Source organism: Phyllobates terribilis, unplaced genomic scaffold (assembly GCF_046119375.1).
Source record: "Phyllobates terribilis strain yellow unplaced genomic scaffold, ASM4611937v1 Scaffold_510__1_contigs__length_1275624, whole genome shotgun sequence".
NCBI lineage: Eukaryota > Metazoa > Chordata > Amphibia > Anura > Dendrobatidae > Phyllobates > Phyllobates terribilis.
The window spans coordinates 633123-704800 of NW_027363270.1; the positions used below are offsets into that span (position 1 = coordinate 633123).

General features: G+C 51.3%; 3 protein-coding genes across 3 annotated transcripts; 2 read left to right on the plus strand and 1 right to left on the minus strand.

Annotated features, from left to right (window-relative positions):
• Positions 1–22872: 22872 nt before the first annotated feature.
• On the plus strand, positions 22873–46191 carry LOC141231514 (histone H2B 1.1-like). Its single transcript, XM_073667712.1, has 2 exons — positions 22873–23018; positions 45801–46191. The coding sequence occupies exons 1-2, from the start codon at positions 22873–22875 to the stop codon at positions 46189–46191; spliced, it is 537 nt and encodes a 178-aa protein (XP_073523813.1).
• A 10247-nt stretch (positions 46192–56438) lies between these two features.
• On the minus strand, positions 56439–57138 carry LOC141231507 (histone H2B 1.1-like). Its single transcript, XM_073667706.1, has one exon. The coding sequence runs from the start codon at positions 57007–57009 to the stop codon at positions 56629–56631; it is 381 nt and encodes a 126-aa protein (XP_073523807.1). The 5' UTR covers positions 57010–57138; the 3' UTR covers positions 56439–56628.
• A 186-nt stretch (positions 57139–57324) lies between these two features.
• On the plus strand, positions 57325–57729 carry LOC141231523 (histone H2A.J-like). Its single transcript, XM_073667720.1, has one exon. The coding sequence runs from the start codon at positions 57325–57327 to the stop codon at positions 57727–57729; it is 405 nt and encodes a 134-aa protein (XP_073523821.1).
• The last annotated feature ends 13949 nt before the right edge of the window (positions 57730–71678 follow it).

The window sequence follows — 71678 nt, forward strand, 5'->3', positions numbered from 1 at the left end:
GCCCCATACAGGCCCCCCCCTTTTAATGCTCCATGCAGGCTGTTACCCCCCACATAATGCCCCATACAGGCTGCCCCCCCTTATAATGCTCCATGCAGGCTGTTCCCCCCCTTTATAATGCCCCATGCAGGATGCCCCCCCCTTCTCTTTATAATGCCCCATGCAGGCTGTTCCCCCCCCTCTATATAATGCCCCATGCAGGATGTCCCCCCCCTTTATAATGCCCCATGCAGGATGTCCCCCCCCTTTATAATGTCCCATGCAGGATGTCGTCCCCCCCTTTATAATGCCCCATGCAGGATGCCCCCCCCTTCTCTTTATAATGCCCCATGCAGGCTGCCCCCCCCTCTATATAATGCCCCATGCAGGATGCCCCCCCCCTTTATAATGCCCCATGCAGGCTGCCCCCCCCCTCTATATAATGCCCCATGCAGGATGTCCCCCCCCCTTTATAATGCCCCATGCAGGATGTCGTCCCCCCCTTTATAATGCCCCATGCAGGCTGCCCCCCCCCTCTATATAATGCCCCATGCAGGATGTCCCCCCCCCCTCTATATAATGCCCCATGCAGGCTGCCCCCCCCTCTATATAATGCCCCATGCAGGATGTCCCCCCCCCCTCTTTATAATACCCCATGCAGGATGTCCCCCCCCCCTCTTTATAATGCCCCATGCCTCCATACATTAAAAAAAAAAAATCAAATACTCACCTCCCTTCTCCTCACCTGCTGCCTGCTGCCCGCTGCCTGCTGCCCGCTGCCCGCTGCCCGCCGCTCACTGCTCGGCGCGGAACTCTAGCATTGTCGGCGTCTTCCCGCTCAGCGCTCCCTGTGACGGCTCAGGGGAGGGTGCGGTGAAAAGACGTCACCGCGCCCTCTGACCTGAGAAGTCACAGGGAGCGCAGAGCAGGAAGACAGCGGATCTGCGGAGGAACGGCGAGAGGTAAGTATCGGGCTGCCGGGGCCCTGAGCAAGCGGCGGAGAAGGGAGGGCGCTGACACCGCTCTCCTCCGCCCATAGCCCAGCGGGGTGCGCGACCGCCAGTGGGCCCCTCTGCCTGCTCAGGGCCCCGGCATTTGCCCGGGTGCGCCGGGTGCTGACGCCGGCCCTGGTGGGCACATAGCCTTAAAGATGTCTTACCTCCATCTTTACTAATTAGACAGGTTTTTCTATTGTCAAACCTGGAATCCAACACAGTGTAAGGTTCTCTTTCCCACTGGTCGTCAAGCTTGTGGCTTCTTCTCTTTCGCTTCAGCACAACTTCTCCAGATGTCAAGGGTTCTGCGGGTGCACTCTTGTTGTACTGTGCTTCCTGCTTATCTCTCACCCTATTTAGACTGTCTTCGACACAGGCCTGTACTCTCTTGCACTGCTCCTGTCGGGTCATATCCCAGTCTTCAGTGGACATGTCTGCTTCTGGCTCTACCACTCCAAGCTCCAGGTCAATGGGCAACTTTCCGGGTCTTGCTCTCATGAGGTACGCTGGAGTACAATTGGTGGAACTCACAGGTATGTGATTGTACAGATCTACCAGGTCAGGTAGTTTGTCTGGCCACTGATTCCTTTCTTCTAGAGGTAAGGTCTTCAGCAGGTCTATGACGATATTGTTCATCTTTTCACATAGACCGTTAGTTTGAGGGTGGTACGACATAGTCCGAATCTTCTTACACCCGTACAGATGGCAAAACTCCTTGAACAACTCGGCTTCAAAGGCAGGGCCTTGATCCGTCAGCACCTTATCCGGGTATCCATGGGGCCTGCAGAAGTATGCTTCTTGACGGGGGCTACCACCAGGAACCGGGAGTAGTGATCCACCATGGTCAGTGCATAAGAGTAGCCCGACCTGCTGGGTGACAGCTTGACGTGATCCAGGGCGACGATCTCCAGGGTCTGGGTTGTCTTGATGGACTGCAAGGGTGCTTTCTGGCTTCTGTAGTCTTTTCTTCTGAGGCTACAGGGTCCACAATCCCGGCACCACCTCTCAATGGAGCTCCGCATTCCAACCCAATAAAACCGACTCTACAGGAGGGTTTCTAGCTTCTTCCAGCCAAAGTGCCCTGCTTGATCGTAGTAGGCCTCCAACACCATCTGGATGTTTGTCCTGGGCACTACGATCTGCCATACCATCTCATGGGTCCTAGGATTAATATCCGTTCAGCACAGCTTCTCTCTATAGATGAACAGCCGGCTTCTCTCATTCCGCAGTTGCTTGGCTTGTGGAGAAGCGTCCTTCTCCAGGGAGGAACCTTCCTGGGTTATCAGTTCTTTGATACGGCTGACAACTGGGTCGCTGTCCTGGGTCTCCTTCCAACTGTGATGAGGTAAAGGGTTTAGCGTCTTGCCACGATACCTCCTGGAGGTACGCTGCTCGTGGACCATCCCATTTCTATGGAAGGCAGGTAGCTCAATCTCCTCCAGGTCATCCACTTCTTCTTCAGTGTCCGACTAGTGAGGCATTCTGGATAGGGCATCGGCGTTGGCGTTCTTGTGGCCTGCCCGGTACTTGATGGTGAACTGATAGTTTGACAGTCGGGCCATCCAACGCTGTTCCATAGCTCCCAACTTGGCTGTCTCTAGATGTGTCAGGGGGTTGTTGTCAGTATAGGCCGTGAACTTAGTGGAGGCCAGGTAGTGCTTGAGTCGTTCAGTGATGGCCCAGACCAAGGCCAGGAGCTCCAACTTGAAGGAGCTATAGTTTTCTGGATTCCTCTCGGTAGGACGGAGCTTCCTGCTGGCATAGGCAATCACGTTCTCTTTGCCATACTGTTTCTGGCTTAACACAGCTCCTAGTCCCTCGTTGCTGGCATCAGTGTACAGCAGGAAAGGTTTGCTGTAGTCAGGATTTCTTCTTCAGTCAGGATCTCTTTCATCACTGCAAAGGACTCAGCCTGCTCTTTACCCCACTGGAAGGGGGGGGGGGGGTTTGCCTCTGTTGGACTGTCCTACCAGGAGATTTAGCAAAGGCGCTGCCTTTTTGGTGTAGTCCTTTACAAATCTCCGGTAATACCCGACCAGTCCCAGGAACTGACGTACCTCCTTGAGATTCTACGGTTCCGGACATTTCTGGATGGCAGTGACCTTCTCCGGGTCTGGTGCTACTCCTTCTGGACTGACGATGTGCCCCAGGTACTGAACCTTCTGTTTGAGCAGGTGGCACTTGGAAGGCTTCAATTTCATCCCATACCGGGACAATGCTTCAAATACCTCCGCCAGGTGCTTCAAATGGTCCTCATACGGCTTGGAGTACACTATCACGTCATCCAGGTATAGCAGCACGGTCTGGAAGTTACGGTGTCCCAAACAGCACTCCATCAATCTATGGAACGTTACAGGGGCTTTGCAGAGTCCAAACGGCATACTGTTGAACTCGCAGAGCCCCATCGGAGTAGTGAAGGCCATCTTCTCCCGGTCCTCCTCAGCAACCGTTACTTGCCAGTACCCACTAGTGAGGTCAAGGGTAGAGAAGTAATTTGCAGACTTTAATGCAGCCAGGGATTCCTCTATATGGGGCAAAGGGTATGCATCTTTATGTGTTATGCGGTTTACCTGTCTGTAATCTACACACATCCTCATGCTTCCATCCTTTTTCCTGACCAGGACCAGGGGAGCTGCCCAGGGGCTACAGCTATCTCTTATTACCCCTGCTTTCTTCATGACATGCAACATTTCCTTCGCTTTCTGCTAGTGTGCTGGTGGTATGGGCCTGTAACGTTCTTTGATGGGTGGATGGTCACCTGTGAGTATATGGTGTTGTACCCCTTTAATCCTCCCAAAATCAAGTGGGTGTTTGCTGAATACCTGCTCGTATTCCTCGACCACCCTGTGTACACCTTATTTTTGATGGACAGGAGTGGCATCAGTCCCAACATGGAGCTGTTGACACCAATCCTCCAGCTGAGCTTCGGAGTCATTGTCCTCCACTGTATCTGGTGGGGTCAAGGATTCCACTGGGTGTATGGCATCATCATTCACAGTACACAACCTGGCAACAGTGGCGCATCTTGGTAATGTGGCGCCCCTGAAGGTTCAGTCGCCACAGGAGTACTGCACCTCAGTTCAAGGTGTGGTATCTCTTCTTCCAGGTTAGGATGGAGCATCTCTCAGGACACCACTTCACCACTCACACCACTCCTGTCCTGAAGGGGACCTAAATACACCAGGGTGCTGCCCCAGCCTGGGATAGAGGAGATGGGGGGAACCAAAAGATAGGGGGAACCATGTAGTGGGTGAGGGTGGAGGACACACTTTTAGGAAACACATATTGTTTCGTATTTAATCTACGGCCATCTTAAGTTCAAGGTCTTTGATTGTGATCTTCGTCAGTGATTGTGGTCTTCGTCTCTGATTGCGGTCATACGCTAAAGTCCAGCATAAGGCCGCAGCTGACTGAAGATACACGGTCCTCGTACTCTGGCCTTGAGACGAGGAGCGGGTCAGAGTTAACCACTGTCTCTACCCGGTCAAGGTCCTGACCTAAGAAGGCCTGGAGGGGAGCAGAGGAGATAGGCTTCACAGGCAAAAGGATCCCAGGGGGATACAGACAGAGCGGCCTACGCCACCTGTATCTCTTACACTGCGTTTATCCAGTGGGACCCGGCCTTACACCACGTTCGAACCACACATAGTCAGGAGAAGACTTAGTGGGAGAACGACCTACCAAGGAGAGGAACACACACCAGAGGGGTCTCGACAGGTGCTCCTGATCTACCTGGAAAGTGCTGGACCCCCTTCCCGGTGGCAGCAGTACACCGCGAGTAGCAGAGAGAAGCTTTGCGGCTAAAGTTCATCTGAATGTGAGTAAAAACCCTGGATGACTTCACACACCGCCTCAGCCTGTTATTTACTGCGCGGCACTGCACCCACCATCCTTCCTCACACTGCCCTGAGGCCTGCTCCGCCTGTGGGGAGCCGTCCCATCTTAGCTGCCCGTAACACCGGCCTCAGTGGACTGAAGCAGCGCCGGTGCCCATCACCGGAAACCGCAGGTGGTGTAGTCGAATACCACTCTTAATTGAAAGCCCATTACATCTTTTTATGTGACTGCCCTGGGCACGGAACGGGTCCAGGCCATGACTGCATCCCCCGTAACACCTACACTGACCCGGCTCCGAGTAACCCCACTTCCCAGGGAGGGCTATCGGGTGTCACAGTAATTTAACTTCCTCCTCCCCACAATTTAGGAGACTTATGGGTACCCTCCCATTGCGTACATCAACTACCCCTCTAGCAGTCAAGAGTGTAGGTCTGTGCTCCGAGCTAATGGGCTCATCTTCCGCCTGGTAGTTCTGTCCCTTGAGACCTATTGCTGCCCTACACCAAATCAGCATTTCACTCATTGGGGGAATCACAATGGGTATCGGGTCTGTCACCCGTACATTACCAATCTCAACACCTGTTAGCTTTACCTGTTGCTGGTACAGGAGGGCTCGAATCTCTCTCTGGAGCACCTTCCTCTTCCCTGGTTTGGCAGTGTCAGCACTCTGTTGGAGCAAAAACAACACTTCTCCCAAACAGTTACCAACAAAATTTGTACCAAGTATCATATACAAGTCTGTATCACCAGGGTTAGATTCTATGACAATTAGTCCTTGGTCCTTTAGTTCCACTCTCCCAACCTTCACTGTCATGTCCTTAACCCCTACTAGGTTAAGAGGAAGGCCGTTAGAGGCATACACAGAGAGGTTCGGGGCTGGTGGGCAGAGTTCATCTACGGACCAGTACCTTTTGTAGAGGACATCAGGTATGATGGTTACCTGTGAGCCGGAGTCCAGTAACGCGGGTATTGCTATGCCGTCCAGCACGATGAACAGGAAAGGCCTTCTTCCTACGAACCGGTGGTACCAGCTTGATGGGCCTGGTTGACTTACTCCTGGGTGTCGGCCCTTGGCCCCAGGGTTTGCTCGTTTAAAGGACAGTTCTGCGCTGTGTGGCCTGCCTTGTGGCAGCGGTAGCAGATGAAGTCTCCTGGGGGGGGCGACGTTGGTCGTTGGTCCTCCCACGGGGTGGCGTTGTCCTCCTCCGGGGTGGTGTCATCCTCCTACGGGTTGGTGTCGTCCTCCTTCTTCTCCTTATCCAGGGGACATCCTCAGGACTGTCGGTGAGTAGGATCCTTCCTTCCGGCTCGGGCTCCGTCTGTAGCTGCAGGGTGCTCAGGACAGTGGCCAGGGTTTTACTCAGCTGACGCACTTCAGATTACAGGTTGTCCAGCTCGCTAGGGGGCACTGTTTGCATCTTTGTTTCAGCCGTCAATGAAGGAGCAGTGGGTGCTGCGGGCACTGGGGTGGCCACACCCTGGTACCGCTGGATAGCAGTCCCTGATGTTTCCAGGGGCTGTAGACCCTTAATATCCGTGTCCTTGAGGGTGTCAAAGGTGGCGTCTGGATGATCTAAGGCCCACTACCGTACGGTTCTGCTCTCCTCCTGAGACCTCAACCCCCAGATGAACTGTTCTGTCAGCATTTTATTCTCATCTTGTATGCTGGCTGGACTAACCTGTTTCAGGGCCCACAAGGCTTCCTGTAAGAGCCAGGCATAGTCCCGGATACTGTCCTCAGGTTTCTGGGTGCAGTGGTATAACCTCATCCGGAGACCTGTCTCAGTGTGGTTTTCAAACACAGTTTGCAGTCTCTTAAAGATAATGGATACTGATTCCTGGTCTGCGGCTGGCCAGGTTTCAACTTCCCGCTCTGCGGCACCAGTCAATTGTCCCAGCACAACAGCGGCTCTCTGCTTACCAGTCATAGAATACATGTCCAGTACACCGCATATTTTTCTTTTGAATCCAGACAGGGTGTGTGGTTTGCCATCATACTGGGGAAGCCATTTCGCTCCAGGGATATACGGCAGGGCCATGGGTATCAACGGAGTCATGACCCCTGCTGGTGGGGCGGCCGCTCCGGCCTGTGCAGCGCAAGTTGGGCATCAGGAACGTTAACCGGTGCTCCGGCGACTTGCTGGTCGTCGGCCATGGTTGCGCCACCTGTGGAGTGCGGCTAAAGGGAGCCGCTGCTGCGGAGCAGTCCTCTGAGGCAGATGGTAGGGCAGCTTGTGATGGAACGGCTCCCCACAGGTGGAGCGGGCCTCAGGGCAGTTTGGGGTAATGGATGGTGGTACAGGGGAGAGACGGCCAGGGCGGTTCAGGAAGAAATGACAGCCACTCACACAGGGCATTCGCTTCGGTACCTTTACTGGTGTAGATGCAGGTATGGTCCAGGGTACTCGGTACGCAGGGTGCACTTCTGGACTCTCCCCAGTGAGCGGGTATAGGGCCTCCTGGTCTGTTGCTTCCACTTGCTAAGCTTCTGACCTGCCTGGAGCTACGCCTGGCTTTATTACTGTCTCTCTCTCTCTCTTGCACCTGCTGACCTGGTGGTAGTGCCTTCTCTTGGAGATCACTCTCCCTGGATGCTGGGGCCTCCGTTACTCCAAGCCCTGGTACGGTAGTCAGCGTTGGTCGACCTGAGACTTGTAGTCCTCCAGGTATCCAGTGGTCCCTACTGCGTGTAAAGGTCCCTGTAGGTGCGGACTCGGTGTCCGGTGTATATTTCGGGGTGAGCCTGGTACGCTCCTCTGCCCCCTCAACTCCTCTCTCCTTTCCTCCTTGCAATCGGCCACACTCAGGGCCCTCACTACGGCAGCAGCAGATGAGCTGCGTCTTCGCTGCTCTCAGCGTCAGCACGCTCCCTCACAACTAACTGTACTAACTTCTGACTGAGCTGCCTGGGTCCACCCTCCATATATATATCCCTAAAGGGCTCCCTCTGGTGGTCTGAGGTGGTAGGGTGGAGGTGTGTGAATGTAATGAGGGCCTCTTGTGGAGAAGTCCATCCATGCACCCTACTGGGTTCTGTGGCACCTGTGCGTAGCAGGGCACCACATCAGCCTGTCAGCATTTTCAGTTGACAGGTGGATGCGCTTATCAGTTATAATTCCATCAGCGGCACTAAAAACCCGCTCTGATTAAATGCTGGCGGCAGGGCAGGCCAGGACCTCCAAGGCATAGAGAGCCAGTTCATTCCACGTGTCCAGCTTGGATACCCAATAATTATAAGGCACAGAGGAATCACGGAGGACGTTGGTACGGTCGGCAAGGTACTCCCTCAGCATCTTCCCAAACTTTGCACTCCTTGTGAGAGTACCCCGCGCCTCAGGGCCTGTGCGATGGGAGGGGCTAAGAAAATTCTCCCAGAACTTTGACAGTGTTCCCCTGCCTCTGTTGGATTGGAGTTGTGTCTCTCTTGCCTGTAGTCCTTGGTTGTCCAACGAACTGTGACCTCTGCTGCCAGCGTTTTCAGATGGGAATTTTTTTAATAGTTCCCCAACAAGGGCCTTCTGGTACTGCCCCATTTTTGTAGACCTGTTTGCCTCAGGAATAAAAGGTATAAAGTTCTCCTTGTAGCGTGGGTCTAGAAGTGTCACCAACCAGTAACCCAAAATTTTGAGAACGCGAGGGTCATGGGAAAGGCAGTGTAACAAACTTAGCCATGTGTGCCAGACTGCTAACAGGCAAGACTTCCGTGTCCTCACCAAGAGGACTGATCATGCTATCCTCTTCCTCTCTGTCCTTCGGCCATCCACGCTGAAGAGATGGTATGACAGTTGTGCAGGTAGTACCGTCTACAGCGCATGAAACTAGCTACTGTTCTTCCTCCTCCTCATTGTCACCCAATCCACGTTGGGATGAGATGAGGCAGGGCTGTGTGTAATCACCTTGTATGGTTCCTTGCTCCATCTCATCGTGCTCCGCCTGCAATGCATCCTCTTTGATTGTGAGCAGAGAGCGTTTCAGAAGACAGAGAAGCGGGAAGGCAAAGCTAATTATGGCGTCATCGCCGCTCACCATCTTGGTGGAGTCCTCAAAGTTTTGGAGGATGGTACATATGTCTGACATCCATGTCCACTCCAGAGGTCTTATGTGTGGAGTCTGAACTGAATACCGACTGCCTTGTTGATGCTGGTACTCAACAATTGTATTAAAATTGTAAGAGAGAACTGACTGATGACCCTTGTCCCTATAAGAGTACAATTATTGACAGTGGTCAAAATTATTAGGGTCTCAATACACACGAGTCCATATAGTGAACAGACTCAATACATGTAACATTTGAGTGTACAAAGGATTAAATAAGAAAGATCTCACCCATATTCAGTTTTGTCCTCTATGTCCTTTGTACCTCCTCAGGATTCCCTGTTAGTGGTGGAGTTCTCATCGTTTATTGTCCCTGCCAGTCCCTATAACTTAGAGATGACCCTGAGACCCCAAGAACTCCCGCCCTTACAAGAGCAGTCCACAGCTGACCCAGTACTGGTTTGTGACGCCTCTACTCGAAAGCCATTTATTTTACCCTGTGAGATGGGGGACTCGGAGTCGGGTCCTATGATGGAGAGATGGGGTGCAGCCGTGGCCCGGACCCGACCCGTGCTCAGGGCCGTCACAATTAAAAGGATGGTGTGGGCTTATCCGGGTTGAGTGGCTGATTCCGACTACGCCACTTGTGGCACCTGGTGAAGGCCACCAGCGCCACTGCAGTCCGCTGAGGCATGGTGTTATGGCGGCCAAAGTTATTACTACTCCCCACAGGCGGAGCAAGGCCTCAGGGCAGAGAGACAGGATGGCAGGGGTAGTAGTAGAGGAGTACGGGCGCCGCGTCCTGCGGTGTGGCGCAGAATAAACAGTCCGGAGGTCATAGGGGTGAACTTCCAAGGCTTTACTCACATTCGAGATGGCAGAAGGAAGGCGACTCCCTGCTCCCCACGGAGTCCTGCGGTCACCAGGGACGGGGGTCCGACTACCTCTGAGCAAGTCCAGCATTCAATCAGGACCCCGCACCAGAGTGTTCCTGAACTACAGACCGTATCCTTTCCTGTCTGTGTGTGTAGATAGGCCGGGTCTCCCTCTGAGCTCCTCTCAGAACAAGGGCACGGGTGGCAGCTCCGCTCCTTCCGATACCCGGTGGGATCCTCAGGGCCTACCGGGCTTTCCCGACCAGGACATGGAGTAGCAAGGTCGGGTGTCGGGGGCCGGTACCCCTCTTGCAGCCGGACTCCCTCTGAATATAGAACAGATCCATAATCTGTTTATCCCATCCATAATCTGGAGGGTGGGTCTTTTTCCCTTATTCCCGATGTGGAGATGCATGTGCCAATCCCCTGAAGACTCAGAATCCTGAAGAAACACGTCGGGAGGCACTAATAGGGCTAGTTCAGGGCTGTACTAGTAAAGGGTCAGCTGTGGACTGCCCTTGTAAGGGCGGGAGTTCTTGGGCTCGCAGGGCCATCTTTAAGTTATAGGGACTGGCAAGGACAATAAGCGATGAGAACTCCACCACTAACAGGGAATCCTGAGGAGGTACAAAGGACATAGAGGACAAAACTGAATATGGGTGAGATCTTTCTTATTTAATCCTTTGTACACTCAAATGTTTTATGTATTGAGTCTGTTCACTATATGGACTCGTGTGTATTGAGACCCTAATAATTTTGACCACTGTCAATAATTGTACTCTTATAGGGACAAGGGTCATCAGTCAGTTCTCTCTTACAATTTTAATATGTTTGTCTACCAAAAAAATTCTCTTTTTAAGAAAAATACTCAGTAAAAGTTACGTTTTAAATCCCCAATTTTGAAATTTTCTGACAAAGCTATTTGTGTGGATATTGGAAGAGGTCCTGAGGGATCTTTACTATGCTATGGCATCTCTATATATTTTTTGCTTAATTGTACTCAACAACTGCCCTCTTCTGCTCACAAATCCTTCCCAACATCTGCAGTGTAGAGTTCCAATGCGTAGGGACATCACAGATCAGTCAGTGAGCTGGAAGCTGCAATTGCTGCTGTAACATGGCAAGGGCGGCGGAAGCTGTAGGTGACTTTCTAAAATGGGCACACAAGCGGCGTACTTTAACAAACAGATCCGGCAGCTCCGGGTAGGATTTGAAAACCGCTGAACCACGAGGTTAAGCACATGGTCCAGGCATGATACGTGTGTGAGCTCGCCTCGCCTCAGAGCCGCCTCCAGGTTCCGGCCATTGTCGCACATGACCATGCCTGGCTGTAGGTTCAGCGGTGTGAGCCACAGATCTTACTGCTCTTTCAGAGCTGTCCACAACTCTTCAGCATTGTGCGGTTTGTCACCTAAGCATATCTTCAGCACAGCCTGTTGTCGCTTGGCCGAGGCAGTGCTGCAGTGCTTCCAGCTTGTGACTGATGAGGTCATTTCGGAGACGGAGGCTGAAGAGGAGGAGGAGGCTGAAGTGTAGGAGCTGTAAACTGTGGATGCAACCCTGATTCATCTAGGGCCTGCAATCCTTAGCATCGGGAGGACGTGTTCCGTCCCAAGGTCCGACTGGGTCCCGGCTTCCACTATGTTAACCCAGTGTGCCGTCAGCGAGATGTATCATCCCTGCCCACAAGCACTTGTCCACGTGTCCATGGTTAGGTGGACTTTCCTGGTAACTGCGTTGTTGAGGGCACAGGTAATGTTTTGGGACACATACTTGTGTAATGCCGGGATGGCACACCGGGAGAAATAGTGGCAGCTGGGGACTGAGTACCGAGGGACGGCCACCGCCATCAGGTTGCGGAATTCTTCCATCTCCACGAGCCTAAAAGGCAAGATTTCGAGCGCAAGCAATCGCGAAATGTGGGAATTTAGTAGTGTGGCCTGTGGGGCGTTGGCTGCGTATTTGCGCTTGCTTTCCAAGGACTGGGGCATGGACAACTGAACGATGCGCTGGGACAAGGATGTGGACGTGATTCCTGATGCTGCTACTTGAGAGTGTGCAAGAACAGGTGCAGGGCAAGAGGCATCTTCGCATGCACCATGGACAGGGGATTGGCTTGCATGCACTACAGCGGAAGAAGCAATGGTGCCACCCGCAGACACTGTTCCTGGACCCTGGGGTTCGGCCCACAAAGTCGGGTTCTTTGCTGCCATGTGCTTGATCATGCTGGTGGGGGTCAGGCTTGTAGTTTTGCTACCCCTGCTGATGCTGGCCTGGCAGGTGGTGCAAATTGCCTTTTTGGGGTTATCGGCAGAGTCTTTAAAAAACAACCAGACTCGGGAAGACCTAACAGTTGTACTGGCAACTTCCTTCGTGTTAGTGTTACGGGGAACGGATGTCTGCCTTTTGTCTGCGGCCACCACACTGATTCTTCCTGCCTGTTGGAGTTCTCTGCCTCCCTCCCCCTGTGTGCTGCTGTCCTTGCTCTGCATGTCCTCCTGACAGGTTGGGTAATTTACTATATCATCCACCTCGTCTTCCACTTCCGCACCCTGGTCCACCTCCTGACTTTCTGGCAATTGTGTCTCATCATCGTCCATCTCCTGTGACTCTTTCCCACCATCACCTTCGTGTGACAGTGGCTGCTCAAATATTTGGGCATCGCTACATGTGATCTCCTCTTGCCCCGCTTCAAGTGGACCGGGCGAGAGGCCCAAATCTATAAATGGAAAAGTGAACAGCTCTTCGGAGTGTCCAAGTGTGGGATCAGTTGTCTCTGGGCACTCGGAATGGAGGAAGGAAAGAAGTTCAGGGTGAGGAATATGCGGACCAGACTCACGGCTACCGAGACTTGACAGTGTGGAAGACACGGTGGTGGTGGCTAAGTGACTGGAAGCATTATCTGCTATCCAACCAATAACATTTTCACACTGCTGTGTGTTCAATAGTGGTGTTCTGCGGTCCCCTATTAATTGGGACAAGAAGGTCGAGCGAGAAGATGTGGGTGTTTGTTGTGGCACAATTTCAGCTTGTCCACGGCCTCGGCCTCTACATGCACCATCACCATCACGTCCATTGCCACGTGCCTTGCCCATTTTAAATGAAGGATAATATCTTCCACAATCACAACAAATGGCTGAATTTGGAGCGAACTTATATGTGATCCGTGTGACGGACAAACCACAGTTTTAAATACCTGACCTGTAGGTAACTATTTTGAACAGCAAACTGGTGTCAATAGCTTCACTGACACACTGAAACAAAATTTCAGTGGACGCCAGAAATGGCAATATTTTCAGCGCAATTATATGTGATCCCTTTGACGGACAAACCAGTTTTAAATAGATGGATTTTTAGAACTGTAATATGGAAAGGACCTGGCTGTATTCTGCAGTGTTAACAAGCAAATGCGGCAGAAAACGGTGTTCTCTGGATTGCTTTTTAAGCAAATAATGAGGATTAAGATCCCCAAAAAAATTATTCCTGGCCCCTGAGACCTGGGCCTATTTCTAGAATGTCTAACAGCAGCAGAAGGCAGAACTGGAATGGAGCCTCATGTGCTATATGCACTGCAGTCTGCTATATACCCTGCCTGCCTATATACAATACATATCCGGGTCAGTGCACTTATTATGTCAAATTAGAGATCTAATTCCCCTTCTAGTGAGCAGCGTCCATCAGACAGCGAGCACAGCGCTGATGTGTGCAGCACAAAACTAACATCGTAGTTATACACACAAATAGTTTATACCTGTTAGTATGTATACACCTAACACATACATGCAGGTGTCCACTGACACACGTAACTGAGTGTATAGCAGTTTCATTCAGCAGACACTAGATGGCGCTGTGGTTTCCGGTGACGTCACCGCTCCTGCAGCCTCTAGTCATTAATAGCAGCACTCACCATTGCCGGGTGCGGTGGCGCGTGCCTGTAATCCCAGCTACTTGGGAGGCTGAGGCTGGTGGATCGCTTGAATCCAGGAGTTCTGCGCTTCCCTGTGTTATGTCAATTGGTTGACTCTGGGGGAGCTCAGAGCTACCAGGTTGCTGTAATGAGGGGTGAATCAGCCCAGGTCTGAAACAGAGCAGGTCAAAACCCCCGTGCCGATCAGTAGTGGGACCACACCTGTTAATAGCCAGTGTAGAGCAGCCTGGACAACACAGCGTGACACAGACTTTATATACAAATAGCAAATAAGAATTTTATATCGGGAGAAACAAATATTATTAGATTGTTGTGACACTGAACACTACTGACACCTACTGGCAGAACTAAGAAAATCCTTCCATCTGTTGTGCAGTACTGGGTGTTACCAGTAGAGGCGGCTCCGGCTCTAAACCTTCAAGACAGAACATGAATCACTGATACTCAGCAATTCCCGTTATAATAAGGTTACGGTGAAGCCGTCACCAGACAATGATCTATGTATAAATCAGGTTTTTTTGATCAATGTTTTTTTTTCCATATAACAATCTGTATTAAAAATAAAAAGTAATATTATTATTATTATTTATGTTTAGAGCACCAGTAATTCCATGGTACTATACATGAGAAGGGGTTACATACAGGATGCAAGTATTAAACACGGTGAACAAACTAACAATGACAGACTGGTAGAGAAAGGAGAGGACCCTGCCCTTGGGGGCTTACAGTATACAGGATAGTGGGGAAGGAGACAGTCGGGTAGGGGGTTGCGGCAGCTCCGGTGGTGGTGAGGTGGCAGCGGGGTCATTGCAGGCTGTAGCCTTCCTGACGAGGTGGGTTTTCAAGTTCCGTCTGAAGGTTCTGAGTGTGGCAGATAGTGATGTGTTGGGGCACAGAATTCCAGAGGATGGGGGGACACTCGGGAGAAGTCTTGGAGGTGATTGGGTGAGGAACGTATGAGTGTGGAGAAGAGGAGGAGGTCTTGGGAGCAGTGGCATTACTAGAGTCTGTTGGACCCCAATGCAAGATTTGCATGAGCCCCCCACCCTGATTATGTATGTGTCCTCCATCCTGGTATTTATGTCCCTCATCCTTGTATTATCCTTATCCTGGCCCCATCTTGGTAAATATAGCTAGGGCTGACTTGTGGTGGATGTGTGCAGATGGTGACTTTTATCCAGTACTGCCAGTGGGATGGGAGGGTACATGTGCTATTGTTAAACTCCTGATACCACTCCAGCTTGTGACTCCGAATACAGACCGGCATGACACCAGCTTTCCTACTTCTTTTGACCCTCATGTGTACTTCGACTCTACTGAAGTCCCAAGAGGAGTACCAGACAAGTTCAAAGCCGGAGATCAAGTAGCAGAGGGACTTGAATTGCTAATCCCCATCGTTACAGAAAATAAAAATGTGGACTGGATAAATGATATCTACTATGACCAACTGTTGGATGCCAACTCTGTCCAGCACATGAATGTGGCACCCGTATAGTGTCCTTGCTTGTGGCTTGTGTGTGAGTGTCCATACGATGGTGTGACAGACAGACTGATCTGGAGAATCCGGTGAAGCAGTCTAGGAAGGCCGGCTTCTTCTATTAGGGGAGTAAAACGTATCTGGGGGAGTCTGTAGGAGGTCACTCCGGCTGGAACATCCACCCACTGCCACAAGAGAAGGGAATTGTGATAGCAGGAGTTATATTTTATCTATCTTAACTCTATTGTGGATATTCTACATGTATTCTCTCCTGCTTTCCAAGATGGAGTTTGAGCCAGGATATGTGTGTGAGATAAAGAGTCTTAGGAATGTCTTTGTCTAACGGACTTAGAGAAAGCATAGTGTAAGGTGGCTAATGGTTGCGTAGTGGATGGGAGGTATGTATCACAGAGATGGCTGGTTTCTGTGATGTAACCCGGAGTATTTTCTCGAGTGCACGCCTGCACTAAGAGGACTAATTGGTGCACCTGGGAGCCAGGGTACGGGATGCCAGGAGAGAATGGGCGGGTCGAGCAACACACATACCTCACCTCTGGGTGTGGTTAACAGCCTATAAAATCGAGGCTGTTGTTTGGCACATGGTCTGTATGCTTGAAGGGAGAAGGCCTCCTGTGTATGGTTTCCCTCCAGACCAAGCCAGGACACCGGATGCTACACCAGCCTGTGTTACCACAGCGCTGGCCATCCAGAGACTTTGATAGAAGGACTGTTATCTTTGTTTTGCCTGCACTAAAGGCTGTTTTGTTTGCATTTTCCTTTTGAACAGTTTATGAAGCAAACATTACGGACATTTAAAGGAACATGCCTCCTGATTGCCTCAAACCGCACCTGACTGAGTACCATCAGTACAATTGGTGTTAGACGTGCGGCAGCGTTCCCAGCAGAGACGTGTGATTGCTACAGGAAGGACTACATGTCCTGGGTCAAGTCTGTCACAAGCTAGCAAGCATCGTCAGACAAAATGGAGGACCTGCTGAAGCACCTGGTCCAGTCGCAGCAGCAGCAGCAGGAGACCAACAGGCTGTTGTTACAGCATTTCCAGCAGCATCAGCAGGAACAACGTCAGCAGATGCAGCTTCTGGCAACCGTCATCCAGAGCAAGACGAGCGCCCCAACCCCAAGTCCGGCTGATAACACCCACGTCCGGAAGGCGGTACGAAAATGGGCTTTTCAGAAAATGACCCCGGGGGATGACGTTGAGGTCTTCCTGACCGTGTTTGAAAGGGTCGCCGAGAGGGAGAAACTTCCGCCAGAGCAGTGAGCAGAGGTACTGGCACCATACTTGACGGGAGAGCCCCAGAAGGCGTAATATGATTTAGCTTTGCAGGACGCCAATGAGTATGGCAAGCTAAAAACTGAGATTCTCGCACGCTTTGGGGTGACAATGTCTGTCAAGGCGCAGCGGGTTCATCGCTGGGCATATCACCGGGACAAACTACCTCACTCCCAAATTTTTGACCTGTTGCACCTGGTCCAGAAGTGGCTGCAGCCAGAGTCCTCTACGCCTGCGCAGAGAGCAGGTGGTGATGGACCGATTTGTGCACTCCCTACCGAGGCCCATACAGACTTGGGTTACCCAGGGTGATCCCCAGAATGCAGATGAACTGATAGGACTGGTCGAGAGATACCAGGGGGTTGAAGGTTCTTTCGGAAGGCAGCCCACCCCATACTGGGGGTCCCAGCAGGGGACGGAGGCCCAAAACGGGGTGGGACGTCCAAGGGCCAAAGGGGCGGGGGAAGTGGTGCCCAAGGTCTCTACGGGTGATGTTGTTTGCTGGAGGTGCCACGGCCCAGGACATCTAGCCACCTGTTGTACCTTGCCCTCCGAGCCGATGGACTGCAGCATAGGACGCCGTTGTTCATACTATGCATATACGGCCTGCAGTGTGAACTGTCCACCCAGTGAGGGGCCACAAGAGTGTCCCGTGAAGGTGAACGGGCGGCAGGTAACGGCACTGCTAGACTCTGGGAGTCTGATGACGCTTGTGAGGGTTACCCTTCCTCTCCAATTGATCCCGGGGAAAAAGTCGGCATACCGTGCATTCATGGTGATGCTAAGGACTACCCTATGGCCAGAGTGAATATTGAAATGGCCCATGGTACTGAGTCCCACGAGGTTGGCGTCATTCAGGACTTGTTGCACCTATTATTTTGAGATCTGTGGGGGAAGGGTTCCGGGTTCAGATAGGAAACCAGTTAACCCTGATGAGGTAGCACCACACCGAGAGTCAGACAGGTTTCCCTATTGTGTCCTTGTGGGGGATGAGGAGGTGGTGTCCCCTGAGTCTGATATCCCAGAGTTAGGGGTGACCAGTGAGAATTTTGGGTCTGCCCAACATAGGGACCTAACTCTGAAGGAAGCCTTTAATAATGTCACCGTCATAAATGGGGTTGCACAGGAACCGGGGGCTGACACAAGGTTTCCCTATTTTATGGTGAATGGGGAGTTGTTGTACCGGGTCACGAAAGTGAGGGAAGAGATGGTGGAACAGTTAATAGTGCCGGGTCCCTATAGACGGAAGGTGTTGGACATGGCCCATTCGCATATCTTGGGGTGACATCTAGGGGTGGAAAAAACACAGGAACGGATTATGCAAAGGTTCTATTGGCCTGTGTGTCACCGGGAAATACTAAAGTATTGCAGGTCCTGCCCTACGTGTCAGCTAACTGCCCCCACCTCTCACTTTTGAAGTCCCCTTGTGCCATTGCCCATTATTGAAGTGCCGTTCGAGAGAGCTACCATAGACTTGGTCGGTCCCCTGGTTAAATCTGCTCGTGGGCATCAATATATCTTAGTCACCCTGGACTATGCCACACGTTATCCGGAAGCAATTCCTGAGAAATTCCTCCACAAAGAGTTTAGCCCGCGAATTGGTCCACGGTTTCTCCCGAACAGGTTTACCAAAGGAGAACCTGACCGACCAGAGAACACCTTTTATGAGTAAGGTGATGGGGGAGTTATGCAAGGTCCTGCAAATCTCCCAACTGAGAACTTCAGTGTACCATCCTCAGACAGATGGCCTTAATAAAAACCACCATGGTTTTAATAAACCATCTTATTAAAGATGGTTTAATAAAGCGCTAAATTGTATGCTGAGGAAGGCCATAGTAAAGGATGGTAGAGACTGGGACTGTCTCTTACCGTATCTGTTATTCTCCATCCGAGAGGTTCCACTTTCATCTACGAGGTTCTCGCCATTTGAACTTCTCTATGGCCGACATCCGCAAGGTCTCCTGGATATAACCACGTCAACCTCATCAAGCCGTGGCAAGACAGGAAGGTTGTGGACGTTGGAAGAGTCACAATAGCGGAAACGCTAACGAAGGCCCAGAAATAGAGTCGGGAGTAACTGCAGAAGAATCGGGATCTGTTCTCGGAATTGCCGGGCAGCACAAGGGTCATAGAATATATATATGAGTGACCGATGATGTTATAAAGAGAGATCTACCCTGATGCTCAATGTATCAGTGTGGCTCTTCTGTGCACGTATTTGGATTTTAGATTTTAATTTGGAACAGGCACAAAGTCTCAGAATGTCCCAAATTATGTGGTGACGACAGATGAAAAAAAATTCAAAACTGTGTAGAACATTAGAAGCCTGTATACAGATTCCCCTGTGAGTCCATACTATAATAATGCTTCACCAGGCACGTACGGTGATATTCTCCCATAGAAGCTTTGCTAGATTACGGCATGCGGTGGAGCACAGCATGATTGTTCTTCTGTTGGATTTTGAAGAATGAATGCAAGACCAAGAATGATCCACCATGTCCTCCATTTACTTCAGTGACAACTGATGGCCGTGTATATCCATGTCATAAATGTCAGAGACATTCCCCTTCACAGTGAACATATCACCATTTTTACTACATATGTTTTGTATGGCCACATCTGTAACTGTAATATTAAAAGCTGAAAAGGAAAACATCAAAATGGCAGAATTCCTGTTATTTGGTTGCTTCATGTCCTAAAAAAATACAATTAAAAGTAATCAAAACTTCTCATGGATTTCAGCAAGATATCAATAAAAACTAAAGCTCTGCACAGAAAAAGCTCTCACACAGGTTCATTCATATAAAAATGTGATCTGAGTTTTATCCAGCAGACACTAGATGGCGCTGTGGTTCCCGGTGACGTCACCGCTCCTGCAGCCTCTAGTCATTAATAGCAGCACTCAGCATTGCTGGGTGTGGTGGTGCGCGCCTGTAATCCCAGCTACTTGGGAGGCTGAGGCTGGTGGATCGCTTGAGTCCAGGAGTTCTGCGCTGCCCTGTGCTATGTCAATCGGGTGTCCGCACTAAGTTCAGCATCAATATGGTGACTCTGGGGGAGCTCGGAGCTACCAGGTTGCCCTAATGAGGGGTGAACCGGCCCAGGTCAGAAACGGAGCAGGTCAAAACCCCCGTGCCAATCAGTAGTGGGACCGCGCCTGTGAATAGCCAGTGTAGAGCAGCCTGGACAACACCACGTGACACAGACTTTATATACAAATAGCAAATAAGAATTTTATATCGGAAGATCATTATTAACCCTTAGTCACATCTGGAACAAATATTATTAGATTGCTGGTTTGAAGGTGAAAATAATTAACTATGCAAAATATTACAATTTATATATTTATATATACATCCGTGTATTTGTACTTTCTCACTATTTCCCCAGATTCTGCTTTTCTGTCTCCTGATCTCTCTGTGACACTGAGCGCTACTGACACCTACTGGCAGAACTAAGAAAATGCTTCCATCTGTTGTGCAGTACTGGGTGTTACCAGCAGAGGCCGCTCCAGCTCTAAACCTTTAGGAGAGAACATGAATCACTGATAGGCTATGTGCCCACGATGCAGAAATGAAGCAGAAAATTTCTGCAGCATTTCTGCATCTCCCTGGCAGAAAAAAACGCATGCAGATTGTGCATGCGTTTTTCCTGCAGAATACATGCAGATCCACATGCGGGTTCACTTGCGTTTCCGCATGCAGATTGACAAGCACTTTCCAGGCGATAGCATCACTTGGAAAGTGCTTGACAACTAGGTCACACTGTATAAATCCATGCAAACGGCATGGATTTATACAATGTGAACCGTAAAAATTAAAACAAATAAAGCTATACTCACCCCCGAGGCCCCGGCGTGGCTGCAGCGCTGCTTCCTGTCTGGTTCCTGGCTGCCGGCATATCGCGAGACAGAGCGGTGAAGGGCCTGCGGTCACATGACTGTGACGTCACCGCAGGTCCTTCAGCGCTGCTGGCATTCAGAGAGAAGCCTCCGGACAGGTGAGTATAAACTTTATTTGTTATTTTATTCTTTTTTTACAGGTACAATGGTACCCAGGTCTGGATGAGAGTCTCCTCTCCTCCAGAACTGGGTACCATCCGCACATAGAGACGCACAGAAGCCGCTTGTAAAAATGTACAGTCGCGGTTTCTGTGCGTCTCAATGCAAGTCAATGGCGGGAGTTCCGCTGCGCTTCCGCAAAATTAAATGACATGCTGCGGATTTTTGTACGCAGCATAAACGCTGTGGAAAAATCCGCAGCATGTACATAGAACATGCGGAATTCCCTTGGGGACCATGGGGTGCGGATTACCTAGCGTTTTACAAGCGTTTCCGCTGCAGAAATTCCGCAGCATAAACGCTTGAAAAACGCTACGTGGGCACACAGCCATACTCAGCAATTCCCGTTATAATAAGGTTACGGTGAAGCCGTCATCAGAGAATGATCTTTGTGTTTTTTTTGTTTCATGTTTTTTTCCATATAACAATCTGTATTAAAAATAAAAAGTAATATTACTATTATTATTATTAATGTTTAGAGCAGCAGTAATTCCATGGTCTGTACATGAGAAGGGGTTACATACAGGATGCAAATATTAAACACGGTGCACAAACTAACAATGACAGACTGGCACAGAAAGGAGAGGGCCCTGCCCTTGCGGGCTTACAGTATACAGCAGACTTGGGCAAAGTGCGGCCCGCGGGCCACATTCGGCCCTCTGGCTGTTCCAGTCCGGCCCGTGGACCAAGACTGCCAAGGGGCTGATAACAGTGGCCCACGGGCCGCACTATGCCCTTCCCAGCTCACACACATGCCGTCACTGCCCGCCGTCACTGCCCGCCCACACGCCGTCACCGCTGTCTCAATCCGCGGTCTCAATCCGCTGTGAATGCATTGGTGGAGGAGGGGCCGCTACCTCGCTCTTCCATCAATCAGCATTAGAAACAGCTGACGCGATGGCGTCAGCCTGTGCACTGCGGAGAGTCAGTGCTTCTCAGACAGGAGCGCCAGGGGAATAGGGAGTGAGGTAAGTATATGCTGGACATAGGGGGGGCTTTAATGATGGACACAGGGGGGGCACTCTCATGCTGGACGAAGGGGGGGCTTTAATGCTGGACACGGGGGGTACTCTCAGGCTGAACACAGGGGGGCTCTCATGCTGGACACAGGGAGGCTCTCATGCTGGACACAGGGGGGGCTCTCATGCTGGACACAGAGGGGCTCTCATGCTGGACAAAGGAGGGGCTGTCATGCTGGACACAGGGGGGGCTGTCAGGCTGGACACTGGGGAGGGCTGTCAGGCTGGACACTGGGGAGGGCTGTCATGCTGGAGACACTGGGGGGCTCTCATGCTGGACAATAAGGAGGGCTGTCATGCTGGACACAGGGGTGCTCTCATACTGGAAACTGGGGGGCTTTAATGCTGGGCACTGGGAGGCTTTAATGCTGGACACTAAGGAGGGTTGTCATGCTGGACACAGGGGTGCTCTCATACTGGGCACTGGGAGGCTTTAATGCTGGACACTAAGGAGGGCTGTCATACTGGAAACTAGGGAGGGCTGTCATGCTGGACACTGGGGAGGGCTGTCATGCTGGACACTGGGGAGGCTCTTGGGCTCTCATACTGGACATGAGGGGGCTGTGTGAGGCTCATGCTGGACATGAGGGGGCTGGGTGGGGCTCATGCTGGACACGGGAGGGATGTGTGGGGCTCATGCTGGCCACGGGGGGGCTGTGTGGGGCTCATGCTGGACATGGGGGGGCTGTGTGGGGCTCATGCTGGACACAGTGGGGCTGTGTGGGGATCATGCAGGACACGGGTTGGCTGTGTGGGGCTCATGCAGAACACGGGCGGGGCTGTGTGGGGCTCATGCTGAACATGGGGGGGCTGTGTGGGGCTCATGCTGGCCTTGTGGGGCTGTGTGGGACTCATAATGGACATGGGGGGCTGTGTAGGGCTCATGCTGTATATAGAGAGGCTGTGTGGGGGCTCAAGCTGTATATAGGGGGATGTCAGCACACTTAATTCTGCTCAATATTAAGTTACACAATTCATATTTATGTAATCATTAATAATAATAATTAGAATTAATATGTTAATATTAATATTGAGCAGAATTAATTTCAGTCTATTGGTTCGGCCCTCCCCAACAGTCACAGTCTCTCATGTGGCCCCTCGGGAAAATTAATTGCCCACCCCTGGTATACAGGATAATGGGGAAGGAGACAGTCGGGTAGGGGGTTGCGGTAGCTCCGGTGGTGGTGAGGTGGCAGCCGGGCCGCCTTCAGGTCATTATTGCACTTACTGCTGTATGGGGTTCGGTGAACAGCAGTAAAGAGGAGGGGCCCCCCTCTTGTGTTTCTACTCACCGGGCCCTGGGGTATCGCGTGCTGGCGTGTCGCCGTATATCTCGGCGCAGGGAGTTTCTGCCTTGGAGCTCTCACGGCTGAATGGCCGTGCAGCTCCGAAGAGAGTCCCTCCGCCTCTTCTGTGAAGCGCTGGAGTCGGCGCGTACACGATGGCGTCATCACATACCTGCCGGCATCAAGCACCAGGATGCCAGTCTGGAAGCGGAGCTGCAGGGATCGTATGAGAGGTAAGTATGAAAACTTGTTTTTAAATAGAATTAACTAAATGATCTTGGACTGGGCAGAGCATATGATGAACTGGGACTGGGGAGTGGGCAGAGCATATGATGAACTGGGACTGGGGAGTGGGCAGAGCATATAATGAACTGGGACTGGGGAGTGGGCAGAGCATATGATGAACTGGGACTGGGGAGTGGGCAGAGCATATGATGGACTGGGACTGGGGAGTGGGCAGAGCATATAATGAACTGGGACTGGGGAGTGGGCAGACCAGATGATGAACTGGGAATGGGGAGTGGGCAGAGCAGATGATGAACTGGGACTGGGGACTGGGCAGAGCAGATGATGAACTGTGACTGGGGGATGGGCAGAGCATATGATGAACTGGGACTGGGGAGTGGGCAGAGCATATAATGAACTGGGACTGGGGAGTGGGCAGAGCATATGATGAACTGGGACTGGGGAGTGGGCAGAGCATATGATGAACTGGGACTGGGGAGTGGGCAGAGCATATGATGAACTGGGACTGGGGGGTGGGCAGAGCATATGATGAACTGGGACTGGGGAGTGGGCAGAGCATATGATGAACTGGGACTGGGGAGTGGGCAGAGCATATGATGAACTGGGACTGGGGAGTGGGCAGAGCATATGATGAACTGGGATTGGGGAGTGGGCAGAGCATATGATGAACTGGGACTGGGGAGTCCGGAGAGCATATGATGAACTGGGACTGGGGAGTAGGCAGAGCATATGATGGACTGGGACTGGGGAGTGGGCAGAGCATATAATGAACTGGGACTGGGGAGTGGGCAGACCAGATGATGAACTGGGAATGGGGAGTGGGCAGAGCAGATGATGAACTGGGACTGGGGAGTGGGCAGAGCAGATGATGAACTGGGACTGGGGACTGGGCAGAGCAGATGATGAACTGTGACTGGGGGATGGGCAGAGCATATGATGAACTGGGACTGGGGAGTGGGCAGAGCATATAATGAACTAGGACTGTGGAGTGGGCAGAGCATATGACGAACTGAGACTGGGGGGTGGGCAGAGCATATGATAAACTGGGACTGGGGAGTGGGCAGAGCATATGATGAACATGGACTGGGGAGTGGGCAGAGCATATGATAAACTGGGACTGGGGAGTCGGCAGAGCATATGATGAACTGGGACTGGGGAGTGGGCAGAGCATATGATAAACTGGGACTGGGGAGTGGGCAGAGCATATGATGAACTGGGACTGGGGAGTGGGCAGAGCATATGATGAACTGGGACTGGGGGGTGGGCAGAACATATGATGAACTGGGACTGGGGAGTGGGCAGAGCATATGATGAACTGGGACTGGGGGGTGGGCAGAGCATATGATGAACTGGGACTGGGGAGTGGGCAGAGCATATGATGAACTGGGACTGGGGAGTAGGCAGAGCATATGATGAACTGGGACTGGGGAGTGGGCAGAGCATATGATGAACTGGGACTGGGGAGTGGGCAGAGCATATGATGAACTGGGACTGGGGAGTGGGCAGAGCATATGATGAACTGGGACTGGGGAGTGGGCAGAGCATATGATGAACTGGGACTGGGGAGTGGGAAGAGCATATGATGAACTGGGACTGGGGAGTGGGCAGAGCATATGATGAACTGGGACTGGGGAGTGGGCAGAGCATATGATGAACTGGGACTGGGGGGTGGGCAGAGCATATGATGAACTGGGACTGGGGGGTGGGCAGAGCATATGATGAACTGGGACTGGGGAGTGGGCAGAGCATATGATGAACTGGGACTGGGGAGTGGGCAGAGCATATAATGAACTGGGACTGGGGAGTGGGCAGAGCATATGATGAACTGGGACTGGGGAGTGGGCAGAGCATATGATGGACTGGGACTGGGGAGTGTTCAGAGCATATAATGAACTGGGACTGGGGAGTGGGCAGACCAGATGATGAACTGGGAATGGGGAGTGGGCAGAGCAGATGATGAACTGGGACTGGGGACTGGGCAGAGCAGATGATGAACTGTGACTGGGGGATGGGCATAGCATTTGATGAACTGGGACTGGGGAGTGGGCAGAGCATATAATGAACTGGGACTGGGGAGTGGGCAGAGCATATGATGAACTGGGACTGGGGAGTGGGCAGAGCATATGATGAACTGGGACTGGGGAGTGGGCAGAGCATATGATAAACTGGGACTGGGGGGTGGGCAGAGCATATGATGAACTGGGACTGGGGAGTGGGCAGAGCATATGATGAACTGGGACTGGGGAGTGGGCAGAGCATATGATGAACTGGGACTGGGGAGTGGGCAGAGCATATGATGAACTGGGACTGGGGAGTGGGCAGAGCATATGATGAACTGGGACTGGGGAGTCGGGAGAGCATATGATGAACTGGGACTGGGGAGTAGGCAGAGCATATGATGGACTGGGACTGGGGAGTGGGCAGAGCATATAATGAACTGGGACTGGGGAGTGGGCAGACCAGATGATGAACTGGGAATGGGGAGTGGGCAGAGCAGATGATGAACTGGGACTGGGGAGTGGGCAGAGCAGATGATGAACTGGGACTGGGGACTGGGCAGAGCAGATGATGAACTGTGACTGGGGGATGGGCAGAGCATATGATGAACTGGGACTGGGGAGTGGGCAGAGCATATAATGAACTAGGACTGTGGAGTGGGCAGAGCATATGACGAACTGAGACTGGGGGGTGGGCAGAGCATATGATAAACTGGGACTGGGGAGTGGGCAGAGCATATGATGAACATGGACTGGGGAGTGGGCAGAGCATATGATAAACTGGGACTGGGGAGTCGGCAGAGCATATGATGAACTGGGACTGGGGAGTGGGCAGAGCATATGATGAACTGTGACTGGGGAGTGGGCAGAGTATATGATGGACTGGGGGGTGGGCAAAGCATATGATGAACTGGGACTGGGGAGTGGGCAGAGCATATGATGAACTGGGACTGGGCAGAGCATATGATAATCTGGGACTGGGGGGTGGGCAGAGCATATGATAAACTGTGACTGGGGAGTGGGCAGAGCATATGATAAACTGGGACTGGGGAGTGGGCAGAGCATATGATAAACTGGGACTGGGGAGTGGGCAGAGCATATGATGAACTGGGACTAGGGGGTGGGCAGCGCATATGACGAACTGGGACTGGGGAGTAGGCAGAGCACATGATGAAGTGTGAGTGGGGGGTGGGGAGAGTACTTGAAAATGATGATTTAGGAGTGGGGGGAGCACATGAAGAATAGGGGTGGGGAGAGCAACTGATGAATTGGCTGTGGGGAGAGCAAATTAATTGGGAGTGGGGATAGTGAGAGCAAATAATGAATTGGGATGGGTTAAAGTAAATGATGATGCAGTGGGAGTGGGAGAGAGTGAGGACATGACAAAATGAATTATAATAGGACCTGGCCAGAAGAGTCTACCTTGTCCTGGTGGCGGCTTAAAAAATCTTTTGGCCAAAACAAAAGTTGCTGGTTATGTGATACTAGATGGTGGCCCGATTCTAACGCATCGGGTATTCTAGAATATGTATGGGGCCGACCGGGCGCAATCAGCAGAGCGGTGTTTAAATTTGGCGCCAATATCGCTGATTGGTCGCGGTCGGTGGCCGCGAGCAATCAGCAGAGCGTTGATTAAATTTGGCGCCAATCTCTGATTGGTCGCGGTCGGCCGGAGGCCGCGACCAATCAGCCGAGCGTTGTTTAAATATTTTGCGCCAAAATCGCTGATTGGTCGCGGCCGGCGGCCTCGACCAATCAGCAGAGCGGTGTTTAAATTTGGCGCTAATCAGCAGAGCGGTGTTTAAATTTGGCGCCAACCTCTGATTGGTCGCGGTCGGCCGGAGGCCGCGACCAATCAGCCGAGCGTTGTTTAAATATTTTGCGCCAAAATCGCTGATTGGTCGAGCCGGCGGCCGCGACCAATCAGCAGAGCGTTGTTTAAATTCTGCGCCAATATCGCCGACCGCGACCAATCAGCAGATTGTTGTTTAAATTTGGTGCCAATCAGCAGAGCGTTGTTTAAATTTGGCGCCAATCAGCAGAGTGGCGTTTAAATTTGCCGCCCATATCGCTGATTGGTCGCGTCCGGGGGATGCGACCAATCAGCGTCGTATTAGCGAGGACCGGGGAGCGGCGCTGCCTGAGCGGGTACAATCGCTGTGAGCAGCTGGGAGATGAGCGGCTGCTCGCAGCAGAAGCATCCCGACCGGCGGCGCCGCTCCCCGGTCCTCCGTTCACACTTGCCGTCGGGAGATCAGCGGTCCTAGCCGCTGATCTCCCGACGTTAGCCGCATGGAGGTCAGTGGCGCCGCCGGTCGGGGTAGTTTTTCTGCTAGCGCCGCTCATCTCCCGGCTGCATCGCCGCTGACCTCGGTCCGGCAGATGAGCCGCTAACGGCCGCCATCTTTTTTCTGAAATCCTGCGTCGCTGATTGGCCGCGGCCAGACCAATGAGCGACGCGGGATTTCCTGGACAGACAGACAGACAGACGGGATAAGACAATTATATATATAGACTAGATGGTGGCCCGATTCGAACGCATCAGGTATTCTAGAATAGGTATGCGGCCGACGGGGCGCAATTAGCAGAGCGGCGTTTAAATTTGGCGCCCAAATCGCTGATTGGTCGCGTTAGGCAACCGCGACCAATCAGCAAAGCGGTGTTTAAATTTGGCGGCAATATCGGTGATTGGTCGCGGGCGGCGGCCGCGACCAATCTGCGAACCATGTTAGTGAGGACTGGAGAGCGTGTTTAAATTTGGCACCAAAATCGCAGATTACTCGCGACCAACCAGCAGAGCGGTGTTTAAATTTGGCGCCAATACTGCTGATTGGTCGCGGCCGCCGACCGCGACCAATCAGCAGAGCGATACAGAGCGGGGTTTAAATTTGGCACCAAAATCGCTGATTGGTCGCCGGCCGCGATCGATCAGCAGAGCGGTGTTTAAATTTGGCGCCAAAATCGCTGATTGGTCGAGGCCGCCGGCCGCGACCAATCAGTGATTTTGGCGCAAAATTTAAACAACGCTCTGCTGATTGGTCGCGGCCGTCAGACGCGACTAATAGGCGACTTTGGGGCCAAATTTAAACCCCGCTCTGCATCGATCTGCTGATTGGTCGCGGCCGCCATCCTCGACCAATCAGCGAGAGTGGCGCCAAATTTAAACAACGCTCTGCTGATTGGTCGAGGCTGGCGACCACGACCAATCAGCAGAGCGGTGTTTAAATTTAGCGCCAAAATCGCTGATTGGTCGCGGGCGGCGGCCGCGACCAATCAGCGAACCGTGTTAGTGAGGAATGGACAGCGTGTTTAAATTTGGCACCAAAATCGCTGATTAGTCGCGATCGCGACCAATCAGCAAATAGGTGTTTAAATTTGGCGACAATACTGCTGATTGGTCGAGGCCGGCGACCGCGACCAATCAGCAGAGCGATGCAGATCGGGGTTTAAATTTGGCGCCAAAATCGCTGATTGGTCGCCGGCCGCGACCAATCAGCAGAGCGTTGTTTAAATTTTGCGCCAATACTGCTGATTGATCTCGGCCAGCGACCGCGATCAAACAGCAGAGCGTTGTTTAAATTTGGCGCCAATCTCGCTGATTGGACGCGTCTGGCGTCCGCGACCAATTAGCACAGCAGTGTTTAAATGTGGCGGCAAGATCGGTGATTGGTCGCGGCCGCTATTTAAATGTGGCGCCCAAATCGGTGATTGGTCGCGGGCAGCGGCCGCGACCAATCAGCAGAGCGGTGTTTAACTTTAGCGCCAAGATCACTGATTGGTCGCGTGCGGAAAGCGCGACCAATCAGCGAATTGTATTGGTGAGGAGCGGGGAGCGGAAACGTATTAGTGAGGACCGGGGAGCGCCGCTGCCTGTGCGGCTACTTCCGCTGCGAGAACCCGGGACATGAGCGACTGCTCGCAGCAGAAATATCCCGACCCGCAGCGCCGCTCCCCGGTCTTCCCTTCACACCCTAGCCGCTGATCTCCCCACAGTATCCGCATGGTGTTACAAAGGTCCGGACATTTGTGTTAAAAATCGCTGATTGGTCGCTGGCGCTGCCCGCGACCAATCACCGATTTGGGCGCCAAATTTAAATATCGGCCGCGACCAATCACCGATCTTGGCGCCACATTTAAACATCGCTGTACTGATTGGTCGCGGCCGCTATTTAAATGTGGCGCCAAAATCGGTGATAAGTCGCGGGCACCGCCAGCGATCAATCAGCGATTTTTAACACAAATGTCCGGATCTTTGTAACACCATGCGGATACTGTGCGGCTAGGGTGTGAAGGGAGGACCGGGGAGCGGCGCTGCGGGTCGGGATACTTCTGCTGCGAGCAGTCGCTCATCTCCAGGCTTCACGCAGTGGAAGTATCCGCACAGGCAGCGGCGCTCCCCGGTCCTCACTAATACGATTCCGCTCCCCGCTCCTCACCAATACGATTCGCTGATTGGTCGCGCTCTCCGCACGCGACCAATCAGTGATCTTGGCGCTAAAGTTAAACACCGCTCTGCTGATTGGTCGCGGCCGCTGCCCGCGACCAATCACCGATTTGGGCGCCACATTTAAATAGTGGCCGCGACCAATCAGTACAGCGGTGTTTAAATGTGGAGCCAAGATCGGTGATTGGTCGCGGCCGATATTTAAATTTGGCGCCCAAATCGGTGATTGGTCGCGGGCACCGCCATCGACCAATCAGCGATTTTTAACACAAATGTCCGGATTTTTGTAACACCATGCGGATACTGTGGGGACATCAGCGGCTAGGGTGTGAAGGGAGGACCGGGGAGCGGCGCTGCGGGTCGGGATACTTCTGCTGCGAGCGCCCGCTCATGTCCCGGGTTCTCGCAGCGGAAGTATCCGCACAGGCAGCGCCGCTGACATCCATGCCGCAAGGGTGTGAAGGGAGGACCGGGGAGCGGCGCTGACATCCAATTGGTCACGGCCGCTATTTAAATGTGCCGCACAAATCGGTGATTGGTCGCGGTCTTGGCCCGCGACCAATCACTGATCTGGCGGCTAAAGTTAACCACTACTGTGCTGATTGGTCGCGGCCGATATTTAAATTTGGCACCCAAATCGGTGATTGGTCGCGGGCAGCGTCCGCGACCAATCAGCACAGCGGTATTTAACTTTTGCGCTAAGATCAGTGATTGGTCGGGTCCGAAGACCGCGACCAATCATCTAATTGTCTTGGTGAGGACCGGGGAGCGCCGCTGCCTGTGCGGCTACTTCCGCTGCGAGAACCCGGGACATGAGCGGGCGATCGCAGCCGAAGTATCCCGACCCGCAGCGCCGCTCCCCGGTCCTCCCTTCCGCATGGATGTCAGCAACGCCGGCGGTCCTTCCGCTGCTACCGGCTGGGACATGAGCGCCTTGCGCCGCTCATCTCCCGGCTGCATCTCCGTCCCGCAGATGGGTCCGGCGGTCGGGGTCCTTCTGCTGGTACCGGCCGGGAGATGAGCGCCTCGCGGCGCTCATCTCCCGGCTGCAACGCCGCTGAGCTCCGTCCCGCAGATGAGCCGCTAAAGGCCGCCATCTTTTTTCTGAAATCCCGCGGCGCTGATTGGCCGCTGCCGGACCAATGAGCGACGCGGGATTTCCTGGACAGACAGACAGACAGACAGACGGGATAAGACAATTATATAGTAGACTAGATGGTGGCCCGATTCTAATGCATCGGGTATTCTAGAATATGCATGCGGCCGACCGGGAGCGACTAAGCAGCGAAGCAGTGTTTAAATGGGTTGTGCACTACTTTAAATTAACTTCACAATGTATCCCCTCGGTGCCCCTAATGAATTTTGTCATTACGTCATGTTGTCAATCCTGCTTGTGACTCGCCCCCTGGGCCGTGGGGTACCCGGAACCGGGCCTTCTTGTGTATGGTGCTGATGGGGGTAGTAGTGGCAATCCGATCCCGTGGCTCAGGGTGGTCAGACCAAATGGCAGCAGTCTATTTATAGGGTTTTGAATGTCCGACTACGCCACCCGTGGATTGCGGTCAGGGATGTCCGCCGCTGCAAGGCAGACCGCTGAGGCTGGTGTTGGTGCGCAGCAGAGGGATAGGACAACTCCCCACGGGAAGAGTATAGCCTCAGGGCAGTGTAATAGGATGCTGGGGGTGATGGTGCAGGCGCAGCATAAATAACACAGAGTCCAATGATGCAGTCCAGGGTTTTACTCACAGTTGTTATCCATGTCATTTCTGTCAGCAATGACTGCCGAAGCCGTGCTGCGTCCACCAGGTGAGGGGCTCGGTCAACCCCCAGGCAATTCAGGAGTATGGCACAGGACCCCCTTCTGTCCTTTCTCTGGCCTCTCGTGCCCCACCAGTGACCAAACTTCTGTCCAGCTGTCGCGGATCTTTGCGGGCAAACGTTGGCCCCCGTTTCCCGCTATCCTATATGGTGCCTTCCTAGCAGGTTTGGCGGGGGGTCGCACCAATAGATGATCATGACCTCCGGTTCTTGGCTGAGGGATAATTTACCTCCACCAACTTGGGAATCCGGTACCCTTCCACAGCCTGACCCTTCACCCGATATAACGCGGGTTTGCAACGGTTGCTGTCCGTTCTGCTCTCTCTTAGGGTCCCTTCTGCCTTCTTGTTTCTGGAGCCTTTCCTCTTTCCTTCGTTCTCCTTCTTCTCTTCTCCTCTCTGGACCCGGCCTTCTCTCTAGGCCTGCCTCATGGAGCTGAGCTCAGAGCGAGCCTGTCAGCTCCCTCTCCCTCTTTTCTCCTTCTGAACTGAACTGCTCTGCCTCCTAAGATGGCCCCCGCCTTTTATCTGCTTCTCTGTGTCTGAGCTCAGGTGACCTGCACCCAATGAGCTCCTTCCTATGCTCCAGAAACCGTCCCCTCCTGCTCCTACATCACTGGGTTCTCTCCCCCCTCCCCACTCCAGCCAGGGACATGGTCAGTTGTGCCTGCATATATATAAATGGGAGCACCGTCGAGCTGTCCCCCGGAAATGGGGTGAGTGTGTGTATGCAGCTAACTGAGCCCTGGTCCATACTCCATCCTTACCTGGGAGTGGAATATCACACCTCTGGTTGAGGTGCAATACCACTGTAGCAACCGAACCCTCGGGGCGCTACACTTGTGACAACATCGCTGACGACGCACAGCCAGCACGTAATTCCCCCGGCTGCAGCCGGCTCTTGCTTCCACTTACATCACGACTATTTGCGGCTGCAGCCAGGGGTCTGCTGTTCCGCGTACCACAGTGAATGACGGGCTGTGGCCGGGCTTATCCTCCATCGTGTCACACCGAGCATCCACCGCGCGCTCTGTCAATGTATGCTTGTTCGGTGAATGCCTGTTGTGACGGGATCTGGGATAACCCCGGCCACAGCCCATCACTCACCGTGGAACGCGAAACAGGAGACTCCTTGGCTGCAGGTGCAAATAGTCGTGACATAAGCGGAAGCAAGAGCCAGCTTCAGGCGGGGGTACATGCTGCCTGTGCGCGGTCAACCGAGTATAAGCCGAGACCCATAATTTTTCAACAAAAAAAAGGGACAATTTATTGACTTGAGGATAAGCCTAGGGTGGGAAATGCAGCACCTACTGTTAAATTTCCATATGCTGGTATGTATGGCTTCCTCATTCTGTAATTGTGGTTTGTATGGCTCCGTCATTCCCCTAATCCTGGTTTGTATGGCTGACTTATTTTGGATTGTACGCCTTCCTCATCTTAGCTTGTATGGCCCCCTTATCCTGGTTTTGTATGACCTACTCATTCCCCCATCTCCACAGCACAGTTAAAAAACTAAACCCTAATCCTCCCCTTGTTTCCTTTCTCTGCTCCAGCGCTGTCTGTCCTGTTTTCAGCAGCTCCTCACAGGATGTGAGGCACAGCACGCGCTCTCAGATACTGCTGTGATTAGCTGCTGTCTGTAGATTCGGTCCTTTCCACGCCGGGACTAAGTGCGTGGAGAGGCACAAATCTGCATTCACTTGAGTAGCACATGATGCAGATGTCGCTATGAAGATTTAAGAATGATACAATGAATACACAGAATTTTCTGTGTAAAATAATACTTTGTTATTAAATACTAGATGGTGACCCGATTCTAACGCATCGGGTATTCTAGAATATGTATGCGGCCGACCGGGCGCAATCAGCAGAACGTTGTTTAAATTTGCCGCCAAAATCGCTGATTGGTCGCGGCTGGCAAACACGACCAAGCAGCAAAACGTTGTTTAAATTTGGCGGCAATATGGGTGATTGGTCGCGGGTGGCGGCCGCGACCAATCAGCGAACTGTGTTAGTGAGGACCGGAGAGCGTGTTTAAATTTGGCGATAGAATCGCTGATTAGTCGCGACCGCGACCAATCAGCAAAACGGTGTTTAAATTTGGCGCCAATATCGCTGATTGGTCGCGGCCAGCGACCGGGACCAATCAGCAGAGTGTTGTTTAAATTTGGCGCCAATAATGCTGATTGGTCGCGGCCAGCGACCGGGACCAATCGGCAGAGCGGCGTTTAAATTTGGGGCCAATCTCGCTGATTGGTCGCGTCTGGCGTCCGCGACCAATCAGCAGAGCCATGTTTAAATTTGGGGCCAATCTCGCTGATTGGTCGCGTCTGGCGTCCGCGACCAATCAGCAGAGCCATGTTTAAATTTGGTGCCAATCTCGCTGATTGGTCGCGGCTGGCGTCCGCGACCAATCAGCACAGCAGTGTTTAAATGTGGCGCCCAAATCAGTGATTGGTCGCGGGCAGCGCCCGCGACCAATCAGCACAGCGGTGATTAACTTTTGCAGCAAGATCAGTGATTGGTCGCGGACGAAGACCGCGACCAATCAGCGATTTGTGCGCCACATTTAAATAGCGGCCGCGACCAATCACCGATCTTGCATAGACATTTAAACACCGCTGTGCTGATTGGTCACGACACTGCCCGCGACCAATCACCGATTTGGGCGCCACATTTAAACACTGCTGTGCTGATGGGCAGCATCCGCGACCAATCAGCACAGCAGTGTTTAAATGTGGCGCCCAAATCGGTGATTGGTCACGGGCAGCGTCCGCGACCAGCGACCAATCACCGATTTGGGCGTCACATTTAAATAGCGGCCGCGACCAATAACCGATCTTGCAGACACATTTAAACACCGCTATGCTGATTGGTCGCGGACGCTATTTAAATGTGGCGCCCAAATCGGTGATTGGTCGCGGGCAGCGGCCGCAACCAATCAGCACAGCGGTGTTTAACTTTTAGGCCAAGATCAGTGATTGGTCGCGGCGAGAGATCGCGACCAATCAGAGAATCGTATTGGTGTGCTACTTCCGCTGCGAGAACCCGGGACATGAGCGGGCGCTCGCAGCAGAAGTATCCCGACCCGCAGCGCCGCTCCCCGGTCCTCCCTTGACACCCTAGCCGCATTGATGTCAGCGCCGCTGCCTGTGCGGCTACTTCCACTGCGAGAACCCGGGACATGAGCGGGCGCTCGCAGCAGAAGTATCCCGACCCGCAGCGCCGCTCCCCGGTCCTCCCTTGACACCCTAGCCGCATGGATGTCAGCGGCGCTGCCTGTGCGGCTACTTCCGCTGCGAGAACCCGGTACATGAGCGGGCGCTCGCAGCTCAAGTATCCCGACCCGCAGCGCCGCTCCCCGGTCCTCCCTTCACACCCTAGTCGCATGGAGGTCAGCGGCGCCGGCGGTCGGGAAATGAGCTCCTCGCACCGGTCATCTCCCGGCTGCATCGCCGTTGAGCTCCGTCCCGCAGATGAGCCGCTAAAGGCCGCCATCTTTTTTCTGAAATCCCGCGACGCTGATTGGCCGCTGCCGAACCAATGAGCGACGCGGGATTTACTGGACAGACAGACAGACAGAAAGACAGACAGACGGGATAAGACTATTATATATATAGATTATTGCTTGTAGAACTTAATACAACTGAACAAAATTATTAAACAGATGATCGAAATATATAAACTATTCCATGAATATCTAACTATATTTTTAATAAAATCATCGGACAAAAGAAGTACGACCCTAGATTATATTTCTAAACAATATCAACCTAAAATATTTTGGCCGGCAAACACGACCAAGCAGCAAAACGTTGTTTAAATTTGGCGGCAATATGGGTGATTGGTCGCAGGTGGCGGCCGCGACCAATCAGCGAACTGTGTTAGTGAGGACCGGAGAGCGTGTTTAAATTTAGCGATAGAATTGCTGATTAGTCGCAACCGCGACCAATCAGCAAAACGGTGTTTAAATTTGGCGCCAATATCGCTGATTGGTCGTGGCCGGCGACCGTGACCAATTAGCAAAGCGGTGTTTAAATTTGGCGCCAATAATGCTGATTGGTCGCGGTCGCTGGCCGCGACCAATCAGCAGAGCGTTGTTTAAAATTGGCGCCAATAATGCTGATTGGTCGCAGTCGCTGGCCGCGACCAATCAGCAGAGCGTTGTTTGAATTTGGCGCCAATCTCGCTGATTGGTTGCGGCTGGCGGCCGCGACCAATCAGCAGAGTGTGTTTTAAATTTGGCGCCAATAGTGTTGATTGGTCGCGGCCAGCGACCGGGACCAATCGGCAGAGCGGCGTTTAAATTTGGCGCCAATGTCGCTGATTGGTCGCGGCTGGCGTCCGCGACCAATCAGCAGAGCCATGTTTAAATTTGGGGCCAATCTCACTGATTGGTCGCAGCTGGCGTCCGCGACCAATCAGCAGAGCGTTGTTTAAATTTGGCGCCAATCTCGCTGATTGGTCGCATCTGGCGTCCGCGACCAATCAGCACAGCAGTGTTTAAATGTGGCGTCAACATCGGTGATTGGTCGCGGGCAGCGGCCGCGACCAATCAGCACAGCGGTGTTTAAATTTTGCGCCAAGATCACTGATTGGTCTCCAAGCATCTTCTGGAGCACTGACATATCTTGAGTCAACAAAACGTGATGATTCATCGTGATTGACTGTTTTCTGTTGTGTATCGAAGTTAGCTTTGTCATGCCCCTTGTAGATGTACTTGAAAAGATATTTAACACTTTTTAATGAAGCACAGATTTCAACGTTGATGTGACAGTTGTAGCGTTTTAATAAGTACGGGTTGTATGGAACTATCCATGAGTTATTTATAATCTTTTTGTTGTGTACAATGTTATCAATCAGTTGTCGCCGGTAGGATGGATAGCCGTCCAAATCTTTAACAGTGTGCTGTTTCAACTGCTTTGGAAACCCTTTTGTACACTTTCCGTTTTCCATGCATGGACTTTTTGGATTTGCTACACCGCATGGGCCATGAACCAAATTACAGATTACAATATTATACAATTCAGGATACTTTTCTTGGTTAGGAATTTCAGCCCACACTATGTTGTCAATTTCGTCCTCCGTGCGAAACTTGGAATCCGCGTCTAAAATAATTAGTATATGAGCATGTGGGAGACTTCATTTCTGAATCTCTATGACGTGTACCATTGCTACGACTGTTCCAAAACGCCCATTTTTGATGTCTTTAAAAAGGCTGCTGAGTTTTAGTCGAAATACGCGTGCAACTAAGTCCGGTTTGTTTTCAACTTGCTGCCAGAGTTGTAGATTTTCGATAATTTCCGGCCATTTAGGATTGCAGGTCATTGTTAAAAAAAATGTCAGGTCTTCCATACTTTGTTACTATTGCCATTGCATCTTGATAACGCTGTTACATGTTGCGGGGGCTACATTCAAACGACGCCGGGAGAATTACTGTTTTTCCAATTGGAATTCCTTTTTGAATGGATTGTTTTTGCAAATGTTCTTGAAGAACGCAGTAGTCTTCAACTTTAAGTTGTTTTTGGTTCATTCGTATGAAATTGAGCCGACTAGCTTCAATTTTAACGTATGCTTCGACTAAGTACTGTCAGTTTCCCACCGTTTAAAATAGGATTGAAGTAATTTCGGACAGACAGAAGAAAACTGTAGTACTGTAGTTGTGTAATTCTTCTTGAAGTTCCTTGCTGGTGTAGGTTTTCATGCCACCCTTGATCACCGCTTGGAAAGAATAGCGGATACAGAAGAGCATCAAGGTTGCTGTGCAAAATGCTAATTCGTTGTGTTTTAGGAACGAAAGGGTTGTTTTTGTCTGGCTTAAGATGGACTAATATATCCCTTTGAAAAGGAGGCTCTCCATCATCGTTTTGAAAAACAACTGCGACCTCACTTATACGTGGTTTGTTGTAACATCGGGGATCTTGTTGACGTTCTTGTTTAATGGCCACGATAATAGAAGGCATTTCTGTCCCATTTTGTATAGCTCTCTGTTCCTCCTCAGCTTCGCCGTATTTTAGCATGGATATGCGGCAGCAAATGGGCTGATTGTTTGTAAATGAACGGCAATTAGGTTCATCAGTTCTGCATTACACTTTTCATTTTCTTTCAAGTTCATCCTTTGTTCTGTAGCCTCATTTGGATCAAAGATGTATAATTGTGCAAATTTTGGTGGTTGTCCTAGTTCTGGGTGAAGTGTTCCAGTGCGGTGGTAGATCTGGCCATGAATTTTAAAACAATACGGTCCGAATCCAGGGGGCGGTGCAATGTTGGCACCAAATGAAGCAAACGCATGAGAACTGTTGATACTTCTGATATTTTCCATAAAATTTCTACTGTGTTCATGCGTTCCTTTCATCAACTGCTCAAACAGATCTGAGTAGTGACGTCTTGGTAGCATAACTTTTCCTTTTTGGCAGCATTGAGTAAACTGATTGTCAGATGTTTTTTCTCGATGAAATTCGGAGAGTCGCATTTAGAACAAACTACATTCATATTCCCACAGTAGTGTTGAATAATTATAGTTTCATTGTCTGTTACGTAATGTGCAAGTTGTTGAATGTTCTGCTGGGTTTGCCTTAGTTGGTAGAGCATTCGTTTTTGATAAATTTGGCGATCGTGTTGTTCTCGGTTTGTCCTGGATTCTGGAGATTCATTCAGCCGACATTGTCTATGGGATTCCGCATCGTGTTCCTGTCTAGCCACAGTGTGTTGCGGTGTTTCCCATTCCCGATGTTGTCTGTGAGATTGTGCATCGTGTTCCTGTCTAGCCACAGTGTGTTGTGGTGTCTCCTGTTTCCGACATTGTCTGTGAGATTCCGCATCCTGGGCTTGTCTGGCGGTAGTGTGTTGTGGTGTCTCTTGTTCCCGACGTTGTCTGTGAGATTCCGCATCCTGGGCTTGTCTGCCGGCAGTGTGTTGTGGTGTCTGCTGTTCTCGACGTTTTCTGTGAGATTCCGCATCCTGGGCTTGTCTGCCGGCAGTGTGTCGTGGTGTCTCCTGTTCCCGAAGTTTTCTGTGAGCTTCCGCATCCTGGGCTTGTCTGCCGGCAGTGTGTCGTGGTGTCTCCTGCTTCCGAAGTTTTCTGTGAGCTTCCGCATCCTGGGCTTGTCTGCCGGCAGTGTGTTGTGGTGTCTCCTGTTTCCGGCGTTTTTGGTGAGATTCCGCATCCAGGGCTTGTCTGGCAGCAGTGTGTTGCGGTGTCTCCTGTTCCCGTCGTTTTTGGTGAGATTCCGCATCCTTGGCTTGTCTGGCGGCAGTTTGTTGCGGTGTCTCTTGTTCCCGTCGTTTTTGGTGAGATTCCGCATCATGGGCTTGTCTGGCGACAGTGTGTTGCGGTGTCTCCTTTTTCCGGCGTTTTTGGTGAGATTCTGCTTCCTGAGCTTGTCTGGCGGCAGTGTGTTGCGGTGTCTCCTGTTCCCGGCATTTTTGGTGAGCTTCCGCATACTGGGCTTGTCTGGCGGCAGTGTGTTGCGGTGTCTTCTGTTCCCGGCGTTTTTGGTGAGCTTCCGCTTACAGGGCTTGTCAGGCGGCAGTGTGTTGCGGTGTCTCCTGTTCCCGGCGTTTTTGGTGAGATTCGGCATCCTGGGTTTGTCTGGCGGCAGTGTGTTGCGGTGTCTCCTGTTCCCGGTGTTTTTTGTGAGATTCGGCATCCTGGGCTTGTCTGGCGGCAGTGTGTTGCGGTGTCTCCTGTTCCCGGCGTTTTTGGTGAGATTCGGCATCTTGGGCTTGTCTGGCGGCAGTGTGTTCCGGTGTCTTCTGTTCCCGGCGTTTTTGGTTAGCTTCCGCATCCTGGGCTTGTCTGGCGGCAGTGTGTTGCGGTGTCTCCTGTTCCCGGCGTTTTTGGTGAGCTTCCGCATCCTGGGCTTGTCTGGCGGCAGTGTGTTGCGGTGTCTCCCATTTCCGACGTTGTCTGTGAGATTCCGCATCCTCGGCTTGTCTGGCGGCAGTATGTTGTGGTGTCTGTTGCTCTCGACGTTGTCGTTTACTTGCTGCTTCTGCTGCTTTTCGGTCTTCCTCCGTGGCGTATTTTCGCTTACGACCCATTATAAAATAGGAAGCGTAAAGAAGTATCTCTTCAGCGCGCGGTCACTGGCAGAACGTATTCAGTAAACCTGACTGAAGTCCCTCACACAGTGTGACTGAGAAAACATGCTCAGTATGTTATGGGCAGTTGGTGAGTCACATGACCACATGGGCGGAGTCAGCCCTGCTATCTCCCGTGGGTGGCATACTTATTTGAAATCCTGCGGTAATTGGCCGGAGAGCGTGTTTAAATTTGGCGCGAAAATCGGTGATTGCTCGCGGGCGGCGTCCGCGACCAATCATGGAAGTGGGTTTTAAATCTCGCGCAAATATCGCTGATTGGTCGCGGCCTGGGGCCGCGTCCAATCAGCGAGCCGTGTTACTAAGGACCAGACAGCATGTTTAAATTTTGCGGTAAAATCGCTGATTTGTCGCGGGCAGCGGCCGCGACCAATCAGCACAGCGGTGTTTAAATTTTGCGCCAAGATCACTAATTGGTCGCGGCCGCTGTTTAAATTTTGCGGTCAAATCGCTGATTGGTCGCGGGCAGCGTCTGCGACCAATCAGCACAGCAGTGTTTAAATGTGGCGCCAAAATCGCTGATTGGTCGCGGGCAGCGGCCGCGACCAATCAGCACAGCGGTGTTTAAATTTTGCGCCAAGATCACTGATTGGTCTCGTCCTCCTGCCGCGACCAATCAGCGAATTGTATTAGTGAGGACCGGGGAGCGGCGCTGCCTGTGCGGCTACTTCCGCTGCTAGAAGCCGGGAGATGAGCGGCTGCTCGCAGCAGAAGTATCCCGACCGGCGGCGCCGCTCCCCGGTCCTCCCTTGACATCCTAGCCGCTGATCTCCCGACAGTAGCCGCATGGTGTTACTAAGGACCGGACATTTGTCTCCAAAATAGCTGATTGGTCGCGGGCAGCGGCCGCGACCAATCAGCCTAGCGGGGTTTAAATTTGGCGCCAAGATCGCTGATTGGTCGCGGCCGCTGTTTAAATTTTCTGCCAAAATCGCTGTTTGGTCGCGGGCAGCGTCCGTGACCAATCAGCACAGCAGTGTTTAAATGTGGCGCCATAATCGCTGATTGGTCGTGGGCAGCGGCCGTGACCAATCAGCACAGCGGTCTTTAAATTTTGCGCCAAGATCACTGATTGGTCGCGGTCTCCGGCCGCGACTAATCAGCGTATAGTATTGATGAGGACCGGGGAGCGGAGTCGTATTGGTGAGGACTGGGGAGCGGCGGTGCCTGAACGGCTACTTCCGCTGCGAGAAGCCGGGAGATGAGCGGCTGCTCACAGCAGAAGTATCCCGACTGGCAGCGCCGCGCCCCGGTCCTCCCTTGACACCCTAGCCGCATGGAGGTCAGCAGCGCCGCCGGTCGGGGTCCTTCTGCTGCTAGCGGCCGGGAGATGATCGCCTCGCGCCGGTCATCTCCTGGCTGCATCGCCGCTGACCGTCGTCCTGCAGATGAGCCGCTAATGGCCGCCATCTTTTTCTCAAATCCCGCGTCGCTAATTGTCCGTGGCCGGACCAATGAGCGACACGGGATTTCCTGGACAGACAGACAGACGGGATATATATAGACTAGATGGTGGCCCGATTCTAATGCATTGGGTATTCTAGAATAGGTATGCGGCCGACCGGGCGCAAGCAGCAGAGCGGTGTTTAAATGTGGCGCTAAAATCGGTGATTGGTCGCGCCCAGCGTCGGCAACCAATCAGCGACTTTTAACACAAATGTCCGGACCTTTGTAACACCATGCGGATACTGTGGGGACATCAGCGGCTAGGGTGTGAAGGGAGGACCGGGGAGCGGCGCTGCGGGTCGGGATACTTCTGCTGCGAGCGCCCGCTCATGTCCCGGGTTCTCGCAGCGGAAGTATCCGCACAGGCAGCGCCTCTGACATCCATGCGGCTAGGGTGTGAAGGGAGGACCGGGGAGCGGCGCTGACATCCAATTGGTCGCGGCCGCTATTTAAATATGCCGCACAAATCAGTGATTGGTCGCGGTCTTTGCCCGCGACCAATCACTGATCTTGCCGCAAAAGTTAAACACTACTGTGCTGACTGGTCGCGGACGCTGCCCGCGACCAATCACCTATTTGGGCACCAAATTTAAAAGCGGCCGCGACCAATTGGATGTCAGGGCCGCTCCCCGGTCCTCCCTTGACCCTAGCCGCTGATGTCCCCACAGTATCCGCATGGTGTTACAAAGGTCCGGACATTTGTGTTAAAAATCGCTGATTGGTCGCCGACGCTATTTAAATGTGCCACACAAATCAGTGATTTGTCGCGGGCAGCGTCCGCGACCAATCAGCACAGTAGTGTTTAACTTTTGCGGCAAGATCAGAGACTGGTCGGGTCCGAAGAGCACGACCAATCATCGAATCGTCTTGGTGAGGACCGGGGAGCGGCGCTCCCTGTGCGGGTACTTCCGCAGCGAGAACCCGGGACATGAGCGGGCGCTCGCAGTAGAAGTATCCCGACCCGCAGCGCCGCTCCCCAGTCCTCCCTTCCGCATGGAGGTCAGCGACGCTGGCGGTCCTTCCGCTTCTACCGGCCGGGAGATGAGCGCCTCGTGCCGGTCATCTCCCGGCTGCATCTCCGTCCCGCAGATGGGTCTGGCGGTCGAGGTCCTGCTGCTAGTACCGGCCGGGAGATGAGCGCCTCGCGCCGGTCATCTCCCAGCTGCACCGCCGCTGAGCTCCGTCCCGCAGATGAGCCGCTAACGGCCATCTTTTTTCAGAAATCCCACGGCGCTGATTGGCCGCTGCCGGACCAATGAGCGACACGGGATTTCCTGGACAGACAGACAGAAAGAAAGACAGACAGACGGGATAAGACGATTATATATATATATATATATATATATATATATATATATATATATATATATATAGACTAGATGATGGCCCGATTCTAATGCATCGGGTATTCTAGAATATGTATGCGGCCGACAGGGCGCAATCAGCAGAGCGGTGTTTAAATTTGGCGCCAAAATCGCTGATTGGTTGATGCCGGCAAAAGTGACCAATCACAAAAGCGGTGTTAAAATTTGGCGGCTATATCGCAGATTGGTCACGGCCGGCGGTCGCGACTAATCAGCAGAGCGGGGTTTAAATTTGGCGCCAATAATGCTGATTGGTTGCGGCCAGCGGTCGCGACCAATCAGCAGAGCGTTATTTAAATTTGGCGCCAATAATGGTGGTTGGTCACGGCTGGGACCAATCAGCAGAGCGGTGTTTAAATTTGGCGCCAATAATGCTGATTATTTGCGACTGGTAACCGCGACTAATCAGCAGAGCGGGGTTTCAATTTTGCGCCAATAATGCTGATTGGTCGCGGCCAGCGAACGTGACCAATCAGCGGAGCGGGGTTTAAATTTTGCGGCAATAATGGTGATTGGTCACGGCCATTCAGCAGAGCGGTGTTTAAATTTTGCGGCAATAATGCTGATTAGTCGCGGCCGGCAATTTGGCGCCAATAATTCTGATTAGTCGCGGCCGGCAACCACGACCAATCAGCAGAGCGGGGTTTAAATTTGGCGCCAAAATCGCTGATTGGTGGCGGCCGGCGGTCGCGACCAATCAGCAGAGCGGGGTTTAAATTTGGCGCCAATACTGCTGATTGGTCATGGCCGTCAACCGCGACCAATCAGCAGAGCGGGGTTTAAATTTGGCGCCAATACTGCTGATTGATGTCGGCCAGCAACCGCGACCAATCAGCAGAGCAGGGTTTAAATTTGGCGCCACAAATGCTGATTGGTTGCGGACGGCGACCGCGACCAATAAGCAGAGCGGTGTTTAAATTTTGCGCTAATATTGCTGATTGGTCGCGGACGGCGACCGCGACTAATCAGCAGAGCGGTGTTTAAATTTGGCGCCAATACTGCTGATTGATCTCGGCCGGCAACCGCGACCAATCAGCAGAGCGGGGTTTAAATTTGGCGCCAATACTGCTGATTGGTCACGGTTGCCGGCCGCAACCAATCAGCAGAGCGGTGTTTAAATTTGGCGCCAATAATGCTGATTAGTCACGGCCGGCATCCGCGACCAATTAGCAGAGCGGGGTTTAAATTTGGCGCCAAAATCGCTGATAATTTGCGACTGGTAACCGCGACTAATCAGCAGAGCGGGGTTTAACTTTGGCACCAATAATGCTGATTGGTCACGGCCAGCGAACGCGACCCATCAGCAGAGCGGGGTTTATATTTGGCGCCAAAATCGCTGATTGGTCACGGCCGCGACCATTCAGCAGAGCGGTGTTTAAATTTTGGTGGCGGCCGGCGGTCGCAACCAATCAGCAGAGCGGGGTTTAAATTTGGCGCCAATACTGCTGATTGGTCGCGGTTGCCGTCCGTGACCAATCAGCAGAGCGGGGTTTAAATTTGGTGCCAATACTGCTGATTGGTCGTGGACTCCAGCCGCGACCAATCAGCAGAGCATTGTTTAAATTTGGCGCCAACACTGCTGATTGGTCGCGGTTGCCGTCCGTGACCAATCAGCAGAGCGGGGTTTAAATTAGGCGCCAATACTGCTGATTGGTTGCGGACTCCAGCCGCGACCAATCAGCAGAGCGGTGTTTAAATTTGTCGCGAATACTGCTGATTGATCTCGGCCGGCAACTGCGACCAATCAGCAGAGCGGGGTTTAAATTTGGCGCCAATACTGCTGATTGGTCGTGGACTCCAGCCGCGACCAATCAGCAGAGCATTGTTTAAATTTGGCGCCAATCTCGCTGATTGGACGCGTGCGGAGAGCGCGACCAATCAGCGAATCGTATTGGTGAGGACCGGGGAGCGGAATCGTATTAGTGAGGACCGGGGAGCGCAGCTGCCTGTGCGGCTACTTCCGCTGCGAGAAGCCGGGAGATGAGCGACTGCTCGCAGCAGAAGTATACAGACCCGCAGCGCCGCTCCCCGGTCCTCCCTTCACACCCTAGCCGCATGGATGTCAGCGCCGCTCCCCGGTCCTCCCTTCACACCCTAGCCGCAGATGTCCCCACAGTATCCGCATAGTGTTACTAAGGTCCGAACATTTGTGTTAAAAATTGCTGATTGGTCGCTGGGCACGACCAATCACCGATTTTGGCGCCACATTTAAATAGTGTCGGCGACCAATCAGCGATTTTTAACACAAATGTCCGGACCTTATTAACACCATGCGGATACTGTGGGGACATCAGCGGCTAGGGTGTCAAGGGAGGACCGGGGAGCGCGCGCTGCAGGTCGGGATACTTCTGCTGCGAGCGCCCGCTCATGTCCCGGGTTCTCGCAGCGGAAGTATCCGCACAGGCAGCGCCGCTGACATCCATGCGGCTAGGGTGTGAAGGGAGGACCGGGGAGCGGCGCTGACATCCAATTCGTCGCGGCCGCTATATAAATGTGCCGCACAAATCGGTGATTGGTCGCGGTCTTGGCCCGCGACCAATCACCGATTTAGGCGCCAAATTTAAATATCGGCCGCGACCAATCACCGATCTTGGCTCCACATTTAAACACCGCTGTACTGATTGGTCGCGGAGGCTATTTAAATGTGGCGCCAAAATCGATGATTGGCTGCCGACGCTGGGCGCGACCAATCAGCACAGCGGCGTTTAAATTTGCCGCCCATCTCGCTCATTGGTCGCGGTGGCCGGCCGCGATTAATCAGCAGAGCGGCGTTTAAATTTGCCGGACATCTCGCTGATTGGTCGCGGCCGGCCACCGCGACCAACCAGCGTCGTATTAGTGTGGGCCCGGGAGCGGCGCTGCTTGTGTGGCTCCGTATTAGCGAGGACCGGGGAGCGGCGCTGCCTGTGCGGCTCCTTCTGCTGCAAGAAGCCGGGAGATGAGCGGCTACTCGCAGCAGAAGCATCCCGACCGGCGGCGCCGCTCCCCGGTCCTCCGTTCACACTTGCTGTCGGGAGATCAGCGGGCCAAGCCGCTGATCTTCCGACGTTAGCCGCATGGAAGTCAGCGGCGCCAGTCGGGGTAGTTGTGCTGCTTGCGCCGCTCATCTTCCCGCTGCATCGCCGTAAACCTCCGTCCGGCAGATGAGCCGCTAACAGCCGCCATCTTTTTTTCAGAAATCCCACGGCGCTGATTGGCCGCTGCCAGACCAATGAGCGACGCGGGATTTCCTGGACAGACGGGATAAGACAATTATATATATAGATAGATGGTGTTCGATAGGAACTGTTAATGTGTGATTGGTGAGGAGGTGGTGCAGAAGTGGAGTTTTTCCTAGAGTGGGCGGTGTGACTGTGACAGGTTTGAGGGATGAAGGCGGAGTGTCAAGGGGGCCTGAAAATTTTGCCACTATTGGGCCCTGAAATTCCTGTTGGCAGCCCTGCATTGCAGGCAGGGCCGGCGTCAGCACTCGGTGCACCCGGGCAAGTGCCGGGGCCCTGGACCATTAGAGGGGCCCACTCACTGTCGGGGCCCGGGGTAGCTTACCCGACATCTGTACAGGACCACCGGTGCAGATTGATTGCCGGCATTTCACCAGACACGGCCGCACGCAGTTCACTGCCAAGTCTGCACCAGCGGCAAAGAAGGGCTCCAAGAAAGCTGTGACCAAGACTCAGAAGAAGGATGGCAAGAAGAGGAGGAAGACCAGGAAGGAGAGCTATGCCATCTATGTGTACAAGGTGCTGAAGCGGGTCCACCCTGACACTGGCATCTCCTCCAAGGCCAAGGGCATCATGAACTCCTTTGTCAATGACATCTTTGAGCGCATTGCAGGGGAAGCCTCCCGCCTGGCTCACTACAACAAGCGCTCCACCATCACCTCCCGGGAGATCCAGACCGCTGTGTGCCTGCTGCTGCCCGGAGAGCTGGCCAAGCACGCCGTGTCCGAGGGCACCAAGGCCGTCACCAAGTACACCAGCGCCAAGTGATCTGCTCCAAGCTCTACACCCACAACCCAAAGGCTCTTCTAAGAGCCACCCACCCCGTCTATATCAGAGCTGTGGCTGCTTCTGTATTCCACTGTTCTCCCCAGGAAATATGTGGCTGCACTGACAGATAACGTGTTAACAGATTGGTTATTATTTATTATTATAGCGCCATTTATTCCATGGCGCTTTACTTGTGAAAAAGGGGTATAATACAAGAACAATTACAATAATCTTGAACACAATGTGACAGCGACTGGTACAGGAGGAGCGAGGACCCTGCCCGCGAGGGCTCACAATCTACGAGGGATGGGTGAGGATATAGTAGGTGAGGGTAGAGCTGGTCGTGCAGCGGTATGATGGAGCGGTGGTTACTGCAGGTTGTAGGCTTGTCGGAAGAGGTGGGTCTTCAGGTTCCTTTTGAAGGTTTCCACGGTAGGCGAGAGTCTGATACGTTGGGGTAGAGAGTTCCAGAGTAGGGCGGAAGCACGAGAGAAATCTTGTATACGGTTGTGGGAGGAGGAGATAAGAGGGGAGTAGAGCAGGAGATCTTGTGAGGATCGGAGGTTGCGTGCAGGTATGTAACGGGAGACTAGGTTGGAGATATATGGAGGAGACAAGTTGTGAATGGCTTTGTATGTCATGGTTAGGGTTTTGAACTGGGGTCTCTGAGCAATGGGGAGCCAGTGAATAGATTGACAGAGAGGAGAGGCTGGGGAATAGCGGGGGGACAGGTTGATTAGTCCAGGGTTCCCCAACTCCAGTCCTCAAGGCCCACCAACAGGTCATGTTTTCAGGATTTCCTTAGTATTACCCAGGTGATAATTGCATCACCTGCACAGGCAATAATTCCATCACCTGTGCAATACTAAGGAAATCCTGAAAACATGACCTGTTGGTGGGCCTTGAGGACTGGAGTTGGGGAACCCTGGATTAGTCGAGCAGCAGAGTTTATGATAGATTGGAGGGGTGCAAGAGTGTTAGAGGGGAGGCCACAGAGCAGGAGGTTGCAGTAGTCAAGGCGGGAGATGATGAGGGCATGGACTAGTGTTTTTGCAGATTCATGGTTTAGGAATGTGCGGATCCGGGAGATATTTTTGAGTTGGAGTCGGCAGGAAGTGGAAAGGGCTTGGCTATGTGGTTTGAAGGAGAGTTCCGAGTCCAGGGTTTCCCCAAGGCAGCGAGCTTGAGGGACTGGGGAGGGTGGGCAGCCATTGACGTTGATAGATAGGTCAGTTGGGTGGGTTGAATGAGATGGCGGAAAGATGATGAATTCTGTTTTGTCCATGTTAAGTTTTAGAAATCTGGCAGAGAAGAAGGATGAAATAGCGGACAGACATTGTGGGATTTTGGTTAATAAGGAGGTGATATCGGGTCCAGAGAGGTAGATCTGTGTGTCATCAGCATAGAGGTGATAATGAAAGCCATGAGACTATGAGCTGTCCCAGGCCTAAGGTGTAGATGGAGAAGAGCAGGGGTCCTAGAACTGAACCTTGGGGGACACCGACAGATAGGGGGTGAGATGAGGAGGTGGTGTGTGAGTGGGAGACACAATGTCCGTTCTGTTAGGTATGAGGAGATCCAGAATAGGGCCAAGTCTGTGATGCCAACAGATGAGAGAGTCTGTAGTAAGAGGGAATGGTCCACTGTGTCAAAGGCAGATGACAGGTCTAGGAGGAGGAGGACAGAGTAGTGCCGCTTAGATTTGGCGGCTAGTAGGTCGTTTGTGACTTTAGTCAGTGCAGTTTCAGTAGAATGGTGCGGTCGGAAACCAGATTGTAGGCGGTCAAAGAGGGAGCAGGAGGAGAGGTGGGAGGACAGCTCAGAATGGACATGTTGTTCCAGTAGTTTTGAGGCATAGGGGAGAAGTGATATGGGGCGATAGCTAGACACAGAGGATGGGTCAAGGGAGGGCTTTTTGAGGATGGGTGTGATTGAGGCATGTTTGAAGCATGAGGGGAAAACACCAGTTGTTGATGACAGGTTGAAGAGGTGGGCTAGAGCTGGGATGAAGATAGTGGTAAGGTTTGGGATGAGGTGGGACAGGATTGGGTCAAGTTTACAGGTGGTGAGGTGTGATTTGGAGAGTAAAGAGGAAAGTTGATCTTCAGAAATGGTGGAGAAGGTGGTTTTGGAGGAAGAGGGTTGAGTAGGTGTGGGGAGGGGCTGTGGGAGCTTTAGGCAAAAGCTTTGTCTGATGGTGTCAATCTTCTGCTTGAAGAATGAGGCAAAGTCTTCGACTGAGAGGAGAGGAAAGGAAGGAGACACTGGGGGACGGAGGAGAGAATTTAAGGTGTTGAATAGTTGTTTAGGGTTGTGAGACAGGGAGGATATGAGAGATGCAAAGTATGTTTGTTTTGCTGCAGTGAGTGTGGACTTGAAGGTAGTGAGGGACAGTTTGAATGCGATGAAGTGCTCATGGGAGTGGGATCTTTTCCATCTACGTTCAGCAACCCTGGAGGCCCGTCGCAGTTCTTTAGTTAGGCTGGTGTGCCAGGGTTGTCTGTTGATTGTGCGAGCTTTGGTATGCGTGAGGGGGGCGACCGAATCGAGAGCTGCAGCTGTTGTGGTGTTGTATAAAGTGGCAGCAGCATCTGCATCATGTAAGGAACTAATGTCTGTAAGAGGGAGGAGGGATTCAGAGAGTGAGTGTAGGTCAAGGTGTTAGAGATTTCTGCGAGGGTATGCAAGTTTGTGGAGTGGGGATTGTTGCCCCGGGGAGGAGAGAGAAGAGAACGTGAGTAGGTTGTGGTCAGAAAGAGGGAGAGGTGAGTTAGAGAGGTTAGATAGGGAACAGAGGCGGGTGAAGATGAGGTCCAGTGTGTGGCTATCTTCGTGGGTGGGTGTGGAAGACCACTGAGTAAGACCAAAGGAGGAAGTGAGGGATAGAAGCTTAGAGGCAGCTGAGAGGGAAGTGTCAATGGGGATGTTAAAGTCGCCCATGAGGATAGTGGGGATGTCAACGGAGAGGAAATGAAGCAGCCAAGTGAAGTGTTCAAAGAAAGTGGTGGTTGATCCTGGGGGGCGGTAGATGACAGCCAGTTGGAGGTTGGATGGGGAGTAGACGCGCACGCAGTGCACTTCAAAAGACGGGAGAGTAATTGCGGGCGGCAGTGGGATCTGGGTGAAGGGGCAGTTTTCTGAGAGGAGGAAACCTATTCCTCCACCGTGCTTGCTGGTGGGGCGGGGGGTATGGGAGAGGTGTAATCCGCCATACGAAAGTGCAGCAGGAGAGGCTGTGTCGGAGGGGGTGAGCCAGGTTTCAGTGATGCCGAGGAAGGAAAGCTTGTTAGTGATGAAGAGATCGTGAATGTAGGAAAGTTTATTGCAGACAGAGCGAGCGTTCCATAGAGCTCCTGTTAGTGGAACTGGGGAAGCGGGGGCTGGGCGGATGGGTATAAGGGTTATGAGAGTTTGGGATAGATCGGGGGTAGGAGGTGGAAGTGAATGTAAGGATGTGGTGAGGAGGGCCAGGATTTGGAGAGATGTCGCCAGCAGTAAGGAGGAGTAGAGAAAGTGTTATTAGGTGGGAGCAGGAGAGGGCATGAGGTGGCTGTCTGTGTTTGAAGACAAAGGATTGTATGTTGTGGAATAGCTCTAAGGAGGAGGTGAGATGGGTGGGGAGAATGGAGGGAGAGATGAAGAGTTCCTTTCCAGGTGTAGGGATTAGGGGTGGTTGAAAGAAGTGAAGCATTAAGGGGGTGAGAGTGAGAACAAAGACAAACATTGTTTACTGTGACTTAGTATCCAGTTACCTTCAGTTCACTTCAGATTCAATTCAGAATTAATTCAAATTTCAGACACTTCAGCTAATGGACATTTAAGCTGAGGGACACAGACTGAAGTCTGACACAAACTCCTGGCTCTCAATATATTTGTAACAGAATGCATTCAGCTGTGAACCAGATGGGAGTGGTCTGTGCTCATCTTGATCAGCTGATTAAGGCTGAACCAGATGTAGGATACTCAAAGGTTCAGTAAGCAGGGTCATAAATGAAAGTGGGGGGTGGGTAGTGTAACTTGGGTCACGTACCATTAGTATATAGTAGGAGCAGAGAGATATAGGGAAGGCTGCATGGAAATCAGGATGGCAAAGTTGGGTCACGTACCTGTAAGAGGAATGGATAAACAGAGATGCTGATTAGAGTGAAGTGGTGGCCGGTAAGGTACAGTCTGCATGCATCATATTATTCAGAATTAATTCAAATTTCAGACACTTCAGCTAATGGACACTTAAGCTGAGGGACACAGACTGAAGTCAAACACAGACTCCTGGCTCTCAATATATTTGTAACAGAATGCATTCAGCTGTGAACCAGAGGGGAGTGGTCTGTGCTCATCTTGATCAGCTGATTAAGGCTGAACCAGATGTAGGATACTCAAAGGTTCAGTAAGCAGGGTCAGAAATGAAAGTGGGGGGTGGGTAGTGTAACTTGGGTCACGTACCATCAGTATATAGTAGGAGCAGAGAGATATAGGGAAGGCTGCATGGAAATCAGGATGGCAAAGTTGGGTCACGTACCTGTAAGAGGAATGGATAAACAGAGATGCTGATTAGAGTGCGGTGGTGGCCAGTAAGGTACAGTCTGCATGCATCATATTATTCAGAATTAATTCAAATTTCAGACACTTCAGCTAATGGACACTTAAGCTGAGGGACACAGACTGAAGTCAAACACAGACTCCTGGCTCTCAATATATTTGTAACAGAATGCATTCAGCTGTGAACCAGAGGGGAGTGGTCTGTGCTCATCTTGATCAGCTGATTAAGGCTGAACCAGATGTAGGATACTCAAAGGTTCAGTAAGCAGGGTCAGAAATGAAAGTGGGGGGTGGGTAGTGTAACTTGGGTCACGTACCATCAGTATATAGTAGGAGCAGAGAGATATAGGGAAGGCTGCATGGAAATCAGGATGGCAAAGTTGGGTCACGTACCTGTAAGAGGAATGGATAAACAGAGATGCTGATTAGAGTGCGGTGGTGGCCAGTAAGGTACAGTCTGCATGCATCATATTATTCAGAATTAATTCAATTGGTTCTGACAGGGGTATAAGGGATTAGAGGAAGGAGATGAATTGCAGTGAGATGCAGAATATTGGGAATAGTCTGAGAAAAGTTATTTAGCAATAGGTGGTAGGTTACCCCCTCACCGATTGCGGATCAGTGGGACTGATGATTGTCTATGATCTGGTGCTGTGACTGGCATTCACTGGTTCGATATCATCTACTTCATCCTCACCCGCCATGTCTTGTAGTGTGTGGTGCTGAGTAATAAAGCTGCTGTCCGGTCCATGATCTGTGAATGGCACCGTGCACTAGAGGAGACAGAGTGTAATGTGGGCAGATGCCCTCCTGATGGCAGCACTGAGCTCTGCAGTGTGACCCTGTTACTGCACCGTCCTCACCTCCCATGTGGCTGCAGAGTGTGGTGCATGGACACCACAACTCACACTTGATGTATATGGGGTGAGATATCCAAATATATATACGCACACCCCATATAGTTGCTGTATGCCACCATGTAGTGCTATGTACCCCCATATAGTGCTGTATAGACTCCAATAAGAGTTTAAAATCCCTATATTGTGCTGTATGCCCCCTCCGTACAGTGATACTTAACCACATATTGTGCTGCATACTCCCCATCCATAGTGAATATATGCTGCCATACAGGGCTGTATACTGTCATACTGCTGAAATCCTCCTTGTTATCCTGTCTATGCCCAAATAATGCCATATAGCCTCCATGTAATGCTTTGTAAGCCCATATAGCGCTATATGACTTTTTATAGTACAATATACATCCATATAGCGCTATACAAGGCCATATACCGCTCTGCACCACGTGTAACACCTCCATATAACGCTCTGCACCACGTGTAACACCTCCATATAACGCTCTGCACCACGTGTAACACCTCCATATAGCGCTCTGCACCACGTGTAACACCTCCATATAACGTTCTGCACCACGTGTAACACCTCCATATAACGCTCTGCACCGCGTGTAACACCTCCATATAACGCTCTGCACCGCGTGTAACACCTCCATATAGCGCTCTGCACCGCGTGTAACACCTCCATATAACGCTCTGCACCGCGTGTAACACCTCCATATAACGCTCTGCACCGCGTGTAACACCTCCATATAACGCTCTGCACCGCGTGTAACACCTCCATATAACGCTCTGCACCGCGTGTAACACCTCCATATAACGCTCTGCACCGCGTGTAACACCTCCATATAACGCTCTGCACCGCGTGTAACACCTCCATATAACGCTCTGCACCGCGTGTAACACCTCCATATAACGCTCTGCACCGCGTGCAACACCTCCATATACCGCTCTGCACCACGTGTAACACCTCCATATACCGCTCTGCACCGCGTGTAACACCTCCATATAGCGCTCTGCACCGCGTGTAACACTTCCATATAGCGCTCTGCACCGCGTGTAACACTTCCATATAGCGCTCTGCACCACGTGTAACACCTCCATATAGCGCTCTGCACCACGTGTAACACCTCCATATAACGCTCTGCACCACGTGTAACACCTCCATATACCGCTCTGCACCGCGTGTAACACCTCCATATAACGCTCTGCACGTGTAACACCTCCATATAGCGCTCTGCACCACGTGTAACACCTCCATATAGCGCTCTGCACTGCGTGTAACGCCTCCATATAACGCTCTGCACCGCGTGTAACACCTCCATATAACGCTCTGCACGTGTAACACCTCCATATAACGCTCTGCACCGCGTGTAACACCTCCATATAACGCTCTGCACCGCGTGCAACACCTCCATATACCGCTCTGCACCACGTGTAACACCTCTATATACCGCTCTGCACCACGTGTAACACCTCCATATAGCGCTCTGCACCGCGTGTAACACTTCCATATAGCGCTCTGCACCGCGTGTAACACCTCCATATAGCGCTCTGCACCGCGTGTAACACCTCCATATAGCGCTCTGCACCGCGTGTAACACCTCCATATAACGCTCTGCACGTGTAACACCTCCATATAGCGCTCTGCACCACGTGTAACACCTCCATATAACGCTCTGCACCGCGTGTAACACTTCCATATAGCGCTCTGCACCACGTGTAACACCTCCATATAGCGCTCTGCACCACGTGTAACACCTCCATATAACGCTCTGCACCACGTGTAACACCTCCATATACCGCTCTGCACGTGTAACACCTCCATATAGCGCTCTGCACCACGTGTAACACCTCCATATAGCGCTCTGCACCGCGTGTAACGCCTCCATATAACGCTCTGCACCACGTGTAACACCTCCATATAACGCTCTGCACCACGTGTAACACCTCCATATAACGCTCTGCACCACGTGTAACGCCTCCATATAGCGCTGTATACGGCCACATGATATTACCCTCCATCTAACACTGTATACGGCCACATGATGTTATTACCCTCCATATAGCGCTGTATACGGCCACATGATGTTATTACCCTCCATATAGCGCTGTATACGGCCACATGATGTTATTACCCTCCATATAGCGCTGTATACGGCCACATGATGTTATTACCCTCCATATAGCGCTGTATACGGCCACATGATGTTATTACCCTCCATATAGCGCTCTGCACCACGTGTTACACTGAGGAGAACAAAGAGCGGGAGGAACTATCAGCCGTTGTGCGGGGATTTCATATTCAGCGCTCAGCCAATCAGCGCTCAGTAGGGCTATGGCTCCGCCCACAGGCAGCACAGGATCAGCTCCTCCCCGCAGACACTTGGTGTTAACCCTTTAGTGGCCGATGTTCCCAGTCCCCGCAGAGCAGACTGCAGCCATCCGGGCACAGGGCGGTCAGCAGCCCCTCCCCCAGCAGCAGGAGCTGCGGCTTCTCCTCAGATGTGGGCGGAGCACAGAACTGTTGGGGAGGTTGAATTTCCCGCCCTTTTTCCTGTCATTTTCCCGCTTTTATCGCGAGGATGTTACATCCGGTCACAGAGCTGACTCCTCCCCGGTGACTGCTGCTCGGGTCACTGACAGGTCTATAGTGCTGTATACCTCCATATAGTGCTGTATACCCCCCATATAGAGCTGTATACCCCCATATAGCGCTGTATACCCCCATATAGCGCTGTATACCCCCATATAGCGCTGTATACCCCCCATATAGAGCTGTATACCCTCCATATAGAGCTGTATACCCTCCATATAGAGCTGTATACCACCCATATAGTGCTGTATACCCCTATATAGTGCTGTATACCCTCCATATAGTGCTGTATACCCCCCATATAGAGCTGTATACCCTCCATATAGAGCTGTATACCCCCATATAGTGCTGTATACCCCCCATATAGAGCTGTATACCCTCCATATAGAGCTGTATACCCTCCATATAGAGCTGTATACCCCCCATATAGAGCTGTATACCCTCCATATAGAGCTGTATACCACCCATATAGTGCTGTATACACTCCATATAGTGCTGTATACACTCCATATAGTGCTGTATACCCCTATATAGTGCTGTATACCCTCCATATAGTGCTGTATACCCCCCATATAGAGCTGTATACCCTCCATATAGTGCTGTATACCCTCCATATAGTGCTGTATACCCTCCATATAGTGCTGTATACCCTCCATATAGTGCTGTATACCCCTATATAGCGCTGTATACCCCCATATAGCGCTGTATACCCCCCATATAGAGCTGTATACCCTCCATATAGAGCTGTATACCCTCCATATAGAGCTGTATACCCTCCATATAGAGCTGTATACCCTCCATATAGTGCTTTGTTCCTATATATAATGCAGCATACAATCCATTCAGTGTTTAGATCTTCATCGTGCTGCTCATATGATCTTTATACCCTCATCCATATAGTGCTATATAACCCCCATATAGAGCTCTTTACCCCTGGACTGCACTCTCCATAGACTGCTGGTATACTCCCTATATGATTCTGTGTACACCAATCTGAACATTGAGAAACTGCTGAAAATGCAGCTGAGCACTGAAAGAGTTAACAGCCCATCCTCCCCCATTACCAGGAGAACACTGGAAGCAGAGGGCACTAGGACCCAGTGCTCAGAGAATGGGTTCATTAAGTGAGAGGTGACCAGCAGGAGTCCTTCATAACATGCTAATGTTAATCTAGGTGACACCTTTAATACTTTTAAGACGTGGAGCCCCAAACTGGATCCCATATTATAAAGGCTACCCCTCTATAAATATCTAGAGGCCACAAATACATTGGGATCAAATGATCTCTTTATACATCCTCAAATCTTATTTGCTTTTGTTGCTGCTGCCTGATATTGATTGCTCAACTTGTAACCAGAACTCCCAAGTCCTTCTTTTCTGTAGACTGGAACTTTACTCTCCTTCACAAGGTCATTAATGAAGAGATTAAAGATAATTATTCCAAACCTCTTTTTGGCCCCTACTGCTCCCAGTCCAGATCCTTGTGGTCCCCACCTAACAGATTATTAGATGAATCACCTGATGTAGAGGTAAAAGCTTTGCATCAGGCAGAATTCAGACTTTGTAAAGAGGAGCAGCAGAAAAAGGTGGTGATCCAGTGATCTGCCTTATCTGACCTCTTTATTGTGGGGTCAGGGTGTTTCAGGAGAAGGGATGAGTTCCTGAAGCACTTTTCATTTATGGTGCAGGGGTTTGTGGGGACTGTAAATGATCAATAGGGTGGTCTCCAATATAGGGCTGCGAGATCTGAATATCTGGTATATATGGGGGTATACGGAGCACTATATGGGGAGTATACAGCACATGATGATTTACAGCAGTATATGGAGGATCTATAGCACTATATAAAGGGTATACAACATTATATGGATGGTATATAGCATTATAAGGGGGTATACAGCTGGATATGTAGGGTATACTTCACTATCAGAACCATTTGTGACCAACATCCTCATGATAGAAAGTGGAAAAAGGACAGTAAAAAGAGCGGGAAATTCAAAATCCCCAACAGTTCTGTGCTTCGCCCACATCTGCTCCCAGTACAGATCCGAGGTCCCCACTTCTGGCAATATCATACTTAGAAAATCTACCATTTAAAACATGTTTCCTGTCCCTTAACCAGTTCTTCACCCATCTGCATACTGGACCTAGTCCCGGCTTCTGGCTGTTGTGTGGTTCAGCGTCAGACGCCTTTGCAAAGTCCAGATATATCACATCGGACGCATGACTAACAACCATAATAGCACTTACCTTCTCAGAAGTCTAACATGTAGGTTAGGCATAACTTCTCTTTCATGGATCCATCCTGGTGGTCAACTATATTTTTTGCAATACGTTCCTGCACGGAATTTCTTGCAGAACACAGACAAGCAGCCACAGCTCTGATGTAGACGGGGTGGGTGGCTCTTAGAAGAGCCTTTGGGTTGGTGGAGCAGAGCTTGGAGCAGATCACTTGGCGCTGGTGTACTTGGTGACGGCCTTGGTGCCCTCGGACACGGCGTGCTTGGCCAGCTCTCCGGGCAGCAGCAGGCGCACAGCGGTCTGGATCTCCCGGGAGGTGATGGTGGAGCGCTTGTTGTAGTGAGCCAGGCGGGAGGCTTCCCCTGCAATGCGCTCAAAGATGTCATTGACAAAGGAGTTCATGATGCCCATGGCCTTGGAGGAGATGCCGGTGTCAGGGTGGACCTGCTTCAGCACCTTGTACACATAGATGGCATAGCTCTCCTTCCTGCTCTTCCTCCGCTTCTTGCCGTCCTTCTTCTGAGTCTTGGTCACAGCTTTCTTGGAGCCCTTCTTGGCTGCTGGTGCAGACTTGGCAGGTTCAGGCATGATGATAGCAGAATATTCTCTTCACTGGAGAGAGAATAATGATCCAGCTCCTCCCAGAGCGGCCGTATTTATAGACCGGCCATGCAAATGAGCAATGCTGTCAGATCACTGTACTATTGGGTGAGAACATCATGTGATCAATGGACATTCAATTATCTCCGCCCACTGCAACTCATTGGCGTTTCTACAAGTATTGTTTCCATTGGTGACTTCAGATCCAGCCAATGGTAGGAGAGGAGGATTATTAAAGGTGCAGGAGGCAGCACATCTATGACACAAGAGACTTCTCTTATCTGCTGATAACTGAGCGCAGTGATGTCTGGACGCGGCAAACAAGGAGGGAAGGTCCGTGCTAAAGCCAAGACCCGCTCATCCCGGGCAGGACTGCAGTTCCCGGTCGGTCGTGTGCACAGGCTTCTCCGCAAGGGTAACTATGCTGAGAGGGTGGGTGCCGGCGCTCCGGTCTATCTGGCTGCTGTGCTGGAGTATCTGACCGCTGAGATCCTGGAATTGGCCGGCAATGCCGCCCGGGACAACAAGAAGACCCGCATCATCCCCCGCCACCTGCAGCTGGCCGTGCGCAATGACGAGGAGCTGAACAGACTGCTGGGTGGGGTGACCATCGCCCAGGGTGGCGTCCTGCCCAACATCCAGGCCGTGCTGCTTCCCAAGAAGACCGAGAGCAGCAAGTCGCCAAACAAAGCGAGCAAGAGCAAGTGAGCGCTGCAGCCGATCCTGTATCATCCACACAACCCAAAGGCTCTTCTAAGAGCCACCCACACCGTCACCACAAGAGCTGGCGCTACTGATCTCAGGAATTATCTGTACGTACAGATCTATTCTATAGCAGAGATTATTTATATAGCACCGTTAATTCCATAGTGTTGTACTGTACATGAGGAGGGGTTACTTACAGAATGTAAACTAACAATGATAGACTGGTACAGAGGGAAGAGGACCCTGCCTTTGTAGGCTTATATTCTACAGGATGATGGGGAAGGAGACTGTAGGTTGAAGGGGGGGGGGGGGTTGCAGTGGCAGCGGGGTCATTGCAGGTTGTAAAATTTCTTGTAGAGATGGGTTTTCATGTTACGTTTGAAGGATCCGAATGTGGATAATCGGACATGTTGGAGCAAAGAATTCCAGGGGATGGGGGATAATCGGGAGAAGTCTTGGCGGCAATTGGGTGAGGAACAAATAAGTGTGGAGGAGAGGAGACTGAAGATATCGGTAGATTAGTTCGGAGATGTACGGAGGAGAAAGGTTATGGATGGCTTTGTTTTAGATCGGTATTAGCAGTTTAAATCGGTGAATTGGGAGCCAATGAAGGGATTTGTAAAGGGGGGATGAGCGAGATGAACTAGTGAGGCAGCAGAGTTAAGGACGGACTGGAGAGGTGCGAGAGTGTTCGCAGGTAGGACACAGAGGAAGATGTTGCATTAGTCAAGGTGGGAGATGAGGGCATGCACAAGCATTTTAGTAGACTGAGGGTTGAGGAAAGGACGGATTCTGGAAATATTTTTGAGCTGGAGGTGGTAAGTTTGTATGTGGGGTTTGAAGGACTGAGCAGAGTCAAGGGTACTCCAAGGCAGCGAATTTCCGGCACAGGGGAATATATGATGTCATTTATTGTGATAGGGTAGAGTGGATACGTGAGATGGAGGAAAGATTGAGCACAGATTTGTCCACATTGAGCTTGAAGAAGCGAGAGGAGAAAAAGGAGGATATGGCTGATACTCCGGGATTCTGGACAGCAGAGAGGTACAGGCGCATCTCGTAAAATTTGAATATCATCAAAAAGTTAATTTATTTCAGTTCTTCAATACAAAAAGTGAAACTCATATAGATTCATTACAAACAGAGTGATCTGTTTCAAGTGTTTATTTCTGTTAATGTTGATGATTATGGCTTACAGCCAATGAAAACCGGAATTAGTCTTACCGGTAATGATGTTTCCAGGAGCCCACATCACAGCACCGTAGGAGGAGTAATCCCATATCCTGTGTAGGGACAGGAAGCACAAGAGGTTAAAAGCCCTCCCACCCCCAACCTCCTCAGTGATTTTCCAAGAACCACATTGGCTGGGTACAACAAAATTTTATTTTTATTTTTTGAATTGCTTAGACATCTATATATATAATCGTCTTATCCCGTCTGTCTGTCTGTCTGTCCAGGAAATCCCGCGTCGCTCATTGGTCCGGCAGCGGCCAATCAGCGCCGCGGGATTTCTGAAAAAAGATGGCGGCCGTTAGCGGCTCATCTGTGGGACGGAGCTCAGCGGCGATGCAGCCGGGAGATGACCGGCGCGAGGCGCTCATCTCCCGACCGCCGGCGACGCTGACCTCCATGCGGCTAGGGTGTGAAGGGAGGACCGGGGAGCGGCGCAGCGGGTCGGGATACTTCTGCTGCGAGCGCCCGCTCATGTCCCGGGTTCTCGCAGCGGAAGTAGCCGCACAGGCAGCGCCGCTGACATCCATGCGGCTAGGGTGTCAAGCGAGGACCGAGGAGCGGCGCTGCGGGTCGAGATACTTCTGCTGCGAGCAGTCGCTCATCTCCCGGCTTCTCGCAGCAGAAGTAGCCGCACAGGCAGCGCCGCTCCCCGGTCCTCACCAATACAATTCGCTGATTGGTCGCGATCTCTCGCTGCGACCAATCACTGATCTTGGCCCAAAAGTTAAACACCGCTGTGCTGATTGGTCGCGGCCACTGCCCATGACCAATCACCGATTTGGGCGCCACACTTAAATAGCGTCCGCGACCAATCAGCACAGCAGTGTTTAAATGTGGCGCCGATCTTGCAGAGACATTTAAACACCGCTGTGCTGATTGGTCGCCGACGCTGCCCGCGACCAATCACAGATTTGGGCGCCACATTTAAATAGCGCCCGCGACCAATCACCGATCTTGCAGACACATTTAAACACCGCTGTGCTGATTGGTCGCGGACGCTATTTAAATGTGGCGCACAAATCGGTGATTGGTCGCGGTCTTCGGCCGCGACCAATCACTGATCTTGCCGCAAAAGTTAAACACCGCTGTGCTGATCGGTCGCGGGCAGCCACATTTATATAGCGGCCGCGAACAATCACCGATCTTGCAGAAACATTTAAACACCGCTGTGCTGATTGGTCGCGGACACTATTTAAATGTGGTGCCCAAAACGGTGATTGGTCGCGGGCAGCGTCTGCGACCAATCAGCACAGCGGTGTTTAAATGTTGCGCCAAGATCACGATTGGTCGCGTCCGCTATTTAAATGTGGTGCTCAAATCGGTGATTGGTCGCGGGCAGGGTCCGCGACCAATCAGCACAGCGGTGTTTAAATGTGGCGCCAAGATCGGTGATTGGTCGCGGCCGATATTTAAAATGTGGCGCCCAAATCGGTGATTGGTCGCGGGCAGCGCCCGTGATCAATCAGCGATTTTGAACACAAATGTCCGGACCTTAGTAACACCATGTGGCTACTGTCGGGAGATCAGCGGCTAGGGTGTCAAGGGAGGACCGGGGAGCGGCGCTGCGGGTCGGGATACTTCTGCTGCGAGCAGTTGCTCATGTCCCAGCAGCGGCGTTCCCCGGTCCTCACCAATACGATTCCGCTCCCCGGTCCTCATCAATACGATTCGCTGATTGGTCGCGGTCTCCGGCCGCGACCAATCACTGATCTTGCCGAAAAAGTTAAACACCGCTGTGCTGATTGGTCGCGGACGCTATTTAAATGTGGCGCCCAAATAGGTGATTGGTCGCGGGCAGCGTCCGCGACCAATCAGCACAGCAGTGTTTAAATGTGATTCCGGCCGCAACCAATCAGTGATCTTGGCGCAAAAGTTAAACACCGCTGTGCTGACCGCCCGCGACCAATCAGAGATTTGGGCGCCACATTTAAATTGCGGCCGCGACCAATCACCGATCTTAGCGCAACACTTAAACACTGCTGTGCTGATTGGTCGCGGACGCTGCCCGCGACCAATCAGCGATCTTGCCAACACATTTAAACACTGCTGATTGGTCGCAGGTGGCAGCCGCGACCATTCAGCGTCATTGGCGCCAAATTTAAACAACGCTCTGCTGATTGGTCGCGGCCGCCAGCTGACCGCGACCAATCAGCGAGATTGGCGCAACATTTAAACAACGCTCTGTTGATTGGTCGCGGCCGCCAGCCGCGACCAGTCTGCGAGATTGGCGCCAAATTTATACAACGGTCTGCTGATTGGTCGCGGACGCCAGCCGCGAACAATCAGCGAGATTGGCGCCAAATGTAAACAGCGCTCTGCTGATTGGTCACAGACGCCAGCCGACCGCGACCAATCTGCGACATTGGCGCCAAATTTAAACAACGCTCTGCAGATTGCTCGCGGCCGCCAGCCTACCGCGACCAATCAGCGAGATTGGTGCAAAATTTAAACAACACTCTGTTGATTGGTCGCGACCAATCAGCGAGATTGGTGCAAAATTTAAACAACGCTCTGTTGATTGGTCGCGGCCGCCATCCGCGACCAATCAGCGAGATTGTCGCCAAATTTAAACACCGCTTTGCTGATTGGCCGCGGTCGCGACTAATCAAAGATTTTGGCGCCAAATTTAAACACAGCTTTGCTGATTGGTCGCGGTCGCGACTAATCGAAGATTTTGGCGCCAAATTCAAACACGCTCTCCAGTCCTCACTAACACGGTTCAGTGATTGGTTGCCGCCGCCGCCCGCGACCAATCACCGATATTGCTGCCAAATTTAAACACCGCTTTGCTGATTGGTCGCGGTTGCCGGCCGCGACCAATCAGCGCTTTTGGCGCCAAGTTTAAACACCGCTCTGCTAATTGCGCCCGGTCGGCCGCATACATATTCTAGAATACCCGATGCGTTAGAATCGGGCCACCATCTAGTATGTTAGAATCACATACAGTAGCAATATAGGGAGGGAAATAAGGGTGCTGTCATGTGGACCCCTGGAAACATCATTACCGGTAACACTAATTCCGGTTTTCCAGTACGTCCCCATGACAGCACCGTAGGAGTATACCCAAGAACTCATAGCTTAGGGTGGGATAACAGCATGAAGTACCTTCGTACCAAACGCAGATCACTGCTGTGAGAGAACATCTAGCTTGTAGTGTTTGCAGAATGTAGTCTGTCCTGACCATGTGGCTGCGGTACATATCTGTTCAATGGTAGCTCCTACTCTAGTTGCCCATGAGGTGGAGATTGCTCTGGTGGAATGGGCTTTTATAGTTTCAGGGGGAGGCTGTCCTTCTGAAAGATATGATAGATTAATCATGGATGTAACCCATCTAGCTAAGGATGGGTTTGAAGCCTTCCTGCCTCTATTTTTTCCCCCAAACTGTATAAAAAGATTAGAGTCTAATCTCCAGTTCCGAGTGGCTTCCAAATAGGCCAACACTGCTCTGCAGACATCGAGATGGTGGAACTCTTCCTCCCTCTGATTCTTAGGGTTTTCGCAGAATGATGGAAGAACCACTTCTTGGTTTAAGGTCATTGATGACACCACCTTCGGGTAGAAACTTGAAGTTGACGCGCCCCCCTGGGCCGTGGGTGCACGTGTGTGGGTTACCCGGAGCCGGGTCTCTGGGGGTTGTAGTCTCCGTGGCGGTGACCCGGTTCGTGGCTCAGGGTGGTCAAACCAGTGGCAGTCTTTCTTAGGGTTTTTATGATTTAATGTCCGAATACGCCACCCGTGGATTGCGGCTATTATGAACCACCGCTGCAAGGCAGTCCACTGGGGCTGATGGTGTGTGCAGCTGAGATAGTATAACTCCCCACGGGAAGAGTGTAGCCCCAGGGCAGTGTAGTAGGATGCTGGGGGTGATGGTGCAGGCGCAGCATAAATCACACAGAGTCAGTGATGCAGTCCAGGGTCTTTTACTCACAGTTGTTATCCGAGTCACTTCTGCCGGCAATGACTGCACAAGCCGTGCTGCGTCCACCAGGTGAGGAGCTTGGTCAACCCCCAGGCAATTCAGGAGTATGGCACAGGACTCCCTTCTATCCTTTCTCTGGCTTCTCGTGCCCCACCAGTGACCACACTTCTGTCCAGCTACCTCGGGCCTTCTCTTGGTGAAACCTATCGCCGGTTTCCCTGACCCTATGTGGTGCCTTCCTAGTGGGTGTAGCAGGGGGTCGCACCAATAGATGATCACGACCTCCGGTCTTTGGCTGAGGGATAATTTACCTCCACCAACTTGGGAATCCGGTACCCTTCTGCGGCCTGACCCTTCACCCGATATCTCGTGGGTTCTTAGGGTCCCTTCTGCCTTCTTGTTTCTGGAGCCTTTCTACTCCTCTTTCTCTCCACCTTTCTTCCTTCCTTCTCCTTCTCCTCTTCTCCGGCCTTCACCCTAGGCCTGCCTCGTGGAGCTGAGCTCAGGCTGAGCCTCGGCTCCCTGTCAGCTCTCTCCTCCTTCTGCTCTGACTGACTGAACGAACTGACCTGAACTCCCTCCTAAGATGGCCCTCACCTTTTATCTGCTTTACTGTGTCTGATCTCAGGTGACCTGCACCCAATGAGCTCCTTCCTATGCTCCAGAAACCATCCCCTTTGCTCCTACATCACTGGGTTCTCTCCCCCCCTCCCCACTCCAGCCAGGGACATAGTCGGTTGTGCCTGCATATATATAAATGGGAGCACCGTCGAGCTGTCCCCCGGAAATGAGCAGTGTGTGTATGTATGTGTGCAGCTAACTGAGCCCTGGTCCACACTCCATCCTTACCTGGGAGTGGAATATCACACCTCTGGTTGAGGTGCAATACCCCTGTAGCAACCGAACCCTCGGGGCGCTACGGATCCAGCTTCAAAATGATGCAATCATCCCGAATTTGCATACAAGGCTCGACAATAGACAGAGCCTGGATTTCACCCAACCGTTTAGCCGTGGTGATTGCCACCAAGAAGACTGTTTTCAGAGTCAAGTTCTTTATTCCCAATTCATTAACTGGGCCAAAGGCAGGCTTACAAAGGACTCTCAGGACAAGATTCAGATCCCATGGAGGGGAAGAAATTCTCTGGGTAGGCCTAAGTCTCTGGATTGCCTTGACAAACCTGATTATCCAGGGATGCGCAGACAATGATGTGTCGAAGAAAGCACCTAGTGCCGCAATCTGCACCTTCAAGGTACTTGGTCTAAGACCTGCGTCAAATCCTGCCTGCAAGAAGTCAAGGATCGCAGGGATGTCTGGCTGAGAGGTGTCTACCACCCTGTGGAACTGACAAAAGGTCTGCCAGACTTTTTTATATATGGCCTGAGTTACAGGTTTTCTACTAGCCTGCATAGTCTGGATCATTCTGGCGGATAAGCCCTTATTCTTCAGGATCTCCCCTTCAGAAGCCAGGTTGAGAGCTGGAGTTGTTGAAGATTCCGATGCAACAGTGGACCTTGTGTCAGAAGATCCTCCTGAAATGGTAAAATGATTGGGTCTTCCAACGCTAGATGACGTAGAAGGGAGAACCAACTCCTCCTTGGCCAGAACGGGACAATTGCTATGACTGTCGCCCGATCTTCCTGAATTTTCCGCAGCATTCTCGGAATTAGAGGGGCAGGTGGGAAGGCATATGTTAGGCCTTCTCCCCAATATTGTGAGAGAGCATCCACTGCCAGAGGATGATCTCCTGGGTCGAGAGAGAAGAAAGATGTTGTCTTTGCATTCGTTCTGGATGCAAAAAGGTCTAGGTGCGGCTGACCCCATCTGCGAGTTAGTTGCTGGAACACCTCTTCGTTCAGTTCCCATTCTGAAGCCTTCATCTGACGCTTGCTGAGATAATCTGCCTCCTGATTGTCGGATCCCCGAAGGTGAACTGCTGAAATGGAGCTCACTATTTTCTCTATCCCTAAGAATATCCTTTTGGTCAGGGACTGGAGCAGTGCATGTCTCGGTCCGCCCTGATGTCTGATGAAGGAGACTGCCGTGATGTTGTCCGACAGGATTTTTACATGTCTGTCTCTTAAGACAGCCCGGCTTCTCTGTAGGGCTTCCCAGATCGACTGTAGTTCCCGAAAATTTGATGATCGGGTCTGAATTTCTGTGGACCATGTTCCTTGGAGATAAGAATCTCCCACTCAAGCTCCCCATCCTGAGAGACTTGCGTCCGTGGTCACTAAAAGACAAGGTTCCAGAATCCACTGCACTCCCGTCTGTAGATTCTTCTGGTCGAGCCACCAGTGTAGGGAGTCCTGGGCGTCTCTGGACAAAGACATCCTCCTGTCTAGGTAATTCTGATGTCCGTCTGTCACTTCCAGGATGCATTTCTGTAGAGACCTGGAATGGAACTGGCGCCATCTGACACAGGTGATGCATGATGTCATAATTCCCAAAATACTCATTGCCTTTCGAATTTAAGGTTTCTTCTCTGTTGAAAAGGAACGAATCCTTTGTGGAATTGAGAGTATTTTGTCTTCCGGGAGATAAGACATTCGCCTTCGGGAATCGAGCTGGACTCCCAGGAAGATGTGTGAAGTACTGGGGATAAGATTGGATTTTTCTTTTTTCACAATCAAACCCAGGTTGGTAAATGTCTGTAGGACAACTTCCAGATGTTGCGTCATACCTAGAGGAGATCCTGCCACCACCAGGAAGTCGTCCAAGTACGGAATGATGGTAATATCCCTGAGTCGGATATAGGCCACCACCTCTGCCATGATCTTGGTAAAGATTCTGGGAGCAGATGACAGGCCAAAGGGAAGACATCGGAACTGGTAGTGTAGAATCTGACTGCCTGATGGTAGTGCAAACCTCAGATATTGCTGACTTGAGGAAAGTATTGGCAGGTGGTAGTATGCATCTCTGAGGTCCAGGGTGCACATTACCGTCTATTAGAGGAATGGCTGATCTTACTGATTCCATGCGGAATTTTTTGTAACAGACCCACCGGTTTAGGGGTTTCAAGTTGATTATTGTACGGAATTCCCCTGACGGTTTCTTTATTGAAAGCAGAGAGGAGTAATGGCCCTGATGTTGTTCGTGTTCCGGAACTGGCACAATAACCCTCTGATGTAGAAGCTTCTCTATGTCTGCCCGTAGACGGGAAAGAGAGGAAGGGAAACCCTTTGTCAGGCGGAATTTTTGCAGGGGATATTGAGAAAATTCTATCCTGTAACCCTGTGCTATAGTTGTTAGTATTCAGGGATTTTGAGTGACCCGATGCCAACTGTTTTTGAAAAACTTTAATCGCCCCCCCACTCTGACATAGTCATTGTCGTTTTGGACGGGAGCTAGTACTGGGCTGGTATTTCCTATCTTATTAAAACTCCAGCTTGTGGACCCCCCTTTTTTCTGAGTGTTATATTTACGGGAGGACCCCCCTTGTGGACCCCCCTTTTTTCTGAGTGTTATATTTACGGGAGGGGAAGGGTTTACGAAAGGGCTGCTCCTTCTTTTTCTCCTCGGGGAAGCCCTTCTCTCTATCGGACGCTTTTTCTAGAATGTCATCTAGTACAGGTCCGAATACTCTGAGCCCTGAAAATGGAATAGAGCACAGCTTGTTCTTAGAAGCTGTATCTCCAGACCATGTTTTTAACCAAACAGCTCTACGGGCCGAGTTAGAAAGCACATTATTTCTGGCCACAAATCTGACCGATTCCGCCGAAGCGTCGGCCAAAAAATTTGTTGCCATCTTTAACAGGGGCAATGATTGAAGGAGAGTTTCCCTCGGGGTGCCATCCCGTAGGTGACTCTCTAACTCTTCTAGCCAGATTCTCATGGATCTGGCAATAGATGTAGCAGCGATATTAGATTTAATGATTGCCACCGAAGATTCCAAGGCTTTTTTCAAAAGTCCGTCCGCCTTCCTATCCATAGGATCTTTAAGTCCTGACGAGTCCTCAAAGGGGATGGAGGTCTTCTTGACCACTTTAGCCACTGGGACGTCAATTTTAGGAACAGTGTCGCACACGTTGGTGTCCTCTGGGTCAAAAGATAGAAGCCTGAACTTCTTCTTTAATTATACTGCGCATTTCATTTAATAAAGCCCCGTGCTCCTCCTTTAGCATGGAGGCTCTACATTCAGCACATAGACGCTTTGCATATGAGTCGGGAAGTTTGATGTTACAATCCAGGCACCTCTTGGATTTTACTGTGGCCTTTTTCCCCATATCCTTCTTTCTTTCAGAAGGAGGTGGTAACTGCCCAGGGACATCCTATAAAATATATATATGGAGGGCCTGGTAAGCGTAAGTCCCATTAACCATATAAAAAAGGGTAATGGTACACTTACATGACTCTGGGACGATCCAGGGTGGGTATCAGGGTGTGACACATCAGCCATTGTACTGCCAGGGGTGCCAAAGCTGTAAGCCTGCCCATGCTGCTCCCCAGCCCCCCTTCTTATACCTTACCTGGTCGTCCAGTCATTTTCTCCTGCTCCCTGGCGTCTGGTCTTACCGCGGTTTGAATTTCCCGCGCGACCGCCACCGGAAGTCGTCATCTCCGGACTTCCGGTTTCGATGCCGGGAGAAGCCGGACCCGCCCAGAGCAGGACGCCGAGAGCCCCGGCGATGGGGAAGCGGCACCCGGAGGCTCCAGCACACCGAAGGGCTGAGGGACTCCCGGCAGGGAGTGTCGGCCCAGGACCTGCTTGACGGCGGGAAGGAGAGAGCCGCGCCCCCCCCCGATCCCCCGGGGTCCAGAGGTAAAAACTTTTTCTTCAGTGCTCCAGCACCAGCGCTCCTCCTGCACTCCCTGTCCTGTGTAGGGACAGGAAAAACACTGAGGAGGTTGGGGGTGGGAGGGCTTTTAACCTCTTGTGCTTCCTGTCCCTACACAGGATATGGGATTACTCCTCCTACGGTGCTGTCATGGGGACATACTGGAAAACAGAAAAATCATTCTCAGTAAATTAGAATGCTTGAAAAATAATTTTAAGATCCGAAATGTTGGCCTACTGAAATGTATGTTCAGTAAATGCACTCAATATTTGGTCGGTGCTCCTTTTGCATCAATTACTGCATCAATGCGGCCATGTGGCATGGAGGCGATCAGCCTGTGGCCTGCTGAGTTGTTATGGAAGCCCAGGTTGCTTTGATAGCAGCCTTCAGCTCGTCTGCATTGTTGGGTCTGGTGTCTCTCATCTTTCTCTTGACAATACTCTATAGATTATCTATGGCGTTAAGGTCAGGCGAGTTTGCGGGCCAATCAAGCACAGTGATACTGTTTGTTTGATGATATTCTAATTTTGTGAGATGCACCTGTAGATCTGAGTTTCATCAGCATTCAGATGGTACTGAAAGCCATGGGACTTAAAGTTGTCCCAGGCCAAGGGTATAGATGCATGAGTAGGGGTCCTAGGACAGAGCCTTCAGGGACTCCCAACAGAGAGAGGGTGGGATGAGGAGGTAGTGTGGGAGATGCTAAATGTGTGGTTGGAAAGGTATGAGGAGATCCAGGATAGGGCAAGGTTTTTGATACCAAAGTAAGAGAGGATTTGTAGTAGGAGGCAGTGGTCAACTGTATTGAAGGCAAAGGACAGGTCAAGAAGGAGGAGTATAGAATTGTCTGTTGGCTTTGGCTGTAAATCGTTAGTAATTTTGGTCTGGACATTTTCAGTGGAATGGTGGGGACGGAAGCCAGATTGTAGGTTGTCGAATAGTGAGTTACATGAGAGATTAGAGGAAAGTTCAGCGTGAACATGCTGCTCAAGGAGATTGAAAGCGAATAGGAGCAACGATATGGGGTGATAGCCCCCCTCCGTTATAGAGTTCATCAGGAGGCTCATGGAGCAAACAGTGTCAGAGTCTTGATATTTGCGATATGCTGTGAAAAGGGAGAAGAGAGGGAAAGGATGTGAATAAAAATTAACTTATTAATTATTAAATAAAATATTCATTTCTTAATAACAATTGTACCTACATCCAGTTAAGGATGTATATTGGATCACAGTTAATGAATTAGTAAATATTATTGGTGACCATGATCCACTAAAGTCCAGATAGAAACCAGATAATGGGGATGTAATCTATTGTAAATTCCTAACCACTGTCCCTATTTTAATTAACGGTTGGGTTTATATATTAATGTGGTAGTTGCCAAATTGTAATTGAGTAACTTAGATGATGTCTAGGATTGAGTTATACTGTGTCACAGGGTGCACTTATACCCAATGTACACATGAGCCAAAAAATGTTAGACTTATAGCCCATAATATTAATAGATGATGAAAGATGGGGCAACCAGTCCATCAAACCTGGATATAATTAATCACCATGTTTTGTACATGAAGGGGCAATGTATTGCAATGCTTAGCAGAATGTCAAGCAATTGATACTTTGATCCGATATTGTTCACTTTCATGTAAGTATACATCTAAATCACAATGTATCTAGCAGCTCTGTGTGTGCTGCCGCCGGTACCCTTCCACATTGCCCGCACATGTGTTTGTGCGGACAACAGGAGAGATCGTATATGAGGGCTTCAGTTGCGCTCACAGTCTCTCTGGTATGCGAGAGACCCAACACGCGGCATACACCGGTGTAGGTCTTGGGCTCAAATCAACCAATGCACTGCACTCTGCACCTAGCAATGAAATGGCAATCTAACTATGGCTATCTGGTTTACAGTCAGGGCAACGTCCCTGATGCGCATTTCGCCGGGCCTTTATACTCCCCTGTCTGCCGTAATCCCGATCACTCGGCAGCTCGCTATACACTGATAGGAGTGTGATCATTCCTGCCAGTGTATAGTGCTGAGCTGATGGGACTGAGGTCACTGGAGTTCCATCAGCCTTGAGCTCCGGTGACCTCACTTACGGCACCGGTGCTGCGTGAGAATTTTCATACGCAACACTGATGTAGTAAGTGAGGTCACTGGAGTTTTCAGCTGATCATCAACTGATTGAGCACCAGTGACCTTAGTCCTGGCAGCTCAGCACTATACACTGGCAGGAGTGATTACACTCCTGTTAGTGTTGTAGAGGACAGCACTCTATGCAGTCACACCAGTGATTGCTGGTGTGACTGCTGTAGAAATGACCCAAATCGTCGTGTGACACTGGATTATGTCATCACGGCGGACAGATGGGGGATATGGTTGTTTTTTATTTGTTTTTTTTACAGGTGACAATGGCTTTAGCTGAATGGGCGCTAGGTGAGTATAAACAGTATTTATTTGTTTTAATAAATTTTAAATAAAATTCCACATTGTTTTAATCACAGACTTTATTCTGTCCGTGTCTTTATTTCAAAAACTTTAATATGGGGTTAGTAATGGGGGCGTCTAAGATGCCCTCCATTACTTACCTGGGCTTCACGTCAGCTGCCAATACAAGACTGACATGAGCCCCAACCTTATTACCCCACTTGCCACTGCACCAGGGCAAGTGGAAAGAGCAGAGGCTAAGCGCCAGATTTGGCGCATCTTATGGATGTGCCATTTCTGGGGTGGCTGAGAGCCGATATGATTTGACCATTCTCGGTGTGTGACGTTGTCAGACTTAGTGATGTTAGAACATACTGCGCAAATGAAGGAAGAGAATGTGCTCTGTCTACGGGAGCAAAGGAAGCGTTGAATGGACCATTTCTGGATACAGTTAGGTCCATATATATTTGGACAGAGACAACATTTTTCTAATTTTGGTTCTAGACATTACCACAATGAATTTTAAACAAAACAATTCAGATGCAGTTGAAGTTCAGACTTTCAGCTTTCATTTGAGGGTATCCACATTAAAATTGGATGAAGGGTTTAGGAGTTTCAGCTCCATAACATGTGCCACCCTGTTTTTAAAGGGACCAAAAGTATTGGACAATTGAATTCAAGGCTATTTCATGGACAGGTGTGGGCAATCCCTTCGTTATGTCATTCTCAATTAAGCAGATGAAAGGCCTGGAGTTGATTTGAGGTGTGGTGCTTGCATTTGGAAGGTTTTGCTGTGAAGTAAACATGCGGTCAAAGGAGCTCTCCATGCAGGTGAAACAAGCCATCCTTAAGCTGCAAAAACAGAAAAACCCATCCGAGAAATTGCTACAATATTAAGAGTGGCAAAATCTACTGTTTGGTACATCCTGAGAAAGAAAGAAAGCACTGGTGAACTCATCAATGTAAAAAAACCTGGGCGCCCACGGAAGACAACAGTGGTGGATGATCGCAGAATAATCTCCATGGTGAAGAGAAACCCCTTCACAACAGCCAACCAAGTGAACAACACTCTCCAGGAGGTAGGCGTATCAATATCCAAATCTACCATAAAGAGAAGACTGCATGAAAGTAAATACAGAGGGTTCACTGCACGGTGCAAGCCACTCATAAGCATCAAGAATAAAAAGCCTAGACTGGACTTTGCTAAAAAACATCTAAAAAAGCCAGCACAATTCTGGAAGAACATTCTTTGGACAGATGAAACCAAGATCAACCTCTACCAGAATGATGGAAAGAGAAAAGTATGGCGAAGGCGTGGTACAGCTCATGATCCAAAGCATACCACATCATCTGTAAAACACGGCGGAGGCAGTGTGATGGCTTGGGCATGCATGGTTGCCAGTGGCACTGGGTCACTAGTGTTTATTGATGATGTGACACAGGACAGAAGCAGCCAAATGAATTCTGATGTATTCAGAGCCATACTGTCTGCTCAGATCCAGCCAAATGCAGCCAAACTGATTGGTCGTCGTTTCATACTACAGATGGACAATGACCCAAAACATAAAGCCAAAGCAACCCAGGAGTTTATTAAAGCAA

Bases quoted from the DNA above. Each gene is read 5' to 3' on its own strand.
- LOC141231514 (XM_073667712.1), top strand. From the start codon at position 22,873: ATGGCCGTGCAGCTCCGAAGAGAGTCCCTCCGCCTCTTCTGTGAAGCG. The intron at 23,019-45,800 runs GTAAGTATGAAA...GCATTTCACCAG, and splicing joins CTGCAGGGATCGTATGAGAG to ACACGGCCGCACGCAGTTCA.
- LOC141231507 (XM_073667706.1), bottom strand. From the start codon at position 57,009: ATGCCTGAACCTGCCAAGTCTGCACCAGCAGCCAAGAAGGGCTCCAAG.
- LOC141231523 (XM_073667720.1), top strand. From the start codon at position 57,325: ATGTCTGGACGCGGCAAACAAGGAGGGAAGGTCCGTGCTAAAGCCAAG.